The following is a 57480-nucleotide window of genomic DNA, read 5'->3' on the forward strand; positions in this document are numbered from 1 at the left end:
TAACATTATCCCGAGGTGGATTAGGGGGCACGACAGGAAAGAAGGTAATCGCATTGCCGACTCTTTAGCCAAGGAAGCGGATAGACTAGAATTTTAGGACCCAGTGGCACCTACTGCCTGATGACTTCGACAATTGCGGAACTAGCCAAAAGTTACACCCATTCTCAATCCCTGAAAAGATTGGATGAAATCAAAGGATGCAGTCTTGCCAGGTTTCTGAGTGACCCTGAGAAGTTGGCGCTGAAGAAATATCTAGCGATGACCAGGAAAAATCTACGCCTAACAGTAGGATTTCTGACTGGCCACTGTCAACTAACGAAACACCTCCATAATATGGGGCTGGTGTACACACCTCTATGCAGGGAGTGTGAACATGGAGGTGAAACTGTCAGGTATGTATTATGCGAGTGTCAGGAGTTATCGTCAATAATAGAGTGTGTATTCGGAGAGTGCTGCCGATATGAAGGAGATGTCTCCCAGTGACCTGTCTACGTTTCTGGAAAGGACAGGATGGACGATGACCTAGGATGACGACTCAGGAGGATGTACAATGGCTCATATGTCGCCTAAATGCTGTGGGCGTACACTCACCCTCCCTACTCTACAGATACAGATACGAAGGATAGTGTTAATTAGCAAAAGTAGAGCTTTGATTTTGTACATGATCAATATTTTTTTAAATGACATGAAATTACTGAAATCAGTCGAATACTCACCATTAGTACTGAAATTACTGAAATCAGTCGAATACTCACCATTAGTACTGAAGTAGTATTGATTATTCTAGAGTGTATCTTCGGAAGAAAAGAAGTAGCAGCGCAGGTAAAATGATTTTATGACAACAATTCAGATGATATGGGAAGATATTGTTGTAGATTATGCCCTGAAGAAAGTAACACCGGCCGTCGCTGGTAGCCACAATTCAATTGTGACGTGAGCAAGATCACGTCGAACTCGACGTGCGCTAGAGGTCGTACCAGACGCGGCGTTGCTTCGAGAATAAGTCCCCCGATGTTTCGCGGCTGTTTGATACTCGCGCCGCTTTGATAGAACTCAGGAGAATTTTCTACAGCCTTCGATTGCCGAATATAAACACGATCCACTTCCCCATCGGGATAGTCAAGTGGAAGTGACAGTGCGATACGCGGTGCGATAGACGTTTGAATAATACTTTAAAGTATTTTGTTATGTTGAAAATAAAATAAATAAGGTTCATAGTGTAGTCAACTATTGGTAAACCTACGTGGAAAAATGTAACATTTGGAGTCGGAAGTGGAATAGTAGATTGAAAATTTTGTTATAAGGTGAAAACAATGAGTGTCGATTACGATGAACTTGAGAAAATGTTCGAGGCTTTGCAAGAGAGCCTGGCGGAGAATGTGAAACGCAGAAGAAATGGAGGGGAAAAACGAGAGGAAATGGAAAAGTCCGGATGAAAGAACCCACAAATTCAAGATATTCCTTCCAAAGGCGTGTACTCCTAATTTCCTTGAACAACTCCACAATGGTCGCACTGGAGGGCATTTTGGAGCTCTAGCGAGAGTGCGTGAGAGGTACTATTTGGTCAACTGCCGCCGAAACGTGGAAGAGTGGTGTAAGCGCTGTGACCACTGCTTATCGAGAAAGGGTTCGAAAACAAGGCAAAGAGGGATGTTGAAGCAATAGCTCAGTGGGTGTCATTTTGAGAGAACCGCTGTTGATATTCTGTGATCACTCCCTATGACTACATCCGGTAGCATGTACCTTATGGTTGTGATTAACTATTTCTCTGAATGGCTAAAAGTAGTAGCCTTACCCAACCAAGAGGCTAAAACAGTGGCAGAACCTCTGTTGCAGAATGTAATTACCTGACACGGAGTACACTCGGAACAGGGCCGCAACTCCGAATCGGATTTATGGAAGCAAATGATGACTTTGTTGGGAATGAAGAAGACAAGAATAACTGCTCTTCACTTACAGTCCCAATTGTAACCCAGCAGCAAATGCAAAGTTGTCCACATAAGGTGATTGAGTCCATACATGGGTCGTGATGTCTCCTCTTGGAATTTTGTTCGGGAACAACCTCAGGGAAACGGTTGGGGTTGTAAATCATGCCCTAAAGAAAGTAACGCCGTCGCTGGTAGCCATAATTCAAATGTGACGTGACCAAGATCACCCCTAACTGAACATGTACTAGCGGCCGTTCCAGACGTAGCATTATTTCAAGAATGATGCTCTCGATATTTCGTGGCTGTTCTATGTTCGCGGTCCATCGACAGAATTCCAAACAATTTTCTACGGCCTCCGCTATCAGGACTGTCACCTATCGCACTGTCACTTCCACTCGGCTATCGGGACAGTCAACTGGAAGTGACAATGCGGTACGCGGAGCGATCTAGTAAGGCGATAGGTATTTGAATAATAGTTGAAGTTTAAGTTGAAGTATTCTCTTGTATTGAAAGTGAAATGAAGTTGACTTTGATTACTATACAGTGAAGTTGATAATTGGTAAACAGACGGGAGAAAACGTAACAATTTCTTGAAATGAAGCATTGAAAGACTTTTTTTTCAACTTCTGATTCACATCAGGAATCGATGAAGTAAATAATCATTCAAACAAAGTTGATTCATTTTATTACCTAGTTTGTTTACTATCATTCAGTTCAATAAACTCACATGCAGCAAAAAAAATTAAAAGTTTCTAAATTATATTTGTAGAAAAGTGTGAATATATAAACATGATTTGTTAAAGTTAAATTCGACGTGGCGTCATTGTTGAGTTGTTCAAGTAGTTATAAATACCCTGACTTGTTATTTGATGTAAATTAATAACAATATCCATGCTGATGATTTTCACAGTAATTTTTTTAAACGCATTTTGCTAGCTTCGCCAATGAGGACCAGACTCTCTTGTAACTTCCTTTCCTCACTTATCTTTGTATTTTTTTATATACAATCAATAAAGTCGATTTATTATTACCATGATCATAATGTCCAGTGTGTAGCTCTGTGAATATTTTATGTAGTTTCCTGCTTTATTAAAACAGTTATAATGTTTTCTTCTCAAACAGTTCTTTCAAAAAGTTGTTTTCGTGTGTGTTTGAATATGACTGTGTGTGTTCTGAGACTCACTTTTCACTCTGGTTCCGCACCAGAGATTTTGGTACCTCCACATATTCCCCACACTTATTCAGCACCTGAGTGTCCTGGCACCCAGTATGGAGTCAATCTATCACCAATCGCTGGTTTTCTCAGTTTGTCACAACTTTCCCAGACTAGCTGATTAGCTCCAAGCTGTCCCACGGGCAGCCTAGATGCCTGTGGAGATAATGATTTCCCCATTTTGTTGTGTACTGGTCAAGCGGGTAACTTATAAGAAGATTTTTTCCCGTACAGCAAATTTCAGCTCCCGTCCCATGTTCTGTTTTAGACCCGTTTGTATACGAGGTGTTTCTGCCGTTCATGTTTATGGGATAACTGTCCATTCGATGTCATGTTGTCCGGGAACATTCGAAATGTTCGTTCCTCCACGAATTTTTTATTTACCTGATAGAAGTTGACAATAAAGAGAAATTAAATTACCCAATAGGATTTGATTTTTTCATAATGGTTTCTATTTTGGAAAAATTAGCTCTTGATGAAATACCATATTCCCACTGATATCCTTCATCCCATTATTGTCTTCGATGTTCTGCCTCTGGTGTCTTTAAAATAAACTTTTTTTGAAACTACGCAAAACAGGTAATTATTTCAATTATGATAACTGAGCTGGTTTGAGTCATCACATTAATTTTATGGAAAAAATCATCATAATCAGACTATAATAATAACATCTTTCTTTGAAGACCCTAGTGTTAAAATTTCATTTTTTGTTATAATTTCGTTTTTAAAGTCGATGAATGTAATTAACTTCTATTCAAAAGATCTGATAATTTGTTTCAGTATAGTATCGCCTTGGGACACTTAAGAATTACTTATGTTATCCGAAACAAGCACTTTTCCCATTCAACAGAACTGCAATACTCTTCTAAACGCGCGTTTGATTAACCAAGTTGGTCTCTTTTGTGGCTAAAAAAAACTTCTTACATTTCTGGTGATTGGGAGAAATGCACATTTTGATTATATTGTACGCCAGTGGTTCCAGTTTCACTTCTCACGACTAACGTACACTACAAAAATACTATTGAATATTTTTCATATCAATAATTTTTTTTGGTTTCTCAGGGCATCCATCGAATATAACTTCAATTTGTCTGTCTCTCCCTCTTTCTCTCTCTGTTGTTTCCTCAACTAATACCAACTTATATTTTCAGGTGGTAAAGAATATGGATGGTCAAATCTCATCAGAAAACTCAACCCAAGTGATGGATAATAACTATTCCCTGGAAGGAATTTTCTTGAGTTTTCCGAAAGGTATTGGGGTTCTTCTATTTTTTCTTGTTGTAGCCATGGTCAGTATATTTATGTGTTTTAAATTGAAGAAGGACACTGGGGATATATGGCCTTTGGAAACTGCGCGATCTAGAGAAGCAGATAGTGACCCTGATCAAGACTTGGCGTGACTGGAGAACAGCAGTGAGGAACATCGTGAATTTCTTTTGATGAATCACCCCAGAGCCAGTTTTATCTTCAAAATTCGTGTTTATATCCTGTTTAGGAAATCACACAATATTTTTGAAATTCAGATATATGTCTATGCTCATGATGATTTCATAGTCAATTAGATTGTTTTTTTAACCAGATAAGTATTTTCTTTCATATAATATGACCATTTTTTCTCATTTCTAATAACCGATGTTACTGAAACCAACATTATTGCCTATGTACACAATTTCCATTGAATACTTTCAAACGAATTCAATAACAACAAATCTTTTAGAAAAAAGAATAGTTTCATAAAACTATTGAATCATGTTTATCATGCATTTTAGAAGACTAATCCGTCATCTCAGCTTACCCTTCACTGTCAACCAAACTGAAAGTTCATACCTTATTGTATCTCAATCGGTTAGAGATAACTGCTTCAAAATTCATCATCAAGATTTGACCTGAGCTAACATACAATCTTACATACATTCATATACATATTGCTAGTCAAATGAAAACCTGTAAAATCAAAATAACCTTTCATTATAGATTTGAGAGTTTTCTCTAAACAAATTTCAGTAACCTTCACTCCATTCGAACAAAATTTTGGAAATCTTTAAAGTCCTTCTCAAAGAAAAATCGTAAAACTGTTACATGAAGAATTGGAATGATTCTTCAATGAGCTACTTGAGAAACATAATTTCAGAATTGAATTGACAAGGGTCTAAGAGGTTAAAAGTTTCGTCAATGTGTGCTGGTTATTGTTTAGTCTTCTAGAAATAAACTGACCAATTCTCTATAAAACTGAATTTCTCCTTTGCTTTTTTGCTGGGCCTTGAAAAACCGGTTCCCAGTTATGATATCAACTCATTTCATCATTAGATACTGATCATATCGGCTGGCAATAGACAAATTGTATGTAAGAAAAATATTCTGTTTGAAATTTGATGATATATTGAAAACGACTTTGTTCTTCCAGATTTTCGAGCAAACTATGAATATAATCAAAATCTCTAAATCTTTTGATATTGAAATTTTAAATATTATAGTTGTGTCCAATCATCATATACTCTTTACTATAAGAGAAGACGAAACATTTGGAAATATTCATCCAGTAATTGTTCACTGGTACTGAAGAGCCTTAGGGCAAGTGTCTTAAGGCGAAACATCGGTGTATACCAGTGAGGATGGCAGTGTTCTATGTAAGTGCAATTCGTTACCATTCATTTAAAGTAGAACTCATGTGAATGATATCTGATTTTTATTCCACAACGAATGTTTGAAATACAAACTGAGTAGAGAAAAGTATCTTCTGTATAATTCAATGTTCATATAGGAGTATTTGTTTCGAAAGAATTTTTTCTTTCGTATAATTCAATGTTTATATGAAAGTAGCTGTTTCAGGAGGACTTTCTTTCAGTTCGTGTCTGAAAGTTACTTCTTTGCATGATCTACACATCCATGTATAGAGTTACTTCCTTCCTTTCCTTGAAAGACTCCCTCATCCTTTTTTTTGTATCAAGATGGAGTAGTAGAAAGCCAAAAACTTTCTTTCCCAAAAAGTTATTATATATATAATACTCAAAATAAAAAAAACACAAAAAATTCATATTGGTCAATACTTTTTGATTGGCGTAGAAGCGCCTTAGGACTGGACAAATCCTTTTTCTATTTCTGTTACTCTCTCACTCCATCCCCACTCTGAATTCTGTTGCCATGACGCCATTATAGCTGATCACAGCATTTTTTTAAATTATTTTTTTATAAATACAAGTATTCTGCTTGAAAAACATACACTTATTCATTTGCATGCCATTTCCTGAGCTTTTCAAATTATTGAGTTCAACGATTGAAAAAAAAATTGAAAGAATAATTTTTTTAGTCAGATTAGGCAAATCCCTCTAGATAATCGTCAGATTATGAGACTAGACGTCTAGAACATAAAGATTAACGATATATATCTTAATCTGACGCACATGAGTATTTCAAAATGGCGAATTTTTTGCACATTATAATAATGGCCGCGAGTTCGCTTCAGATCGAAATCTGACGCGCTCGATTGTATTTTTTTTCTTTTCACTTTTAACCCTTATGTACAACCACCCGCATCATGCAAACGATCAGATTAAGATACGAACATTATTAAAAATACGTAGGATATTGATGCTATCAATATCTAACTCGCTCGAGTATGTCCATACAAAAATACTTTTCACATATTTAAAAATTTATAGCCGCTTTCCTCACCGATGAAAAGTTATATATTATATAACATTGTTTTCTTCTTATCATCTTAAGCTTCGCAACCTAATATGTCTCTATGACGCTTGAGTAAATCCCCATTTTGCATCGTGGGTTCCCCTACTATGAATCAATTTTTTTTGCATCTTGAAAAATATCATTTCCGCTGATTTTCCTAAGGAATATACAATTCTGGAGGCCTCATTTTCGAATCAGGTGCTCTCACATCGAGAGAAAAATTGGATGTCAACATGAGCATCTCTCTCGGTTTCTCTTTTAGATCTGAAAGAAACATCCAATCTTCATCTCCATGCGAAGGTCCCCCTGATTCGTAATAAGACTTCTGAAAGCGTGAATCAATTCTCAACAGGGAAATCATAGCCCAAACTTTAAAGGAAATTATTCGAAACAGTTTAAAATTTTGATAATTTATTTCTTGAATAAAAGTGAATGTACTTGTTTTCTCTTACGATAATACCATAATTTGTTTAAAAAAATTTAAACCTAACTATTTAAATCTTTTCACTTATTGGGTGGAAGCTGCCACCTGTTTTCTAATTATTGATAATCACTTTCAGTTTGAGAGGTCCAACTTCTTGAAGTATATCGCCTTTGATATCAACAAAATCAAACCCAGGAAAGTATTCCAGTAGAAAATCGCGCAGTTTCAGTGAAAACATTTCGGTTATGAACGTGACCAATTCTTTCTTCTTGTTATCAAAGTTGGTGAAATGCTGTAACAAATCTTAGTTTTATTGAAAATATTTTGACATTCATGACATCATAGTATTTGTACAAATTGCAGAAACAGCTATCTGCTGTGAAGTGAAGTAATTGAAAAAATATACACAGGGACACATAAAGAACAGAAACTATAATAAATAAAAATAATCTTTTGAAAAGTTGCTTTTTTGAAACAGAAGGGTCACTTCGACTTACAGGAGAATAGACCTACAGAAACATCACTTTTACATGATAAGTATAATTTGGAAACTCTGGCCTGAAATAAATATATTGGAAAAACATTTCCCTCACCAAAATACACCAAGTTAGCGACATCTTGGAAAAACCTTTTTTTCACCAAAATACACCAAGTTAGCAACCAGTGACGGCTCGTGCATTGGAGAACAGGGGAGGCTAAAGTCATATAGACTATATACACACAGAAAAGCCCGCCGGAGGCTCGAAATTTTTTTACGTTGCAGGCTTTGCTTAATACTTAAGTTAGGGCATGGGCATGACAATGCGTAAAAAGTGCATGAGGAGCTATGGACTTTATTTTAGTTTTTTAACCATTTGAATGGCCGGCCATGACCCAGCCCTATCATAGGTTTGCGCAATTAATTTTTGCATAAAATCATAGGTGTTACACGTACGAATTGAAAAATTGAACAAATCTTCAGCTGTGCGCCCAGATGAAACATCATGGAAACCCATAAAACGGTCTACCACATTACCATCTTTGACATATCTAAAAACGATTGAAAGTTGTGATATACAGGTGATATCGGTAGTTTCATCAATTTCCCATGCAAAAAAAGAAACACTTTCAATCTACTGGATTATATTTTTCTTAATAATATATGCCACACTGTCTGTAGTAAGCTCATTTTGGATGGTTTTTGAGGTGCCCGAAAAACGCGAGTATCTTTAGACCACGTTTGGTATTCGGTTTGTACGGAAAATAAAACACAAGGCCAACAAAAAGTTTTTCTCGTTTAATGGAGCCGGTTAACCAATCGCATTTATCGTACCAACTAATAATTAATTCTCTATTTTGTCGATGATCTGACGATTTAATTGAAATTAAATTTGGTTGAGGCCTTCCCAGAGTTTTAATAATGTAAAATTTATTATCATAAGATAAAGACCTAAAATTATTTGTCAGCAACCAATCGCCTATATCGTCAGATTTTTCAATTTCGTCCAACTTATTCACAATAAATGAAAAAAAAAATACCGAAAAGTGAACACCTGAAAAAACCTTGAAATGGAAAGGAAACACTTTAAAAACACAATAAAAATATTACCAAAAGCACTGCTATAATATAATACTGCCTGTTTTGTACACAAATAACAAATATTATCAAGAAACACTAAAACGATTTACCGAAATATTTTTCAGTCCCGGTCCGTGACGGCATCCCGTCCGAATAATTAAAAAACAAACACAGTCATACACTAACGGAGACCAACTGGAGGCTATCCTCCTCTGACGCTATAATTTCTCCAACTGAAATTACAAATCGAGACGTATGTCGCTGGTTGGATCGGTCTCGTGGAGCCTGTGTTTTTCAAAGCGGTCGGAGGCTTGGCTCCCTTGCAACGTATGGCATTAATTATTTTTAGTTGATGGTTTATTCGTCATTCGTTCATGGGCGATGCGTTTGAGTTTTGTTGATGCAGGATACAGTGTGGTACGTACTACGTAGTGAGTGATAGTGTTTTTTTCGGGCACATTATGTATTTATATTAAAAATTAATGGTGAAGTAATGATACCCAAGCATTTATAGAAGGAAATAATCATAATTATTTTTCAATATCTTTTAATTTATTGCGATGAATAGCCTCAAATTTTATGGGGAGGCTAAGCCTCCCTTGCCTCCTCCAACGAGCCGCTGTTAGCAACATCTTCAGATGAAAAGTTCCTAGACCGTAAAGTTGAGTCATCAATGTAATTCTGTCAGTCGGAAAACATTCAATTAGAGAAAACTATAGTACGAAATACCACGTGATTGAATTATGAAACCGTATTTTATTATTTATCTCTAATCAACAGAAAATGAATCGTTTGAAATGTGAATAATCCTATTTTTCACCAAACAACCTATTATAAAGGGAGAAAGCTTGAATATACTTGAAGTAACACTAGATGATTCACCTAGTGGGTTCACAACAGGTTTCGATTTGTATAAGAGTCATAAAAATATGAAGATAAAGTCAGATAATGTATAGAGATATGGAAGTGGTATACCCTTTCATAAAAATTTGGGAACAGTGTGCATCGAATATGCATGGTGTTTACTTAATATGCGGCAAAAATTTGAGGGACTATTCCTTGGACTATTCTGAGGATATTTTGTGCTTTGATGATTTCTGATAGGGCGCTTTGTTTCGAAGATACGGAGCGAAAAATAATTTCGACAATAACAATTTACTACGAAAAATTAAATGCAATGTTTCTTAATTTATAAAAACTGTTGAAAATTACTTTTCCACTTAGGATGCAATAATCCAGTCTTCTCCTCATCGACTCCCGAACTCTTTCAAAAACACCAGGATCGTTTGTGATTGCGTTACACCTAGCAATTATCCGCTTTCTCAAATATTCCACATCTTCCACCGGAGTAGTATGAACTGATGACTTCAGGCGGCCCCTTAGGAAATAATCCAGAGGGTTTAATTCCGGTGATCGAGCAGGCCATAAGTGAGGTCCACCTCGACCTATCCAGTGATCTCCGTATGTTACTGTAAAAAACTGGTACACCATGGTGCATAAACCAAATTGTACTTTTTGTAAACAATGGTACACCCCCCAGAAACTGGGGTAGCGTTTGTGCCAAAATGTTGCGGTATACCTCGCCGGTGTCTTTCTAGCAAAAATATCGGTCCATTCAGGAAGTCACCTACAATTCCCACCCAAACGTTTAACGAGAACTGATTTGGAAGCGATCTTCAAGCAATTCATGTGGATTTTCTCCAGCTCAAACATGGTTATTGTGGAAATTCCTTGTGGCATTTCTTTAGAAACTGGCTTCATCGATAAAAAGAATAAGCGTCAGTAGTTGAGGATTTGAAGCAATTTGCGCAAAAGTCATCGACAATGAAATACGTGGAAGAAAATCTACAGAAAAAAGTGCCTGAAATTATCGTATGTGGTATGGGTACAACAAATATTCTCTAAGAATGTTCCAAATCTTCCCGTTATATACATTTGAAGTATTTGCAATGTTTTGAGTAGCATAGGCCAGCACAGTCTCTCCTATTTCTACCATTCTTACTGTCATTGACCTTCCTACTCCTCCATTTCACTTCAATGCTCCTGTTTCACGAAGTCGTTGATGTATACTTTGGAAGTATATTATTAGGCTCATTACGATTAGGAAATCTTTTTCTGTACAACCACCCAGCTTCCAATCAATACAGTAGACTGGTAAGGAGAGTGGTGTGATAATTGGTACCTAGGATCTTACAGAATATTTTTCAGTTTCCAGTACATTATATACATCATTATTATTTCCATTTGATACCCATATTGAGGTAGCTGTGGAACAATATGTAATCCGCCATTTTGTATCTTGAATTCACAATGATACAAAATTTATTAAATTGTATTGTTATCAAAACTAATCGAGTGTACCAAATATCACATCAATTTGTCAAGAGGAAGTGGTCAAACTTCAATTACTAAATTTGACCCAAACAAATAAACGAACAAACAAATACGATAAGCTGAATGAAACAGTTTTAAAACATTTCAAACAGCAATATAATTACTGCCAATGAAGGCTAGGAAATAAAGAAATCACTATGCATCTAGTTAACTGTGTGGATACGTAACACAATTTTAAAAATTGATTCCGAAGGGCTACATATGAACCACTGATGAGATGAGAAAGAAACACCTGGCTCAACAAAGAAGATCAACCTGATCCACCTCTGAGCAAGTTACAATGTTCCAAAGTTTACTAGGTTCAGAGATTCCTATGCTATTTCTATGCTATGGCTCATTGCCATGAGTGGAAGAGACTAGTAAGCTGTGTGGAAGAACACTACAGCATTACAGCATCAAAAGGACTCTGGTACCAGTTCCAAATGTGTGAGAGTAGGTTAGTTCTGGTTCTACGAAATTCAGGTTCTAGGACGTCAGAATCAATTGCAGTTGATAAAGAGCGTTCTGGTTTATTGAGGATGATTTCGGATTGATGATTTGTTCTGGTTTCGACTGCGATATGATCCTAAACTGTCTTGAACCGTCCCGGAACGCTCTTGCTCTCGAGGCTGAACTGTTGAGAACTGTTGTCGTTTCTCATGCGCATTCATGTGGAAACTTGTTTGGGCTATTTTCTAGGATGTTTTTTTTTTATTTATTCGATTTAAATAATTGATCAGTGAGGTTAGGTAACATTTGAACTGACTACAAGTATACGCTATACAACAAAATGGACATGATCAACAATATTTTCTCGTCTTCATCTCTCCATATATACGATAGGTGGCACAGTGGTCTCCTCAATATGCGTTCTGGTTTAACCGAGTGTTCGAAACTATTTCGGACTGTTTGAGATTTTTTGTTTGTACGCATCATGTCTTGCGCAGTTTCTAAACAGTTTCGGATGTTAGAACAGGAACAAACCTAGTATGTAGAGAGGCAATAGAAATTCATAATCAGAGATACAATTCCTATATAAAGAAACCAACATTGATAGAATTTGGCTATGTATCCTATTCGCACACAAATTTTCTCCAACCATTGAAAACGAAGCCACGCTCACTACCAATGGAATGAAACTGAAGAGACAGATTCCAATAACGTTGTATCTTAAAAAACTACACCACACGATTTGATCTCCAAAAACTTCATTTGAAAAATATATCACAACATGTTTCGCTAGCACAGTAACATTTCCACTCGAAAAATTCAATTCGTGAAAGATATCAAATAGAGGCAAAAAGAAGTTCGAGAATTCACGAAACAGTTTCTATATATTACCAGCAACCTGAAGAAGATGGTTATGAAAAAAATCTGTGATAAGAAGGTGCCAAGGTTATCCAACATCTGAGGTAGGAGTAATTTTGTGTCAAACTACATAAGGGATGAAGAAGTCCCTACTTGATGACCATGAAAATCAATTATTTCGTTCATGGCATTTAATCAACTCCAAAGAATATCTATTTCAAAACAATTAGTTGTGAGAAGGACAGATTCTGTTCAGTGTGAGTCGCGACAGTTTTAGCAAGCGACAGTGAATGAACGAAATTGGTGAGTAGTTCAAAAATGATACTGTGTTTGACATCTCATTTGTGTAATTGACAGAAGTCTTAAAAGATGGATTGTCGATAGAAGAATTACGAGAGAATGAAATTTGTTCGGGAAACACAAAAAGGAAGTTGCAACGATGGGGTCTGTCTATAGAGGAGTTGAAGCCAGGCAGAGTCACTTTAAGAAAGAGAAAGAAACAGTTTCTTAGCCAACTGTCAAAAAGTATTGAATAGCTTCTGGAATAAGAATTGAAGGATGATAAGAAGAATTACTCTGTTCACTCGTTCCATGATGTATCTGAAATAGAATTATTCAAGGAGATATTGCTTATAGTATTTGTTCATTTAAATAATCTAAATAGAGTATCTGAATGGTATTCAGTATTCATTTCGTTCTCACCTCTGCAAACCCATTGTAATAATTGATGAGATATCTCAAATCACGTACTATCTCATTAACATAAATATAGTCGTTATTCTTGAGTTTATCTGTAACTGAGTCAATATCTATCAAAGGTGCGAAGAAATTCTGAAATGAAAAAAAATGAGTGTGAATAAATAAATTCTAATTGAATACAAAACCTTATCGGATGCATCCAGTCCCTCCAGGATGTCATATTTCTTCAAATCCTTGAGCAATGTTTCCAGTATACTGGTCCCAGCATGAGTAATACCCTCGAAACCTGCTTCATAAATTCCTATTATGCTTTTTGGAGTCTTTCGATAACTCCTTGATACAAATTCTGTAAACCAATATTCAAAGTAAAAGTATGCAATCATTCTGAAAAAAATCCTAAAATGGAATGAAAACGAAATTGAAACAAATCATGAATTCAAGAAAGGAAATCATATATTTCATTGTCAATTATCAAATTAAATTTATTATAACGATGTGTATCTGCTGTAAATAAGGGTCATTTCATAACTACTACTACGATTTCAAATATTCATTCAATGTCAGTTTATTTTTTGTAAATTGTTAAATTGAACGTATTGTGTCCGTGATTGTGTCAAATCACATATTTATAAAAAAATCAAACTCGAAATTTCTCCTGCTAAGTGGATCGGTCTAACATAGAATCAGTGAAATGACATCCGTTAGATTTTTATAGTGGGATTATGGAGACTATAATTTATCAAAAGATAAAAAAAATTGGAAATGTTGCTCTTACAAGACGATGGAATTCTAACGAGTTAGTAATAGCTTATTTATGTATTTTATCAAACTTTCAAATTTTATATGGGAATCACTAGAGAGGCAAATACCTACTTTTTTGAGCGAACAAATGAATATCTCGAGAACAGATAATCTCAAGTATAGTGTGTATTACATAAACACACATTAGAATTGTGACAGGTTATGAAGAATATGAAAATATACAGGGTGTTATATTTGAAAAGAGACAGTTTGTCCAAATTCTTGTATAACCGGAAGTGGTGGAAAAACGCCATTAGTATCATTTCATGGAGCATGAAGAAAAAGTTTCTTATTAGTCAGTCCACCCAACCTACTATTCAACCTATATTCGCGACTGGCTTGAACATTTGAAGTTCATTCCTTTAGACATTATGAAAAACGTTTATTTGCTAATTTCATTAATTGATTAAGGTATGAATCCTTTCATTTCCCAAAATACGGCTGAGCTATCGTTATTACGCTGTACCCTGTATAGAGAATACAATCAAGTCTAGATATATCCAATATGTCAGCACTTTGAACTGTTCATCAGTATATTCCAAAATTCAATATCTCATATCAGTATGAGGAATGGAAACAAATTCCTTATTTAAACCAATCAAAGAACAAGAACAAAATTATAAGGTGAACTACAAAGAGCCAACAGTTAACTTGTATAAACCAAAAAAACTATTATATTTTTCATCCTTACATAAATTCAAATTATGTACCTCCATTCATTTGGCCTAAAATAAACTCAAACATTCAAATTTGACTTTCAAAATTGATGGTGACTAACACAACCATTTGACACGATATTTAGGCAATCCAAAATTATTGAAAATGAAAACAAATATTGGGCAGAATTCGATTTATCATAAAAGTATCAAATTTTGCAATGAGCTACCGAATACTTTGAAAAAATTTAATGAACAAAAATTCCTGAATAATTTGGAAAAATATTTATTGTTTGTATAGATATATCATCCCATGAGTACATTTATGTATGTATATATGTGTATATATGTATGCATATTTATATTGTTTTAGAAGGAGTGGTTGAAAAAGTTGGTTAAAAATAATAAAGACAAAACATCCAAATTCAAGAAATCAGGACTGAATGAATTGAAATGTGGGACGTGTCCTAATATATATATTGGTCAAACTGGCAGAACTTTTTGGAATCGAATCCAAGAACATCATATGAGCTATGTAAACAAGAAAACAACTTCGTTCGTTTAGAAGAAAATTATATCTTCAACGAAGAGTTCAAAATTTCGTACAAAGAATAACAAAGGTTTGAAACTGAATCATTTAGAAGCAATGAAAATTAATATACTCAAAAATTCAAACATTCTAATGAATGACCTACTGGATCATTATTGAACTCGTTTCCTTAAAAACCCGAGGAATTATTATTGATGTAGAAGTGAGATAATATGCTTCAGGTAATCTTAATTGAAGAGGTGTCTCAGGTATTTGAGAATTGTAGAGGTTTAGGTGATTTGATGGAGGTAGTCCCAATTATAGTTACCTTTGGTATATAAATATTAGCGTAAAAAGCAACTTGTAGTATTCAAATCACTGTTGAAGAAGCTATCGTGTTAGCGAAGCATGTCGTCATCAATTTTTCAAATAAAGTTTGTGGAGATTAAATAGTGAGGTGTAGTTAATGAAATTATGTGCTCGAAGTTGTCATATCAACATCGAGTAAAACCTCTAATGAAGATGATGGAGAGTAAATAATGATAATGATTTAGGGTGAAATTATGTCTTTCTCCACTGAACACCATCCTTACCATTTTTCGATTCAGATTTTGTACGCTGTAAAACGGTTATAGGCGGGTTTTGCTTCTGAATTTCCGACTCCAGCTGTGGTATATTTTGATACAGTGTGGAAGGGTCTACAAAAAATGTCCTCATATCTGGTGTGTTAGTGGATACAGGGGACGGTTCACCAAAATCGGAAAAGTTACTACTGAGTAGCCATTCGTGGACATTCAGATGAGAGGATAAATTCAGCTGAAAAAAATACTGTTTCAAATATAAAAAAATAAAAATGAATTGAATCAGTCCAAAATAGAGCTCAATGACAATCTGACAGCTGGTGCTATTTTTCTTTTTCCTCGTGCATTGGATGAAAGATGAAATATTGTTAGAATGAATGAATAGTAAGTAAATGAGTCAAATTTTAGTATTTTGTGGAAAGATGAAATAGTTTTAATACTTGTTACAAAATATTCGCAGTTTGAAATCCAGCAATTGAATTCCAGAAACACTATACAATTAATTCAATACTAGTAGATAAGGCATTATTGTGAACTAAATTTAAGATATCTAAGACACAGGTACATAGAATAGGTATCTATGGTATGGTGTATGGTAAATAAGGATGATTATTAATAACGATGAGATTGGAACCTTTGGTGTGAATGTTGAATAACTTTTTTCGATATCAATTGCCCTAACACCAAACTGATATTGATGAAATTGATCAATTTTCTTCTTCTGAGGATGCTAACTTTGTTGGCGAAACGCGCGTCGAGTCCAAAAATATAACACAAGTTATTCCAATATTTAGAGAAAATTGATTATCATTTTCAAGGAAGAGTTACAAAAAGTAGTGAGAGTTACAAAAAGTAGTGATACTACAATATTGTACATTTTTTACGAAGAATAATTGTTATCATTGATGCATTAATCAATCATTAATAATGCATTTGATATTGGGTTTTCTCATCGATAATCTCATTAAACAGCAGATGAATCTGATCCCACTTACACTATAATTGTTATCTTTCGTTCCACAGTGTCAACATAGACATACAAACACCCAGTTTTCAAACTATATTACATGACAGCTGTCAGTGTCAATTGTTTTGTTGTCTCTCTCTGTGGTCTGCAACTACATGGCTTTCACCAGTATTATATAATTAGAACAATTACCGGTAATCTATGATTTCAAAACAAATCACCATTCTGATCATTCATATATTAAGAGCCACCGGTAGAAAGCTGTCGGGCATCGTCAGTACCGGACAGGCGGTCCTCAATTGAAGACAAGATGTTAATAACCGATAAAAGTACTCAATAGAAATAACTGCGTGAACGCAAGCAAGACATAAGTGGAACCACCTATTGGTGTGACACCCAACTCAACTTGCCAAGTTTTTATGTCAGTGTTGGTGGTTTCACCAATCAACCGAAAACTGCGAGAGCAGAAATTTGGGAAGTTAACCAGGTTAGCTGGTCTTCTAATTAAAACCACAAATATGCGATTAGCTCCTGTTGCTGACACCGTGCATATGTGATGTTTTTCATTTTTGGTAACCAGTTGTTGTCCATCTTTGCAATTGGCTGCACCGCGCTGATGAGGCCAAAATCCAGAAACACGTGTCCGCGGTTTGCCCCTAATGAATTTCCCCCTTCTGTTCTGTTCCCCCTTCTATATATATATATATATATATATATATATATATATATATATATATATATTGTTCGAAAAACAAAATGAATTTCATCAATACAACCTTTCTGAATGCATACAAAAAGTGTGCACTTTCTGTGTTTCGCAATTCAAAGAGAAACTTCAGTGAAAATGTATGAAATACGAAAGCTTCGATTGGAGTCATGGTCAGCAAAAAAATGCGTGGATGAGTCCTGGTGATTATTGATTACCAGTACCTGTGTTTTGAAGTGGAAAATGAAAAAAAATTGAAATAATACCTCAAGATCCGATTCCGAAGTAACGTCTTGCAGTAGTTTTGGTTCTCCCGATTTTTTTGTACTACCCATATTGACGTTAGCCCAATATTTATCATTCGTAGTTTGTGACTTATTGATATTCTGTGCCGTGTCCAAGAATTCAATGGCTCTTGGACTCGTAGTAGCTCCACCATCATTTCCATCTTTTTTTGGGACGCTATAACTTCCTGGTTTCATGTAAACCTAATGTGAAATTATTTTCATGAATCTTCAAATGCAACGCTGAGAATAATATTCAAATAAAAAAACTTTCAAGTAGAACTATATGAAGAAATGTTTTTTATCGAAAATTAATGATAGTGAAAATAATAATGTATTATCTAAAAAAAATACATTCAATTCTAAGACAATATATTTTTTTGGTATAATACATATATCATGAGTACAACAAATTAAAAACTACAGGGGCAAAATTGAATTCAGAACAATAGTAACTAAGATATATATACACTATCATAGTACTACTGTACCCAGTCTTTGAAAACGTACAGCTTCGGAATTGTTGTGATGAGAGACTATTCAGTAACTCCTCAAATAAGACAATCTTTCGGAGAAAATCCATCTAAATCCAATTTCCCGTCAAGCAGCTTTCGCCTCACAACCCTCCATTGACAATCTTAATATTAACGAGGTGTTAACTTTCAGGATAATAGGGGTCTATCAATAAATCCGAAACCTATTTCTAGTATAATATTAGAAGTTACTTGAAATTTTATTTTTGTAGCATAAATGGGAAGTACTTTCAGAAGTTTTTCGAGAAACACCGCTATATAAATCATTCAATACTCCTCTAATTCTCTCAACAAAAAATGAAAATGAAACATTTGAATGGTTCGAATTCCTTATTAATAACTATTAAATTCCAAGTGTTTCTTCTTAAGTCAAATTGGAAAGCAGTATTTTTGAGAGTTATTGATGATTTATGAACGATAGTCTGATAGATCATCTGAGTCTACAAATCATTAGTATTCAGGTTAGAAAACATTGAAAGATCACAAACCAAACTGAAGACTGGTAACACTTTGGGTAGACATATAAGGAACAACAGATCAAACGCTGACGAGAACAATAAATAAGATGTACAGAGTGGGCCATTTTGGATTCTTTCAAAGGAAAACTCTTGTATTCAAACAAGATAGATACAACTGACGGCTGTGGGTAAAATTTATGACAAATTCAATGTTGAAAACCGCATGTTTTTCGAAAATAGGCATTTTTAAAAAGTTGCTGAAATTTTTTTCCTGTCGAAAATTTTTCATTTCAATGGAACCATTTCTGAAGCACTTCCAAGTTGTGTCGCAATCTTGAAAAAATGTTGTTTAAACTTGTCTTTGTCTACTTGATCAAAGTGTGAATATCAATCCTACATGAAAAAACCTAAAAACTATTTAACATCAACTGTGCAAAATTTTTAGAAAGGTAATTTCAAGCTTTATCGAAATATGTAGGAATATACAGGGTGTCTTATTGAAAAAAAAAAAAAAATTCTATCAATAACTTTTGATCTCATTTTAAAGAATACGTTTTTTACTCCATTGCATTCTACGTACATAAAAAAGTGTTTCGGAAACGTTTTCATAAAAACAAAAAATTTTTGCGAGGAAAAAAATTACAGCAACTTTTTGAAATGCGTGTTTTCTAAAAACATGCTGTGATTCAGAAACGATGATATTTATCGATATGCGGTTTTCACCATTGAGTTGATTGTAAAATTTGACTTTCAGACATAGCCATCAGTTTTCGTTCATCTAGTTTGACAACAGGAGTGTCCCTTTAAGTGTCCAATTTGGTCCACTCTGTACAAGTGAATCGTGCCCAAACGTTCATAGAGAAAAATCGTCTTGATATCTCAAAACGAGAATATGAAAAAAAGACTTTTGAACTATAGGAAATCAATTAAACTTATACATGCCACCTTCTAGAGAACAAACTAAGATTTTGCCACGAACTTTGATATTCAGCGGGAATACCTGGAAATGAATAAGCGAAAACAATCAAAGTCCTAACTGATTGATCTGCAAAAAAATCTTCACTTAGCCTTAATGAAGTTGTTTCCATGAATATCTTTTAGAAAAATCGCCATTGAAATTCATCTGCTTACCTAGAATTGATGATTAATAACTAATTGAGTTTAATTTTTACAGAATACTTGTAAAACGCATTGTAATTAGTTACCAGTAACTAAAGAATCTATTGTGTAGTGTAATGGGTTTTTAATGAAATTCAGTGTGAAAAAAATTGTTTAATTATTATCCTAGGTAGAATCAGATACCGCTATGATATGTTACCTATTTATTTATTGATTTTCCGAAGAATTTTGAAACAGTTATTCACCGTTACATTAGTCATTTGAAAATATGTTAATAGGTTTTTGATTGAATAGAACTGGCCGATAATTGATGAAAATCCACATTAAAACTAACTAATACTCTTTATGCTATGCAATAGCTTTCACGAGCGTGAAGCGAAACACTTGTAACGGATTCTGTAAAATTCTTTATAGCGAAAATCATACAATAAAGTTTATTAGTTAGTTTTCATGGATTTTTATTCTACACGAAAAATACCGAGACCAAACTATCTATAGGACTCAATTGAAAAAGTGAAATGATATAAAAAATGTGAAGAATGAACATTGAAAAACCGTCAATTCATAAAGAAACAAATCATTGTGTGAATTGATAAAAAGTTATTTGTCCATCTATTCATTTATACCTTTATTATTTTATTATATATATATATATATATATATATATATATATATATATATATATATATATATATATATATATATATATATATATATATATATATATATATATATTTTCTTATTGATGCAACTAATTTTCCTTTATTTTGAGTATTTCAATATTAAATTCTACAAAAAGGATTTGAAGCTTTATATCTTCTAGTAATTATCTGCGAGCGCTTTCGACAGTTGACAGTATTGTCGTCTTCTGGCACCCCTCAAACTGACTGACAAATCATCTATTAATTATCTACGAGCGCGAAAGCGCTCGCAGATAATTAATAGAAGATATAAAGCTTCAAATCCTTTTTGTAGAATTTAATATTGAAATATATATATATATATATATATATATATATATATATATATATATATATATATATATATATATATAAAACTAATGATTCATATTCCAGAGAGGTGCATTAGGTGCATTATGACATGTTCAAGGTTGCAGACCTACGACTTTGTAGGGGTACGTGTGGCAGATACTCAACGAAATAACAACAACTCACCCAGCCAATGCCGCGCATAGAGTTGAAGTAAAACCATCAGCCACCTGTGCAACATCTTTGACGTGGAAGATTCGTCATCCCCGTGAAATTTCTATATGTTTTGTAATCATTTTTTACCACTTGGCTCTGACTCTCCAAATTTTTGCAGATATATTCAAAAAATAGTTTTTCGTCATCATTGTATCTAACTCTAGGAGACCTTTCGATTGAATTTTGATGAATCCTTTCCAATTGCATTATTTCATTGTATAAATAAAACATTCACAAAATCACTATAAAAATGTGTTGAACTTCGAGTGAAAATATTACAGTGAATTGATTTGAATTTGAAAAAGCACGTGAAACATGTAGCAAAAATAACGAGACATACAAGTAGTTTTCAATTCTAAAGGTTTCTCGGTTAACGAAAAAATGAAGGAAATGAAATGTATCTCTCATTATGTAGATTGCAAAATTACAGAAGAGAAAACAACTTCTTGTCATAAAATTCAGGCAATGATTTTTTTCAAACTATTCCTTTCTCAAGCTTCAATAGAGACAATATCTCATCCCACTTCATATCTAAATTCTCCAGTCTATGTTCCACTAAGTAATTATTGCCAGTATTTGGTAACAAAATGGAAGTATATGATAAAACAAAATTCAAATTCGCTTTGAAAAATATGTTTCAGTCACATCTGACTGGCGTTTTTATTGATAGTAGGTAATTTATAAATAGCTGTTATGTTGTATAACATACATGAATTATCATACATGAATAATCGACTGATAATTAAAAAACTAATATAATTATAGATACTCACTCTTCTTTCTTCTTCCGAATCAAACCCCTCCTCTTTGCTTTTACAAAAATCACCAGAATATGTCTGATTGGCCTGATCTACAGTTTCGGTAACGGGGGCACTCGGCAAATGAATTATTCCTCTCACATTTTTTACAGAATTGTTCATTTGTATAGTTGGTAAAGTGGAGGTGGTTACAGTATCAGTAGTCAGATTTTTTTTCACAACACTGTCACCTGAAGGAGTCTTCAGAATGTTGACCTAGAATAGCTGGTTCATAAAAATGTAAGAAATTGAAGAGAATTTTCATATGATATAATAGGCAATTTCAGTTTTTTCGAATAATATGTTGTCAATTACACTAGAAATAATATAAACTTTTATAGCTGCCTGCAATCAATTTCTCATGAAAACTAACTTCGATCAGGGTTCATGGTTGTTTGGTCACTTTCTACCGCCTACGTCCAAGCGTCGACGCTTGAGAGTAGGCAGACTGAGACCCTTGCAGAGACCAGCGACGAGACTGGAGAGTAGGTAAATTGAGGCCCCAGAGTCAAGTCACAACACCCTTGCAGCTACCTGAGAAGTAGACAGATTGAGACCTCAGTGATATCTTCTTGAAAATGTCTTTGAAGTCATTATCATGTCATTGGAGAAACCTTATTGCATTCTTTTCATTATCGAAATATCGAGATAAGATTAAAACTAAACTCTTGTTCTTCTCATGTGAATAAAAACAAATTTTAACGGTTTCATTTGACAAAGAAATCGATTATGATGTGACATTTTTTCATCAGTCCAAAAGTTTCAAATTTGATGGCTTTATATGGGGAAGAAATCAAGTGATTCTGGGTTTCTCAATATATAGGAAATTACTACTTGCCATATCATACGTTTTTTGAAGAAAGAAGGCGTAAACGTGGCTTACAGAATGAATAATAATCTAAGTAAATTTATTAATAACAATAAAGACAAAACTTCGTTGTTGGATAGATCAGGAGTATATAAGCTGACTTGTGGCTCTTGCACAAAACTGTATATTGGCCAAACTGGAAGAACATTTTCCCAAAGAATTAAAGAGCATAGAAGCAGTTTAATAAATAGAAAGACCAATTCCACATTTGCAAACCACCTATTAGCAGAAGGATATGAGTTCAATCAGGAATACGATGTGTTACATTTAGAAGAGAAGAGTTTGAAACTCAATCTTCTAGAATGTTTAGAAATCAATAGATGCAGGAATTCGGGTAATTTACTGAATGATCAATCAGAATTGAATAACTCTCCGTTACTGAATATTTTTTCAAATGTGGAAAATGGAACATAAGCTCAGGTAATTAAATTCATTACAAACTTAGGTAAAAAATCAGGTACTTGAAATTCAGGTACCTCAAATTGTAGAATAAGGTATATATAGCATTTAATGTGTAGAATTAGTTATTAAGACACGCCCGAGGAAGCCATTGTATGACGAAACACGTGTTGCGTTTTTGTAAAACTATTTAGTGAAAATCACACAATAAAGTGTTTTTAGAATACGTTATACAAAGAATCATTTGAAAATGGATTTTTTCCGCCTACTCGTACAAAATATTCCTTTCAGACCGTTGTTCTAGAAAATTTATATGTTCTTGTGAAATACATTGACTGACAAAACCATTCAGTATTTCAATAATGGTTTTTTAAGAAACATTCAATGCTTTTTACAGAAAAATATAGCAATATTATTAACATTAGAGAATTCAGGAGTTTACCATAATAAGGAAATTTGTTAAGATATTTTTAAATTCCAATTTGCTGAAATTTCTCAAAATATTCGACGAATCATTAAATGGTCTGAAAGTACCCTCAAAAAGTTCATCATTTTGATTTTTCTGTCATCTGTTGATGTATCAGAAAACTAATTTGTTCAGTCAACTGGAAACGAAATGATCATTCTCTTTTTTGAAATAACATATTTCAAATGAATACAGTATTAATAAAATATAATGAAATCAAGAACTTTCTAAAGAAGAAAAAAGATGTTATGAACCCTTCATAAAGATGCATAGAAGGTTTTTTCGGAAACAAACATGAAAAAGTAGTGATTGCGAATTGTAAACTCAATTTCAGAACACGATTATTTGAAAAGATAATATTATTAAAATAATTGTTTTTTTTAATTACATTCTGCTTTTTACTTCTTCATCAGTATATGTGAAGAATGAAAATCTTTGAAAAAAAGGAAAAATTACATATATAAATATCTTATCTTCAAAATATATGTAGATCATACCAAGACGGGTCTTCCAGGTACGAATTTGAGTAGAAAACTTTTGGAATACATTCGACTTTAAACATTGAAGACAAAATTATTGTCCTATTCAGTTTCTAGACCAAACATTTGTTTGCAATTAAATCAGATATCAAATGTAGTAACGCTAAATAACATAATATATAACCTCTGGTAGAAGTCCATTATATCTAAAAGTGGAGTGGAGTAGATTTGCGAAGAATAAAACACAATAATTGTGGAGACGACTTTGAGTTTCATCCTTCGCAAAAAAACATAATATATGAAAAAAATACATTATTGATATATCCCGAAATATGTAGTCATACGTTATTACGTATATTCATATTCAATACCAGTTTTGGATCGATACCATTCAATACAAACTTTCATATTTCTCATAATATCTAATTGACCATTTCATATCATATAGATACATTTATTATATCATTCACACTTACACTAGACGATTCTTCAAACTGGAAGAATTGGATTCACTTACTTGTGGTGTTACAAGGTTGGTATCGAGGTTATAGAATACTCTTGTGAGCTGGGAAGCTAGTTCCATGGTCTCCTTCTCCCATCTTACGTAACAAGCTCGGAATTCTGGGGTCAACTCTTTCTCAATTTTTCCTAAACTAGAACCATCTCTATTCTCCCAATATCCTTTCAAAATATGCCAGCAGTTAGTCAGCCTGACGAATGCATATATGAAATCTTTGGTTGCCCATGGTATACCTGAGGAATGAATCATTGTGTGTTTGAATTTCTAGATCAACATGTGACTGAATGTATAAGTAGTTTCCATATCTGAAGTTGGAAGATCGGTCACTGTTGATGATAAGTCGAATTGTAAAAAAAAGATTACTTCAGATTCACAGAAAAATGTAAACCTGTGATTGAAGTAAGTAAAGTAAGTGAGTAAAAATATCTATTCCACAGGTAGAAATATAATGGGATGACATAATATCGAACCTATTTGCATTTTTTTTTCACTAATCAGGTGAAAATCTACAAAGAAAGAATGGAGAACTGACAAAAGCCTACAATAATTTTCAGAATTTCACATTTTTGTGATTTTAATGTTTTATAATCTACCTACCTACCTACCTACTAAAAAATGAAAGTTCAAGGAATATTGGTTCTCTCACAAAAAAAAAAGTCTTTCACAAAATAATTTTTGAGGAGTCCAATGAGCAGATGATTATTTCAGAAAGAAGAACGAAAGAGCTCACCCCAAAAACTAATACTCTTCCAACAATCAGATAATAGATCAAATATTGAAATAACAGTAAATGTTCAATATGAATGTAAAATTTCATATAATCAAATTCGCATAACTCGAGATTCAGTTTTTCTCTCTTTCACTCGTTCGGCAACTAGCAACTCTTTGCCTGAAGTATAATTCTTAAAAGATCTTGCATCATAGTGGGCATAACTTATCTCTCAAGGTGCATTCCCATAATTTGTTTTTATTATTACAAGCTATATATTAGCTTCACCTGTATTTATGTATGTTTGTTTGCTTGTAACTCCCAAGCTCAAGATCTGTATTGACATAATTATTGACATTATTATTGTTTGATCTATTCGCGGGCAGATGGCGCAGTGTATAATCACCTTGATATTTCTTGATATATTCGCGGGCAGAAGGTGCTGTACATTAACTCCTTGATATTTCTTGATCTATTCGCGGGAAGATGGCGCTGTTCGTAACCTCCTTGATAGGTTGTTTAAAAGAAAATCAAAATAAAAGATGAATTTTGAAAATTATAAGTAATTGAATAGAACTGGCCGATACTTGATGAAAATTCATATTAATGAACTGTATTGATTAGTTTATTAGAATTATGAGTGTTAGCGAAATTTTGTACTACAGATGAAATATTTAGATATTTGAATATTTTCAATTACCCGTGATTTGGTAGAGAAAATAGTTTTTAACGAAACGAAAGATACATTTCAAAATCTAATTCGATTATTTGAAAGCAAACTAGAATATGGATTTCAACAATGAAAACGTTATCGTGAATTGTACAAAATTCAGTTACTTGAATATTCCAACAAATCGAAAAATTAAAATCAAGGTGCTTGACATACATAACAAATCAAAAGATTGATTTGAAAAATGAAATTATTCACTGAAAAAATATTCTAAGTCCATTAATATTTTGAATTGATCTTCAAATCAAAACATCACGACTGAATTATTTTTTGGAATTATCACTGCAAATTTTCTCTTTACTTCGAAACAAATTTTACAAATGTCCGCCCTCTGTTGGAGACTTACTATACTACCTGCATCTTAGCATTACTATAGAATTTTAGACCTCAAACTTTATTATGTTATTTGAGAGGACTTTTACATTCGTGCGTCGTCTGTTAAAGATTTATAATACTAGTGACTAGAACTTGAAAAAATTTAAATTTTTGACAATAAATTGGACTAAAAAGTGAAAATGAATATAGTTCGAATTATAAAGTTGAAAATATTTTTTTGAATGAGCTTAAAACAATAACGAACGAAAAATACTAGTATTATTGTGAAAAAAGTGTGGGCGCTTTGTGCCATATTTTTTGTATATCAGGCGCCCGTTGTGAAACTTTATTCACCCGAAGACGATTGTAGATACTAACAATCGAAACGTCGTGAACTAACGTGACTTGGAATCGCTCCACTTTTTATTTTTATTTTCTTTCTATTTTTACTTGTATTTTATTTCACTATTATTTCATTTCAGGTTTATTTTGGTTAATATAATTCTTATTTTCAGCTATTCATTTTTAATTCTTCTTTTTTAGTTGTTTCAGAGATTTCAAATCATTTTACATAGTAGACAATGGAAGTCCGAACTAGTGAAATTCATCATGAAACATTGTCAATCACCTTCATACAAAGAGTTAACTAAATAATTGTTTGAGCATCATGACATGTTTTCTGTTAGTCTTCTTCCTAGGCAAGTTTAATTTTTCTCGGACCAACATTAAGTATTCAGCGTTGTCATATCTGGATTATTATATTCTGCACAACTATTTTGTCTCCAACCCGAATAGTATATTCTGTACTAGTTTGTACAAATCTCGCGTTAGATGTCTACTCCATTATTCTGGGCCCCATTGAGATTTTTCATGAAAAAAATAAGTAAAAAAATTATATCAAACGGTTCAATTGAAAAATAGAAGGTTAAAATGATGAAGATAACGCGCTTAAAACTGAAAAATAATTCGAATGGTTCTAGGTAGCAGTAAATATGAAAATACTACGCCAAACGATTCTATTATTTTTATTATCTACATCACTATTATCACTTCTTTTAATAAAACCGTTCAACATACATTTTTTTACTCGTCTCATTTTTAAGTTTTCAGTTTCTAATTGTGTTTCTCAATTCTTCTCATATTGTTTCATTGAGCCACAACTGATCAGAGGCCTATATATTGAGGTGTTGATGGTTTTTCCAAGCACAGTCAGTGGCGTTTTCGTTACCAGTGATTTCTGAATATCATGGCACTCACTAAAGAGCGCCGGAATTCTCAGTCTTCACAGCATTCATCTTGATGTCACTTTCAGATTCATCAGTGTCCCAGTCGCAGTTAAGCTGTTTGTCTCCATCCACGAGATGGAGTGGAATTCATCATATTGCTCGAGTTTTGCCTGCAGCAGCTCATGGGAGACACAGTCAAACGTCTTAGGTGAGTCACAGAGTGTGAGACCGTGTAACTCACCAGACTCAGGGCCCTCAAGTATCCCTTCCACGACATACCTTGAAGTGGCCTCCACATTTCATTCTTCTGATCTTTCTCCTCAGTTTCGGTTCGATCTTACCACAATGCTGAGTCTTGTTCTTCTCCACTATCAGTGCTGTCACGTGATTCTAATTGTTAATGGTCTCGTTTTAGCCTGATATACAGGTTCCGAATCTGTATTGCCATACTCTGGGCAATTAGTTTTGTCTCCAACTCGAACAGTACCTTTCTTCGATTCTCTTGTCATCCTCTTACTTCCTTAATCTGTTTTGTAATCAATCATTCATCCCCATTTCTAAATAGTGTTGATGGTTCAGGCTAGCTACGTGTTTTCAATTATCCTTCACTCGTTGACCGGGTCAAGCAGAGATACAATAACACTCAACAGAGAGCAATCGGTCTTAGTATCTTGAGAGAGTTGAACTTGTAGCTAAGAAGACCTATGGTGACGTGTTACCGAATGCAAGATCATTGGACATACTGTCCAATGATCGTTTATGAGTTTATGATATTCATGCCATCAAGTTATCTTCATTCAAACCAAGAATTGCCCTGTCCTTTGAAGCGAGGTGAGACCAAAGCCCTGATAACCGATCCCAACTTCATTACTCAAATGCCACATAGTTAATATCTGCCTCTATAATTTTTTCAAGGGTCTTGCATCCTGATTGATATTATATTATCTGATAATGTATTAGTGTTTTTCATTATCTAAATATTTCGTAAATTCACTCTTGGTATGGGATATGACTAATTGAAACTCACCTTGGGAATGAATATTTGAAATAGTTGTGCAAGGCTTGAGAATTTCGGATCTTGTTCGGATGCACAAATTCTGAATGTTTCGAAAGCACGGTCTATTTCTGTTCCTGTATGCTATTTGTTCAGCCGTCAAACAGCTACGTTCAAGAAATTTAACAAAATTCTCCGGGGATGCATTGTCAGCATTGTCCTGAAACAACTTATTGTAGAATAGGCAATCGAAGTTGAGAAAACATGTGAAAATCAAGTTATGAATGACATCAATAAAAAACTTTATTTGATTTCATATGCACATAGTTGATCAGATATAATTCAAGATTTTCATCGGAAACTTTTATACTTCAACTACTAAATTATTCATTTCATTAGAAGATTATAATGTATCTGAATAGAAAATAAGTGGAGAGGACTTGAACATACTTTTTGATGAAATCAGACCAATCAATAGAAAAATACAATACATAGTTTGTAGAAGTGACTGGAATGAGATTCTTTTAATTTTTTCAAAATTTGAAAATTTGCATTTCATTTCATCAGATACAAATTCCAAATTATATGTTTGCTACTGAAATGAGTCGCATTCATAGTCATTCTAGGAAGTATGATATATATATATATATATATATATATATATATATATATATATATATATATATATATATATATATATATATATATATATATATATATATATATATATATATATATATATATATATATATATATATGGAGAAAAATAAAAATTTGTCTAATTCTGAAAAAGAGTTTAATCAACAAAACAGCACCCTATCTATAATAATATGAAATGAAATAGTGAATCCAATTTTGGAACTCAAAAATGTGATGTAAACATTCTTATTTCAGTGTTTGTTTGGGAGTGTTTGACAATGTTTCATAGAGAATTTCATCAGTTTAGACTGCATTGTCTAATATGATGCTAATATGATTCGAAATCTATGAAAGGACAAATGATAGAGAATGAATAGAGCTATAATATCAATTTTATTAAACAATAAAACATGAAATGGAAATACAATAAATAGAATAAAGTAAACTGCAGATTAAAAAAATAAAAAAGAATGGAAACAATAATGAGCAAAAAATTAAAAATGAATTTAAAATTTTTAAAAGATTTCAAAACGAGTCACTTCACGATGTTTCGATTGTTAGTATCTACAATCGTCTTCGGGTGATGACAGTTGTTATTTTCATTTTATATCTTCATTATTTTATTCGTTTCATCATATTTTCATTTCACGTAGACACTGTCCTGAAGCATATCAACAACGTAAGTCCTTCCATCACTTTCACAATAGAGAAGGAAGTCCACAACGAATTGCCTTTCTAAGACGTGAAGAGAACCGACACTAAATGGGAAACATCTGTATATCGAAAACCCAATCACACAGGACAGTATCTGAACCAGAAATCCAACCACCATCAATCGACTAAGAGAGGAATCATCAAGACTTTACTACACCGTGCTTTCGGGCTCTGTTATACAAAAAAAGGTCTCGAAAAGGAACTAGACATCATCAAAAATGACCTTCAACGGAATGATCACTACAGAGTAAAGGTAGAGCAGGCTTCAGCTAGAAGACAGCAAGAGTTCCACAAGGAAGAGAAGCCGCCACTATCTGTACTTGTACTTTCCCACATCAAAGGATTATCGGAAAGGATAAGAAGGATTGGGTCCAAATATAACATCAGAACCTGTTTCAGATCTGGGAACACTATCCGTAGCAGCCTCACGAATACCAGGCCACCAAACGCGGACTAAGATTCCAAGAATTGCATTTACCGCATACCCTGCGAGTGCGGAGAATCATACATCGGTGGCCATTGAAAATTCGCATTGCTGAGCACAAGAAACACACCCAGCGAGGAGAAACCAGCGATTCTGGAATAGCAGAGCATGTTTGGACTCATCAACATAACATCAAGTGGGCTCAAGCTGAAATCATCCACAAGGAGGAACACTGGTTCAGGAGAAAATTCAAAGAAGCCGCGTATATGCTGTCCAACAACATATTTAGCCAAGCTAGCGTAACATATGAAAACCTTTAATCAAGCAGAAAACAACCAACTCCCGCCAAATGTTCATCTCCCGCTAAATACCAATGAAGCGGAGAGATGGAAGAGGGGATAGGTGAAATCACTCGAATGACCTATAAATAGTCAGAAAAATGTTACTATTCAGTTGCTGACTATCTCAATAAACGAATGCATGAAATCGTTTTGAATTGTTGAATATTTTAAGTAGGTGTATGTATTATGTATTTTTATATATTTTTATACACTTTCATTGGTGTAATGCTATGACAACTTTCAATGCAATTTTTAGGATTGTCAATTAAGAAAGAATAAAAGAGAAACAAAAGATCTTGGAGGAATAAGTCCAGTTATCAGCCGAAGACGATTGTGGATACTAACAATCGGAACGTCGTGACGTAACTTGATTTGGAATGTATTAATTTTTAATTTTCATTTCTTGTTATTAATATTTTTTAATTTTCAGCTTGTATTGATATTTAAATTCTTTTATTTTTTGGTTGTTGCTTGCATATTATTTCTTTGTAATTTCAGTTTATTGTTTAATGAAATTGTTATTTTCGGTTAATCTCCTTGTTTTTTTTTCAGGTTTATCAAATCAATTTATATTATATTAGACAACGGAAGTCCGAACTGATGAAATACACCACGAAACATTGTCAATCACCTTCAAATAAACAATATAATTGATATTTCAGGTATTCATTTGGATTTTATTTATTCTTTCATTGATTTAGAATCATAATAGAATTCGAATTGATGAAATTTTCATTTCATTCTCCTTATATCTCATTCCAACCTTAAATTTACAATACAATATTACTTTTTTTTTCTGTTCTGATTCTACACCTCCATAAATAAATAGTACCTACTAAGGCCAGGTGAGTATAATTTGTTTCATAATTTTCAAATATGAACATAATTTATTAACTATGAGGATGATGAACCTAACATTATCCAAAGATGCAAGAACTGAATATCTATTGATTTTCAGCATATCATGAATTCCTGGTGAGCCAACACGATTGTTGAAGTTTGTTGCAACTCATGAATGAATCCGCATATAATTATAATCATGAGATCGATAAAAGCACTACCAAGCTATATTCTTACCGTCAACAATAACTCACTAGCAGGTGGAGTAATTTGACAATAATCATAGTTTGTTGTCTCAACGATTCGTTCTATGTCGCTATTTTCTTCTTGCGAGTCTCCTTTTTCTCTTCGTTCTCTTGAAACCCCTCCAAAACCCATATCAGGAGGGGCAGTTGAGCCGGAACCATAAACTGGGGATGAAGCGGCAACATGGGTCATTGGTACTGAATATTGGTTTCCTAAGCCAGTAGATTTGAAGTAATATATGAAATACATTTGAATCTATGTATTAATACGAGTATAGGAGTTTTTAGCACATATAACCCAATTGAAGGGTGTGAAATATTCAAGTTTAAACAGTATGACACAAAGAAGTCCTGACAGTACTAGCACTTTATGCTGACAGCAATGTGTCGAAAAATTATTTGTGACAATTTTTGTACAAGAGGGATTCTTCGACATATTCACATCAACATGAAGGAGCATTCAAATATTCTACTGTTGACACGTGATTTCCAGAAAGGAGTGAATTGTAATAATCAAATTGCTGTCCAAAATTGCTGTTACAAGGTTGATATTATGTACACCATTCATTCCAAAAACTACAAAAACAAGCAATTCACCACCAAAAATGATTTTGGTGAATCACATTTAATTTTGCTTGATTTTTGAAGAAGAAAGACTTTGACGTGTCTTACAAAAGGAATACAAATTTAGGCAAATTGATTAGTAACAATGAATACAAAAGTTCAGTGTTATACACATCAGAAGTACATGAGTTGACTTCTCAAAGAAGAATACAAGAGCTCAAAAGTAGTTTCTCGAATATGTAGACAAATTCCAAATTTGCATATCATGTTTTGACAACGTATTACATTTGGAAGAGGAAGATTTGAATCTCAATCTTTTCGAATGCTTGGAAATCAATAGGTTCAGGAGTTCTAAAAATTTGCTAAGTGACAAAAATTCAACTAAATACTTTCCTTCGTTGAATCTTTTTTTCTTATGTGGTAATTGATAATTAGTTTATGAGTGGATTCAGGAAATTCCCATTCATCATTTGTTTATTTGAAAGGGATCATGATTTTTTTTTTCGAATTCCCGATTGATTCATAGTTAAAAATCAGGTGAAATTATCAATCATCAAATATGAAGGAGATATCATGATTCAATTGTTGAATTATGTAATGCACTAATTGGGTAGATTTCAGATACCTGCAAGATACTGTAAAGTTAAATAATTGTGCGGCTTTGTGTACTGTCCAGTGAAAACCTCACGATAAAGTGTAAGGTTAGGTTAGGTGAGGTCCAAAGTGAGTGATTCTATTCGACCCTCCACCGCAACCCGACCAAATAAACCCAGCTTCTTAACGAAGTGGTGAGTGATCTTTCAGGTCAGAGTACGGCTCTGCCGAACTGTAAAAACCTGATTCGGTCCGCAACGGAGCAGGCACAAAGTATGTGCTCTGCTGTTTCATCATTTTCCAAACAGACACACACTGTCATCCGACAGTCCGAGTCCCTGCATATGATGATTCAAATGACAGTGAACTGTAAGAAGGCCTGTTAGACATCGTAGTTCATCCCTACTGTAGACCAACAACTGTTTGGTATCGAATAATGAATATACGCTTTGGAGTGAGCCAATACTGGAAGATTCTGCCAGAAGTCCATAAATCTTCTTGCCATCCAAGTGTTCAATGTTTGCTTGGCAAAGCCTAAAGCAGTATCAATGACAGGTTCTGGTCCGATGAAGCTGCAAGGAAGTCAGCAGCATCTTTGCCTTCCAGGCCAGTATGGCCAGGAATACAGACTAGAGATAATCTGTTAAGTCTTCCTATCGAGGAGAGTCGTGTTTGGCAATTTGCTACCAATTTAGACGTTGCTCGGCAGGAGCCACAATAAAATTTTACCCAAATACTGTAATCATCATGCAACTACCGATGTAAAATCGTTGAATGAGCACCTCAAGAAAACAGTTTTCACATGAATATGGGCCACAATTCCCCTACATAAAATATATATCATGAGCAACTCACCCATATTGAACTGCGTGTACTGATAATGCTGAAAATATGGTCTGGGTACTGGTGGCGGCGGATATGTTACCAAAGATGGAACAGGAGTCCGATATCCCACTGCAGGGTAATAAGTTGGATAGACGTTGCCTTGGCAATTGCAGACGTGGTGCATATGAAGATGGACGTTTTGTTGTTGGTTAGTATTATTTTCAGATCGGTTTTGATCCATATGCTGTTTCTGTGGTTTCACTTGGTAGATATTGGGATCTAGAAATGAAGAAAATTATATTGCAGAGATATAAGTTTGAAAAACATGTTCGATACGATTTCAATTTCATTATCCCATTGCCGGTTGATTATGTAAGCTGCAAGTATTACACAAGTGAAAAGGTCCAAATAAATTTGAAATATCGAAGGGAAATATGTCAACAGACATATGAGGACAATTTTGTAAGTAGGTCCAGTAGATATACGACGGAAAAACAACTGACCCAGCTGAGGCTGCGCAGAAAGCTAGAGTTGAACCATCAAACACCTGTGAAACGTCTTTCGTTCAAAACAATCCCTGCAAGCGACTTCATCTTTATGAAAATCTAGAAGTGAAGTTCATCAACAATTATGATCCGGTTATTATCTTATTATCTGAGTGCACCTTTCAATCACAATTGATATTTCTAAATAGATGAGTTGATCAAACAGTTGTCAATCCTTGTTGCGTCAGGATTATCTGCATAAGTCGTATATTCAATATATCAACACATTCAGTGTGTTGAAGAATTCCCTCATCAATCACCTTTCTGTTTGAGCTTCCACTTCTTTGATAATAATATCACTTCTATAAATCGATTGAAAGAAATGGGTAGAGCTTCATTTACAAATCACACAAAAAATAGGATCTTTCAAGGTTACTCAAACTGATTTCATGAGTATTTTAGACATACAGTCACCGCAGGAAAAGCTATGGGAAAGAGTTTTTTCTGTTTGGAAGTAACGATGGATATGGTGCTGCTGAATTTGATTGACATTTTTTGGATTTTTTGTGAAGGACCTAATATTGTACACTGTTTTTGTGGGTTTATAACCTTCCAGCTGTGTCAATAGAGAATCTGCGGAAGTGTAGTAAAGGGCAAACTTAAAAGTTCATCCCAAAAAATTGTTGAGTATTGGAAAGTCCAATTAGTCAGTTACTTGTCGTATTCCTAAATTTTGCTTGAAAATTGAAAAAATCAATTGATAAAAATTTAATATTGATACTAAGCTTTCTTGAGTGGTTGATGTTCCGAAAAACAATCCTTTTCCGTTTTCGAAAATTGTATCCACTATAAAAACTGTAATGCTTCTGATTTCTTTCGACACGCTTGTGTCAAAAGAAATTTTGAAGAAAGTTAAGTGCCAATATTCAATTTCTATCATTTGTTTTATTTTAATTCTTAGGTGAAATTTTTGAAAGGTACTGACTAATTGGACTTTCCAGTAGATTATATTACACAGTAACGTTTTGAAGCAAACTTTTCAGTTTGCCCTTCAGCAGATATTCTATTGATTCAGCTTTTATTTCTTCAGATTCTGGAGTGTTATAAACAGATGTAACCGAAATACAGAATAATATCATGAGAGAACTATGAAAATTCACCAATTCTGAAAATTCTCATAACCACCCTTCTGAATGGTTTTTCAATTCAATTTCCATTATTTTCTCCACAATTCAGTTTCGATTTCAGTTTCGATTCTGTTTCATTTGGTATTTCCCACTATTTTTCTTCTTTTCATAAAAAAAATATAATAACATTCTTGTTTGTCAAAGATGTTTTCGACAATGTGGTTTCGACTCTCAGAATTCCTATATAATATTACTTTCGATTCAATTCAATAAAAGGTATTGCCATTTAAATTGAAGCAAAGGAAATGAATAGTATGATTATGACACAAAAAAATTCAACATGTCAAAAAATATCGTTAATTTTTTGAAAATTCATAAAAAATACAACAAAAATGTCTGTTTTTTTGTATGAAATTTTCATATGATTCATATGTATGTACAATGACACAATTTTCTTTTGAAAACTATGGATGAAGTGATATTTGACACTATACTTGTAAAAAGAAATATTCTGTATATCTCATGGAAGCAGGGTTTGCGCTAAACTGAAATGCAGTTTGATTTGATATAAATCAAATTTTGTCTTATTGAAAATTTTTACTGTTGAACACATCATTCACAGCACCGAAATGTAAAACATAATTATTTTCCTAACAATAATGTGTAAACTCAATTTACCCAATTAAATTCGATTTACGTATCTCCTTGAAAAGTCAACGGTACTCACTTATTGTTGCTTATCTTCTATTAGAACCATAAAATATTAAAACTAAAAGCTTCAAACGATAACATCAATTTTGTCACTCACAGACAATAATCTGTCAAAGTTTTTGATGACATTTACAAAAGATATCGAACTCACTAGATTGTGATTAATATTGGCAGGTACATTTTGATGATAGAAACGCTACCTTGACAGGTTTTAGGAAAATATTGGCAGGACCTAAAGTAATGGCAACGGATGGATATGGAGAAATGCTTAAATATAGATAACTCCCCACTCTAGGCCACAATTTCGTTTTCTACTTCGTTCTCAATACTGGAATATTTTGAAAAATTATTTATAACAGTAGATACCAAGATTGCCAGATCTACATTATTCTTACATGACTTCCACCTTCGAAATGAATGATCAAAAGTTTCATACTTAGTTAACTTTCTTCAGATGCTCGATGTTTCTGAAAAGTGCTGAAAGTGCTGCTGCTGTTTATAAAAAAACAAATAATTTTTGTTCAAATTCCGGAGGATTTTTCAATTTTTTCAAAAAATGTCTTCAATTGTATCTTAAAAATGTTCAACTATAAGTTTTGGATATGATATAAGGATGAGATAAATTTCGTTAGATAAAATATAATATATAGTAATATAATAAAAAATGAATTACATTATATAAAAAGTAAAGTCTGCCGAAAATTTTCAACACTAGTTACATGAATAATGATCAAACCAGGTAAGTGAAAATATGGAAATCCATACATTTATTTTTTTTATTAGAAACTATATTTTACTCAATAGAACATACAGGAAAAGTGCTGCTTCGTTCTCTCCTGTTCATAAAAGACGACATATGCCTCCTCACTCACAAGCGAATTAGGTGAAATTGGGCACACATTTGAATCGTTGTATTCATGTCACGTGCCACTATAAGGGTGTTTGCAATATGCTGTATAATGGCCGTTGTAAGTAGTCCCACTGTGATTCGAAAGTGCATATAGATTCTGAAGAAAAGTCGAAGACAACATTCAATTTGTCTCCGAATCTCTCTGTTGGAGACAACCTTTTTAAATGAATCACTAATATACTGGGGAATTTATGGATTGACAGGGACTTTGTGCATTTTCTTCTTTCCTTGCACCTCGAACACGTTGGTTTTTCATCTCCATCCAGAGTTTCCTCTCTTGTGAAGGAATCTAGGCATTGTAACAAACTTAATTGGTCAGTTCTTTGTGGTATGTCGAGAGACGAATCCCAGAAAGGATCGAACGATACTGAAGAGTGTCCACAGTGTGAGCACTTTATAGTGGATTTTAATTGACCAACGAAATTTACAATTTTAGAGTTGTTTATGTTTAAATATCTAAGCCAGGACTCTTTAGCTTTTCCGGTGTCACTCAAATTTTCGTCAATCTCCGTTAAGATCGGTTTAGGTTTCTCAATAATTCCATTGAGGCCCTCATGTGAACCTTCTGAAAGATATCGAAGGAATTCCTGAGCGTCTTGATGGGCAGATCCCATGAATCGAGGGGCAAATTTTTTAATCTGACTTTTCAAGTGAGCAGTGTTTATTACTCTATCAGATGAATCTTCTGACCACAATTCCTTAATAACTTCTGCGAACGCTTTTATTGAGGCATCTTTCATAGTAGAAGTACTAGTATTGATATCTTCTATGCATGTATCATTTTTTTGAATATTCCAACCATCTCGTGTTTGATAAACATTGGATAACACAGTTCATGAAACAGGTGTTTCCAATATTTTTCAACCCATTCAACCCAAGAGTTCTCACTGAAGAATGTATCACTGAACTAATGTTGTGACTGTTGATTCTACGTTTACTACTGCTGTCTTCTTCTGAGTAATCACAGATTGGATGATTCACCTTTTTATTGGATCGGTGAGATAAGGAATTCAAAACTGAACTGTCCAAAACTGAATTGGATATGGCTGACGTATTGAATTTGGTAGAAGAAGATAATTCTAGAACTTGATCATATCTAAAGCAAATGGAACTTCAAACGTTCAAGCCAGTCTCTATATACCTACACAGTAGGTTTAATGGACTGACGCCTATCAGAAAACAACTACTCCCCTGGCTAATACCACGAAGGGCGTTGGATTATATCAGACAGGCGTCAGTGCAGGAATCTTCACAGAAAATGTCCTGCATATGCAATTGGCAATACAACTGAAAGAGTCGACCCTCAATTATGGAACGGGCACACTTGCAGACCGGTTTCGGGCTTATTAGCCACTCATCAGTGCAAGATAGTGACCATCATCGACCTAAAGTCAATGATATTCCACAATTGAAAATCGGAATTCTTTCAGAGTATTTCATTCCTCTTCCGAAGTTGGAGCGAACATCAAAAATGTCACTCCATCTAGTGGACGAGGAACTAACCAACTGCACATCCGTAATTTGCCCGATTCCTCTAAATAAGGAATAAAAACTTTCTTATTAGTCAATGGGCTATGCTTGAAGACTGGCAATAAACAAATCTAAAGCAAATGGAACTTCAAACGTTCAAGCCAGTCTCTATATACCTACACAGTAGGTTTAATGGACTGACGCCTATCAGAAAACAACTACTCCCCTGGCTAATACCACGAAGGGCGTTGGATTATATCAGACAGGCGTCAGTGCAGGAATCTTCACAGAAAATGTCCTGCATATGCAATTGGCAATACAACTGAAAGAGTCGACCCTCAATTATGGAACGGGCACACTTGCAGACCGGTTTCGGGCTTATTAGCCACTCATCAGTGCAAGATAGTGACCATCATCGACCTAAAGTCAATGATATTCCACAATTGAAAATCGGAATTCTTTCAGAGTATTTCATTCCTCTTCCGAAGTCCAACGCCCTTCGCCCACAATTGAAAATCGGAATTCTTTCAGAGTATTTCATTCCTCTTCCGAAGTCCAACGCCCTCTTCCAACGCCCTTCGTGGTATTAGCCAGGGGAGTAGTTGTTTTCTGATAGGCGTCAGTCCATTAAACCTACTGTGTAGGTATATAGAGACTGGCTTGAACGTTTGAAGTTCCATTTGCTTTAGATTTGTTTATTGCCAGTCTTCAAGCATAGCCCATTGACTAATAAGAAAGTTTTTATTCCTTATTTAGAGGAATCGGGCAAATTACGGATGTGCAGTTGGTTAGTTCCTCGTCCACTAGATGGAGTGACATTTTTGATGTTCGCTCCAACTTCGGAAGAGGAATGAAATACTCTGAAAGAATTCCGATTTTCAATTGTGGAATATCATTGACTTTAGGTCGATGATGGTCACTATCTTGCACTGATGAGTGGCTAATAAGCCCGAAACCGGTCTGCAAGTGTGCCCGTTCCATAATTGAGGGTCGACTCTTTCAGTTGTATTGCCAATTGCATATGCAGGACATTTTCTGTGAAGATTCCTGCACTGACGCCTGTCTGATATAATCCAACGCCCTTCGTGGTATTAGCCAGGGGAGTAGTTGTTTTCTGATAGGCGTCAGTCCATTAAACCTACTGTGTAGGTATATAGAGACTGGCTTGAACGTTTGAAGTTCCATTTGCTTTAGATTTGTTTATTGCCAGTCTTCAAGCATAGCCCATTGACTAATAAGAAAACTTGATCATATTTCTCAGTATCTTCTGAAGGCAACTTATGGGAAGTAATACAAGAAATATGGGAGGTTTTATGAGGAAACAATCTCTCTTCCTGACTAGGATATGAATATGATTTGGAAATAACGGGATGAAGAAAAATATCATCCAGTGAATGTGACGATGGAATGGTGCCAAAAACAGAGGCTGAATTACCACGCTGTATAGCTAAACTGATTTTTTTGATCAGAAAGGTGGTAAATTTTTTTTCTTCAGTTACTTCAGTCATCCTTCTGCCAATTTCATTAACAAAATAAGGGGCCAAATACACCTAAAGTTTCTACAGCCACAGGATGAAATATAAAATCATTTTCAACATTTCGATACTTCTGCTGTTTTGCTTTCTCACTGGTTGAGGCGGCAGCACCTGCATTTTTAGACGTTTCAACGAAATGAGATGGAGCCAATGTTAAATTATGGGAGATATAGATTTAATCAATTGATGATTTGGTAGATATTTCATTATTTCATCACTCTACATTTTTATTCGTTTTTTTGATTGCTTTGTATCAACTTATGACCATACAATATAACTCCAATAACGACTAGAATGTCTATTATCGCAAATGTAATAGTTTCATCTCAACAAGTTGAGCTTACGATATCATATAATATTGAAAAGAGTTATAACAATAAAAATAAAATGTATTTTGCTGAAATTTCAATCACTTCTGCAAAAAAATTAAATGTTGATATCTGTTGGAAAAAATCAACTTCTTAAACCATCACATTATTTATTACCATGTTGATAATAAATTCAAAGATAATGGAAATACAGATTGAACCCGTTGGTTAGGCTACCTTTCGGGCGCGTCCCCAGGTGGCGTATAGGGGAACGGCTAGGGGAATGGAGGCCTTATCCGGGAAGTCACTATATGTCCCCTTACGGACGGGATCGCCGGACTCCTGGTCTGTGGCAGAAATAAGTAGGGCGAGGGGCACAAAAACTCCCCAAAAGTCTTTGCGAAACATGCCGCTGTGGATCAGTCTACCCAAGCTAAAGTGTAAGGAACCGTGCCGACAGCTGAATGACCGCAGGGTAATATGCGGCTACGAACGGTCCCCTTAGAGAACCGGGCGAAACCTCATTGTTATCAGCCTTCCTCTGGTAATGCGGGGCTTTGTCAGAGTTGACAGAAATGTCCACCCCAATCTACCGCTCGGAATGAGGCTGGACATAGCAAATCACCTCGTGATGTAATTCAAAGGCAGCGCATTTGCAGCGCCAAGACCAGAAGGAGAAAGAGAGCGAAAGAAGTAGGAGTGGCAGCAACTATAAGTGCACTCTTCTCCTCCACCAGTCCTTCTCCAACAGCACCTCCATTAGGAAAATCCCAGGAAGGTTGAAGAAGCTGCGCAATGACAATAATGTCGCTGCACCTTCCAAAACCTTCGCGGAGGCCGTCGTGAGATACCTCAAGGTTGCCGAAGGAAGTGTGTGTTCGGCGAGTCTTGGCCTACACCTGCCGATATAAAGGAGATGTTTCCAAGTGACTTGTCCACCTTCCTGGAAAGGAAAGAATGGACGAGGACCTAGGAGGGCAACTTCTCTGGAAGATGTGCAATTGGTCACATGTGGCCTAAGTGCTGTGGGTATACACTCACCCTCACTACTTTATACATACATACGTACAATCAAATTGAACAGTTAGGAATAGGAAAAATGATTCAAAATTTTTTTTCAGTTCTTATTTCGTCAAAATACTGAATGATAATTTTTTTTTCTTTTGATGAATAGCACATGAAGTTAAAAATTTACTCAAAGTCCTTTGAAATGTTTTAGTGCAATATTTGCCTATTTCTATATAAAGTTCACATCCAAATTAGGTCCATCGAAAGTTCTTCAGTGTCAAAAACACCTGTTGACTGAATGCGTGCTACACCATAATGATAAGCTGTATCTTCATATTATATTGAGAAACATTCATAGCAGAAGACTTGTTATATTTTTTTATATTGTTGATAACATTCAGTTTTTCCACTTGCGAATATTTGATTTTCATCGAGTGCAATTTGCGAAATTTCATGTTTGTGAATATAGATAGTGCTAATAATCCCCGTGATTGATGCGACTCAGTTGAAATGGAAAAAAAATCAGAAAACAAAATATGTAAGAAAATTCGGGTTAAACGATTTGACTGAAAAAACAAAGATGATAATGATGTAGATAATGTACTAAATGATGAAAAATTATTCGGAAGGTCTAAGGTAGTAGTCATCACACCACTCTCCTCAACAATCTACGGTATTGATCTGATTTTGGAATCGTTGGGCGTGGTATTTACATATTTACTCAGGTTACGCTACATTTCTTCATCTGACCGTAGATTGCTGAGGAGAGTAGTGTGATGACTGTCTAAACGGAGTCTAAACAATTTCTGCAATGTAGCTGTAGCAATGTAGCACCGTTTACCAATCCTTCCTATACGTCAATATTGGACTGCAATATATTGAGATAGTTTTGAAATAATAGAAATAACATGTAGTTCGCTGCGGCCATCTTGAATTTGCATCTTTTTCAAAGTGTACTACTAATCTACTAGTCAAGCCCTGTCATTTGATACCCATATTGAGGTAGTTGTGTCAGCAGGAATGGGGCCAAACTTCAATTCGTAAATGTGACCCAAACAAACAGGGCAAGCAGAATGAAACCGTTTAAAAAGCTGTTTTGCAATGTGAATATTGACCATAAAACATTAAATACTGCAGATAACGCTATTCTTGAACTGCTATTCAATTCAATGGCCTAAGTGCTGTGGAAACACATCAGCAAAGAAGAAACTGTGAGGAATACAAACTCGGTTGAATTGGGAAAGAGAGTTGCTCATTATAGTAATTATTCTAATGACATTCCAAAAGTCGCCAATCCTGTTTTATTTTTTTCCGATGTTATACATGTAGAAATTGAGAAAACAAACTTTCTCATTGCCACTTTCCAGAATGTACAGAATGACAGATTTTCAATCGAGAAATCATCACCAACTTAATTTTTTTATAAAATACCTAAAAAAAGAATCAACCGAAATAATTCCATCTTTTTTATGAGAACACCACTGATGTATCACCATACTTACTTTTTGATTTTTCCATGCCTATACACTGGTGCAGCGACTCATTCGTGTAGAATTTTCATGCAACCCAATCGAATAATATGTCTCACTCGATTTCTCTCACGTGGGCCGCTTTTTCAAAAGAGCGATACCGGTAATATCGCTGTTCGTATGACGGTGCAGTGTTGCGCATACTAAACGTGATAATGTGAATTCTGAGGTAAATGTGAATTATCATCACACCGACATAAAATATTATTTTAGGTTATGTATGCAAACGCATGAAAATTCACCGATTTCATTGAATTACTTTTGTGAATCTATCTAGAATCATTACCGGCGTCAGTTTGTGTGTATTGTGAAAAAAAATTATTTCAACTGAATATTGTAATTGAATTCTACATATTACGGTGAGTGATCACGTTTACTTCACTGTTAGCCTATTGGAAAGATATCAAAATATTCTACGAGTAATATAATATCTGTCAATCAATTACTGGTCTGATCCCTCTGGACCTGTACGTTAAGGAGTTTGCATTATTGGTCATGTTACGATTGCACACGGCTGGCGTAAACCTCGAAGTAGAAATGGGTCAATTGAGGCTTAGCCTATGACGAGAAGCGCTAACTGCGCAACCTCTGCTGCAGGCAGCCAGTGATGCAATTGAACCCAGGTTTGTATTTATTGAACCCAGGTTTGTATTTATTGAACCCAACTCAATACTTATGAAACAGAACATAGAGTCAGATGCTACAAAGAAGGCTCAAGATGTGGAGCGTACTCCAGATCTCTAAGCGTACGGATTAAGTGGGGATTGGGAAAACAGTATTGGCTGATATCTGAATCGGCACAAAAAAAAATAACCAGGAAAGGAATTTCCGGCAAAACCATAACAATCTGTACTGATAGTAGACAATCCATATTAACCTTCAACAGACAACGTGTTATCTCAGGGCTAGTACTAGAGTACCACCAAGATTTAACCAAAGCCGCGGTAGACAATTACATCATCCTGAAGCCAATTGCGGAACTAGCCAAACGATACAGCCATGCTCAATCCCTAAAGATATGGAAAAGAGCCAGGATCACTCTGAGGCGACCCTGGGAAGCTGGCGCCGAAAGAATATCTGGCGATGACCAGAAAAAACCTACGCTTAACAGTAGGATGTCTGACTGGCAACTGTCAACAAAGGAAACATCTCCATATTTAGGGTGCTGGTGGACACACCTGTATGCAGGATGTGTGAACAGGAAGATGAAACTGTCAGGCATGTCTTATGCGAGTGTCCGGAGTTATCGTCAATAAAAGAGTGTGTGTTCGGCGATTCTTGGCCCACACCTACCGATATCAAAATGTCTCCTAGTGACGTGTCCACCTTCCTAAAAAGGACAGGATGGACGATGACCTAGAAGGACAACTCTTCGGGAGGATGTACAATGGGTCACATGTGGCCTAAGCGCTGTGGGCCTTCACCCTCCCTACTCAACAGTGACAGAACATCTGTCATCAGTTCTATTCCAAATGTGTCAGTCTCCCTGAAATTGCAAGTACGTTTTCTCTGCTCAATCGAAATAAATCGAGAAGAGACGGCGAATAACTCTTGGCGTGAATCTGAAATACATCACATAGTGACAAACATCTGTTTATCGAAAACCCACTCACACGAGACAGTATCTTAGTCACGAAACCAACCACCACCAATCTACCATAAGATGAATCATCAACACTCTAGTGGATCGTGCTTTCTGGTTCTGTAATAGGAAGGAAGGTCTCGGGAAGAAACTAGGCATCATCAAAAATATCTTCAACGGATCGGTAACTCCAAAGTGATGGTGGAACAGATTTTGGCTGGAAGACAGCAAGAATCTCACAAGGAAGTGAAGCCGCCATTACCAGTGCTTGCCCTTCCCTACGTCAGAGGATCGTCGAGAAGGAAAAGAAGAATTGGGTCCAAGCACAACATCAGAACCTATACCATCCGTAGCAGCCTCACGAAAACCAGATCACCAAATGCGAAATTAGATTTCATGAATTGAATTTACCGCATACCCTGTGAGTGCGGCAAATCCTACATAGGTGAAATTGAGAGGCCATTGGAAGTCTGCATTGCTGAGCATAAGAGAAACATACAGCGAGAAGAAACTAGCAGTTCGGGAATAGTAGAGCATGTTTGGACTCATTAACATAACATCAAGTGATACCATGCTGAAATCATCCACAGGGAGGAATACTTGTTCAAAGAAGCTGCATATATGTTGTTCGAAAACGCATTCATCCAAGCTGGCATAGAGATACGCAACATATGGAAACCTATAATCAAGCGGAAGGAAGGGGGCATAGCTGAAAGCGTTCAAATGACCTATAAATAGTCATTTTTCGAAGAAATGAACCAGACCAGCTATCTCATTGGAGCAACTGCGAGACATAGCGGAAGTCGAGCTGAATACGGATCTTATCCGACGGCTTGCTTACAAGCTCTTCAAGTAGTTCCTCCCAAAAACTCCGCTGACTAGTACAGTCACGGCAGTTAGAGCATATCATAATAAGTCCCACCGACATGGTGGGATGATTTATGAAGCACTCGACATCTTCCAAGAGCGGCATATAAAGTACCGTTTGTAAGTTCATGAAACAACTGGCATGAAGAACTTAGTATAGACAATCTGTTCTGGTTTTTTCATAAAAATTTTCCAAGAGAATCCAGCCAAACACGACAACGACATTTACATTTTCTTGTGAGCAACCTGAATATTAAACCTTTGTAACGGTGTGCATAAGTCTTATCGGCAATAGGCATACGGCTCAGTCATTTTTTAATGAAGTCTGCATTTATGGGTAAGCGTCAACCCGCTAACATCTTAGGGGGCGTTGCCCACTGCCTCCTTCCAGCGGGAGCGTGAGGGCGCGCTTGTCAGAAGCAGAAGCCATTTGCTACTCTATCCACCCTTGAGGTAGAGAATGTTTTGAAATGTAGATGTGTACATAGTATATTTCAATAAAAAGGTTTTTGACTTTGATTTTGAATAACTACTTCAACCATCAAAGGAGTATCACTGCTATTCCCAATTTTTTCAGCAGGTAACGTGACAGAAAGCTCAACCCACAAAATATATCTGGTCAGAATTGGGTCCAAACCTACGACCATCGAGCAATGAGTCGGGCGCCCTACGAATCGCGCCAATTTACCCATATCCTACTTCATTGAAATAGCAAACGACAAATGAAAATTTTTGATCTGGGTGATCAACCACTCTTATCATTTGGAGCTTTCCTTGGTTTCTTCTCTCAAAAGTACACAATTTCCTAAATAATATTTTCATTCGCTCAAGTTTTATATTCTTTGCCGTTTGTTCGAAAGTGGTTGACAAAGTTTCATGGTGAATTTCATCAGTTCCGACTTCCATTGTCTGATATGATTCTAATATGATTTCAAATCTCTGATTTCCCAACCCAAAAGTGAAGAAAAACTAAATCTTCCATATTTCAACCAAAATAATGTTTTGACGATCTAGAAGACTCAAAAGTTGATTTGTTGCGCTGCATTCACAAAAAACTTGCCCCTATTACCGAAGCAATATCTCGGAATAAATTACGGGTTCATTGAAATATTCATCAACCACAAGTAGGTCGATATCTGGGCGGTTCGACGTGGGTGCTTAGTTCACTATCTCAATCGACCGCCGTGTTAGTCGGTGATTCAAGCCGCAGGCTGAACGATCAATTTTCACTTGATATTGTCTAACCCGTGTTAGGAATCGCACGTTTAAAGGTAAGACCTCGTTGGTCCTTAGCTCGCACAAGTTTCGACTTCTGCCGGTTGTCGTTCATAGGAGTGAGACAGCTGGTTAACGGAAAATCATATTTTGAACATATATTTTTTTTCAAAAACATTGAGTTGAAATGAAAATCACTTGAAACTGAACATTTTATTTCGTAGAAAGATTATCTATTATTTCAAAATTATTTCAATAAAATATTTGGAGTTCTAAATTCACTAGCGGTATTCACGTAAACGAGACTAGTGTGAATTAAGTATTATAACTGACTTTTGGCAGATCCTACAAATTTCTGATATGTATGAAAAAGATTTTTCTGTGAAACGTTCAACAGCATTGCAAATACAACATAACCGCAATGGAAATAACAACAACAGTTAACCATAAAATTCAACTGATACAAAATGGGAACGAGAGGTTTCTAAAAATACATTTGAACGTATTCATATACTGTGGTGTTAAAAATAACAGAATTTCGAAAGGTAATATTTAAGGTACAATGTACATGAGCTGAAATAATTAACAAAGCTTTTTTCTTCAAAAATTTCTCAAGAGAAGTATTTTTCTAAGAAAATCGAATCTATAACAACTCCTCAAAGTATAACCCTTCAATTGCTTTGATCACCTGTTCATCAGTTTTGGAAACCAAAGTCGGCAGTATCTAATAAAACTTATTGGAAAATATTCCTCTAATGTGCACCTCACAAATGTAACTTGAGCAACATTAGCGTGATCACTAGTGATATGGAAGCCATAATAGTTGTACTTCCGTTGCAGTCATCAGCTTGGCAGGTGCAAACTTCCTGTCTGCCTCCGAATCCAGATCTTTGATAACAACGATTTACGTAGGATGAATCGTCATATCCACAAGTTCTGATCACTCTGGTGTCTGGCTGCACTGAAATCGAATACGAATGTTGGTTAATTGGAATTGCATAAAGATGAAATGTATTGAGTGAGGAATGATAATACTCAAAGTAATATTTTTCTCCATACCTTTTTTTTAACAGAAAATAATATTTCATAGAAATAATAATAGTTTTGAATTGAATTCAGCTTCAGCTATTTCAGTACAGTGTCTAGATAAAATAAAATTTATGAGAAAATTTAAAAATACATACAAAAATAATGGGATTGATTTATATGCAGAAATATGAATGAAAATCAATAAATTCATATAATGAAATCACCATAAGAAAAATAGAAGAATACATACACACATACACACACACACACACACATATATATATATATATATATATATATATATATATATATATATATATATATATATATATATATATACAAATATGAAAGTTATTGAATGTCTTGATATAGAAACAGAAGTTAATATCGTACATAGCACTCATGAAAGTGGCAAACCATAGACACGTGTTTCGGGCTTTTGGCCCATCATCAGATATATTACACTTGGCTGCACCATACTGATGATGGGCCAAAAGCCTGAAACACGTGTCCGCGGTTTGCCCCACTTTTGGAGTGTTATGTCCACTAATTGTTTCATTTTTGATTTTTATATCATACCCACTCGATAAAATCTCTCTTGATATATATATATATATATATATATATATATATATATATATATATATATATATATATATATATATATATATATATATATATATATATATATATATATATTTGAAGGACAGTCTTTGCTGACTAGTTAAAAACAAAACTTGGGAATTTCTTTGGGTGAACAGCAGAACGGAAGTGTACTCTTATAACACAAGTTATTCCAATATTTCGATAAAATTTATTATCATCTTCAGGGAAAAGCTACAAATGTTTTATGGTGATAATACAATATGAAAAAGTTTTTTTATTTTAATAATGATATAAAAAAATTTTTTATACAACTTACTGTTAGTGAGGTTGGCCGTGTCGAAAAGAATGTTATATCTAAACAATTGAAACATGTCAATACAATAAAATAGTCATCAAGTTAAAAGAGGTAGACACCTCACTGGATACAAAGAAGAATAATGAATTAAAACTTTTGATAAAAATCGTTATTTGTTTTAAAATTATGGGAATACCGGTAAACGCCATGTGCATTCAGAAACAAGAGAGAGAGGCACAAGACAGTTGACATATTGAAAATGACAGTTGTCATGTCATTATATTATAAAGGTGTGTTAGTTTGTAAATGATAACAATCTGGAACACAAAGGGAACTGATTATGGAACAAGTGTGATCAGAGACATCTGCTGTTCTGTAAGTAAATAAATGAGAGAAAATCCACAAAATCAAATATATTAATTAATTAACAAAATCCTCCGTGGTCTTGAGGAATGGAATGAAGAAAATATTTAATCAAAATAAAACCCTGCCTTAGGGAGGTTGGAAGTTTTGTTGAAACAATATCAAATATTATGAATTTATATTGGAGAAGAATTATTGTTCATTTGGAAATTATGTAAATTTTTATCAATGTCTAATAAGAAGGCATAGATTCCACTGAGATGATCAATGTCAGACCTTTTATTAAGGCAGTTATCTGCCTTAATAAAAAGAATGAAAGAAATGAAAGAAAAAGAAAAAAAAAAAAAAAGAAAAAAAAAGATTGTTTTTGGAAATGTCTTTCATATTACAATCAACATTTCGAAAAATAATCTATTTCTGTTTTCATAACCCAAAGTTCATTTGGAAACTTTCTACTCAGTTGTGAATAGCTGTTTTTTGAGATGACAGATCAGCAGATCAACTATTGATTCAGCTCAGTTCATTTTTCAGACTATGAAGAGCTATACATCCAAAAAACAGTTCGAAATATTGGGTATTCCACAAAAAATTGGTTTCAAAGAATAAATATAGTTTTTTTCAGAAGTATTATGATTTTTCGCTGATCTGCCCCTGTGTTACGATTGTTTCTCTATTGAAAACAAATCAATCTATTTCCCTGTAAGATATATTCCTTTTTTCATTCTCTTCTACTTATACACACTGTTGTCTCGATTTCAATTAAGTAAGCCCGTGAATACTTTCTTGAGTTTGAGTAGTGCCTAGATGACGGTACGACTAGCTGTCGAAAGCGCTCGCAGATAATTAAATAGAAGTTATAAAGCTTCAAATCCTTTTTGTGACAGTGTTAAAATACTGAAAGTGAAAAAAGGAAAATTAGTTGCATCATTGAATATATATATATATATATATATATATATATATATATATATATATATATATATATATATATATATACAAACATGTATATGATCTTCCAACAGGGAACTCTGACAATTGATAACCGCCATCTCGTTGAAGCTACATCTGTCAAATTAGTTGTCATTCATTCATTCTGTTTTGCCAAATCTTCTTGAACGTACATACAATGAAATTGTTTTAAAGTGGTGAATAAATTCGGGTGCACTGGTTCAATGAATGATAGACCAACACCCGTGTGTCGAAGAAACGCAAGAGCTATCGAAAACATTGCCGCTGTCTATGAGAGTGTACAGCAGAATCAGAGGCAATCAATTTCGCATCGTTCACAAGAACTTGGCCTCACGCAAACCACAACTAGGTGAATTTTGCGTCGTGGCTTGGGTTCGCACCCGTACAGAATTCAACAGACCCAGGAACTGAAGGTAAACAACCATTCAGCGAAAGTGTGTTCTGAAACAGTTGGCTTATTTCTGGATGAATGGGTACGTGAACGAACAAAATTGTCGAACATGAGACGATACCAATCCACATTAAATTCAAAAGCATCAGTCCATATTTCTTTAAGAACGACGTTGGCAAGGCCATCACCGTCAGGATAGGTTAGGTTGAAAACCTGATTCGGTCCCAGTGATTCAGGCACAAAGTATATGCTCTGCTGTTTAATCGTTATTGAGGTAGTCGGATAGTCAAGGTGCAAGATTTCCCACCTTGATACCCGCGGCAACCTTTCCATATGAGGATTTTGCACGTCAGCTACACCTGACGATGCCTTAGATTCAACCGTGCAGGGCTTTTTCGCCTCTGGTTTTGGTGAATCATTACTTGAGCGCAAACGTTTGCTAACCTGCTCATGGGGGTTTGTTCCTCCACCTGAGACAGATTCTGCGTACCCCGCTCAAGAATTTGGTGCAAGACGGTTTTTTGAGGTACCCCGCTCTTGAGGAAACGACTTAGTCGTTTCCTGACTGCACCACCAAACCTTTTTTCAGGTTCAGTTTCTGGATCAGGAGTTGGGGAGTTGAGAAGCTCTCGCTCCTGAACTAAAATTACAGGGAAGTCAGTTGGAGTCGAAAACTCGACATCCATCTCCTCTGTAGACTCATTCCTGAACTAAATTTACAGAGAGGTCAGTTGGAGTCGTGAACTCGAGATCCATCTCCTCTGTAGACTCGCTCCTGATCTAAATTTCCAGGGAGGTCAGTTGGAGTCGTAAGCTCGAGATCCATCTCCTCTAAATACCCAGCGTCATAAAGATTTTTTAAGTTTACTCTGTCTATAAAAGTACCGCGAGTAGCTAGAAAAAGAAGGTCAATCACGGCAGATCCCCGCATTACCGTGACAAGGCGATGCCACGACGAGAGGGCGCCCGGTATCTCGAAGCTTCCGTAGAGACAGCTGATAGACTCATTCATCCTTTAGGCACGGATACACACACCTTAGGATTAAGCCATCGTTGGGATGACATTCAGTTAGGGAATAACAGAACCACAAGTGATTCTGTCTTTTCCGTATCCAGCGGGGCTACGTGGAAGCAGGCATCGATGGCCGGTTTGCTCAACCCCACATCCCAAGCCAACAACATGTGGTTTCAACAAGTCAGCGCTATGTGTCACAGAACTCATGCCATATTCGATATTCTGCACGGCCATCTCCCGTGGAAGTGATGTGAACTGGCCACCAAGATCGGGCATTTGATCCCGTTAGACTTTTTCTTGTGGGGTTTTCTAGACTCGCAGATATATGCAAATAAGCCACAGACCCCAGCGGTCCTTAAACCCAACGCATAACTATGCAATTGGTCAAATTCAGCGTGATTCATGCGTCAGAGTCATGAAAAACGGTTTGGATGCGCTTCATCCAGAGAAGTCGGACACGAACGATGTTATATTCTACACATAATTGCATCAATAGGTCATTCTAACGAATACAAAATTTCCGTTATATCTCACATACACTTCATTCATTTAAAATTCAAAGATAGGAAGTGTTTGATGATAGATTCTATACTAGGAAATGTATGCATACTTGCTTATTCGAGCGAGGCGAGATTATCAGGTGATGTATTTCAATCATCCCAACATTAGATCACGGCTAATACTGAATGTTTTCAAAGTGGTAAGTATGTATACATTGTCGACTACATATTAGTTTTCATTGTCAATATAAAAGTTTTGCTAAAATAACGTGCGACTCTAGAATCTTTCAATGACAAGAACTCAGCATCGATCATCATCATAAATAAGTCACGATATTATCATAAACCACAAACGTCTACATCACTTTGAGAACAGGAAATTAAATTTCTTGCTTTTCAACTGCTGTTCTACTTCTAAAAGGAATTGAACCAGATTTGCTTTTTTGCTATGTAATACGTCAATATATTATTTTTCTACGACTGTGATCCCTTCAACTTCCTCATTTCTCATTGGTAGAAAATGTTTTCAGCTTTCTTTATCTCCATATTCATACAAAAAGTTTAGTAAACACATTTCTCTCTGAAAAATATATTTTTTATTCCAATCGCATACGTCAAATACCACTCATCCAATACTTCTTTTAATGTCTATCACTCTCAATGTTGGACAGAAATGTTAATAATCATGTTATTCTTGATTTATCGCTAGGAACTGTTAACTAAACGTATGAAAATATCTCAGCGGCCAAAGTCATTGGCACAAGATTGCAATGTTAGTATTATACTTACATCCATTCACTGAAAAATCCACAGCTTGTTTAATTTTCCTGCAGAGCGTATAAGGTTTTTCCTTATCTTTTCTTTCTGGGCAAGGCTTCTTCAAGTCATCTGTCAATTTATTGTTAGCATCCCCGAGACACCTTTTGTCGTGTGCACTGTTACAGTCATAGCATGAAAGGCCGGCACCTGAAGTAAAATGAAAGATAGTCGTGAATTTCTTCTGAATATCTATATATACTTTCAACAGGACAATAATATAAAGGTCGGAAAAATTCAAGTAAATGGCTATCGTTTTTAGTGCTTTTGCATCACTCGTAGGTGAAAGGGCCCTAGCTAATATTACAAACTTTACAACGTAGGAACAAAAACTTAACTGGAAGGTAGTTTGTCAAAAATTTTGGTGAGGCTTTCATAAATTCTGATTGTTGTCATTGAAGGGACAACAAAAAATAAAGAACAAAATGAATTAAATGGGTCGGCATATGTATACTGAACCTTTTCACAAAATGTAGCCAAAGGAATCAGGGGCAACCACTGAGGACTCTTCGGTTGCTTATAGATATTTCAGTCATTCTGTTACACATGGCATAAAAGTGAACATTTAGGCTCCATAACTACAGCTTTCATAAATAATAAAATAAAATAATGAGTAAAAACAACCTACAGAATACGCAGATAAAAAATGAATCAAGTAGAACTGATGTATGTATAACATGGAATGTATAAGGTGACTGAAATAAAGAGAATCAACAAACAGATAAATAGATCAGAACAAACCTTATCCCAATTATGTGAGTAACATATAAAATGACATGAATCGAATGATATATATGAATGATTATAGTATAGTTGACATAGATACGTAAGTGAAATTAACTTGATCACAATTAGAGGGTGACAATATGAAAACTCACAATAATGGCTATATCTGAGCAACCAAATATACAGTGTGGTCCACTAAGTGTGCAACAAATGGGAAACTTTTTCATTATCAATTTCTCAGAAAATTTTTTTCTTGACAAAAGTTGGTGCATGTACCAAAACTATACCAAGTGTACCTTTATGTTTGTTCATATGAATAAACTGTCAATACAAGTATAAAATTTCTTTTATGCTGACAACAATGCCTCAACAAGAACAGATATTAAAAAACAATCCAAAATCTATCGCGGATAGTCATGAACAAAAAACACATACGCCCTAAAACAATACTGTAGTTTGATAGTGTGGCTTCTTGAAACTTGTCTGTGAAACGTTTTCATATTTGTCCTTAATTAAAATTGCCTCGCCCAGTATTATAAACGTTAACTGAAGAGGCAAAATTAGTTTTAATCTGTGGTGATGGTTATAAAACAATGCGCGAAGCTGCAAATATTTTCAACGAGCGGCATCCAGACAAACAAATTTGCTATTCAAGTGTAAGTAGAATTTTAAAGAATTTCAAACAGACCGGCTCACTAGAATATAAACATAATATGGAGCGTACGAAACCTGTATGCACAGCAGAAAACCAGCTTGACGTACTTCACGCAGTAGTAGAAAATCCTAGAAGCTCCACCCATTAAATTAGTGATTAAACCGGCATAAAAAAAGACTCTGTGAAGCGTATTCTCAAGAAACATAAGCACCATGCTTACAAACCTACATTTATTTGTACATTTCCAAGAAAGAGACTATGATTTGAGATATGATTTTTCCATGTGGATTCAGAGTGAAATAGAAGAACAACGAGATTTTCATCAATGTATTCTGTTTGGAGATGAATCTACTTTTACAACAAATGGGGTTCTATCATCACAAAATTGCAGATGGTGATGGTCAGCTGTCAACTCAAATTTTATTATTGACAACAAAATTCAATACTCTCATAAAACAAACTTTAGGTGTGGTATATTAAATGATAAATCATTAGGTCCGTTTTTTTCGCGAGAATTTGAATGGTGACAGGTACTTGAACTTTTTGGAAACTGAAATGAGAGTTTTTGGATGATATGGTATTAGAAGAACGGCAAAAGTTATGGTTCCAACATGACGGATGTCCAGCTCATTCTACTAGAAATGTTTCTCAGTGGATGAATAGGACATTTCGTAATAAATGGTTAGGACGAAATACCGATCCTCGATGGCCTCCTCGTTCTCCAGACCTTACACCTCCAGATTATTTCTTATGGGGATACTTGAAAGTCTACAGAGATCGCCCCTTTAATAATGTTGATGAGCTTGAAACTTCAATACGAGTTCATTGCAGAAATATTCCCGCTAATGTGTTGCGATCTACATTAAACGAATTTTATGAGCAAACAATTAGATGCATGGAAAGAGAAGGTGGACATACAGAGACGCTTCGATAATTTTTATTGTTAGCACCTGTTAAGTTGTTAAGTTACCTATTGTATTTTTCTGTACTATCGCTTATTGGTTCTTTTTTTTTCAAGGCTATCCGCGATAGATTTTGACAGTTTATTCATATGAACATTATACTTAGTGAAGTATTTGCCTCGTTAAAAAGGGTATTTGTTTTATTCTAGAGTTCTGTTGAATATCATTGCAAAAAACATGAAACTGACGGTCACATAAAAAAATACAAATCCAAGTAAATTTTACAAATACACTTTAATTTGATAAAGAATACACTCCAAACCGATTTGATTGTGGCAACTTCAAATACATAATAAATCAAAATCGTAAAAATATGTATCATATGGGGGTAATTCAAAATTTTCCAAAGGAAAAAAAAATCGTATAGCAGGCCATAACTTCGTATCTGAACATTACTTTTAAGTCGAAGCAATTTTTTTCTTCAACATATTTCTATATTTTTTGAAATAAGGGTACGTTACTCTTGAACGAATTTTATATTTTTAGGCCTATCCTGTATGGTGTTTGTCATAAAGCCATTTCAGGTACACTTTGTATAGTTTTGGAACATGCACCAACTTTTGTCAGGAATAAAATTTTCTGAGAAATCGATAATAAAAAGTTTTCATAATAGGAAGGAGGAAACAGAATGATGTGAAAGTTAATTTGTTTTTACTTATCCTCTCGCCTCCAGCCACTTCAAATTTATATTCTCGAATGGCAACCTTCTACTTGTGATACCTTATCTCTTAAGACATGCTCGTCAATAGTACCCTACAAAGCTACATTCGATGTAGTAAGTTCAGGTTCATTGAAAATGGTTCAGATCTAACGACACTGAAACTTCAAGCAACAAAACGTAATTGGCTCAAACGAATAATATCTATCCGGAAATGTATGTTGACGAAAAGTAAAACTGATCTTTTCAAATCATCAAATTTTCTATAGGTAACTCCGTCAAATTTTTTTGAAAATTTTCTTTTTTGTGTGAAAGTGAAGAAGCTAAACTGAAATCAAAATCAAAAACTATATGTATTATTCAAAATTTTCCGATTAGGAACTCTATCCTAAACCCACATGAGAAGATAATATAAAAAAATTGTGAAGTGAGGAAATATGACAATTTGGAAACTTCGAATTTCAAAACGTTGGATGGGACAAGAAAAGGATGATCAAATTTTCTCAATATCCCTTCAGTGTAAAAGTAAAATCATCACATTTTAAACAGATTTCGTACTTGGCGCAAAGAGGCACCGTTTATTGATTTTTGGAACGTGCCGTACGCATCTGATACGTTAAAATTTGTTTGAAATATTAAATACAGCTAACCCGGAAATTACCGGAAACCCGGAAACTATTTTTTTCAATTCGTCAGAGTGCCTAGTATTTTCATTTCAAAATGATGTATCTATTTATAACAAGAAATACTGCTGTTGAGGACTTGTAAATAATGTTCTACTTTTACTTCACTTATTGCAAATCTAATATTTTTCACATAAAATTTAACTTACTGTTTTTAATGCAAATCAAGGCAATCAAAAGCAATCCAATGTAATGTCCAAGTAATCCCATTTTTGGCGGTATTGATTAGAGGGGAGAACAATTGAGGCACATTCACTGATGCTGCGAAGGATGAGCAGAGTGATGTAGAACTTGCACAAGGAGAGAACTGAATGAGGCTGCGCGGTATAAACAGCAAGACGGAAATGTTCGTTTACAACTGGTGATAAATTATGCTCCACACTGGACGGAATTGAAATGATTGTACTCTGACATGTTACCAGGGAAGAGAAAGTGAAATAGTTCATTTTTTCTTTTCACATTCTTATTATATTCATAGTTATTTTAGAGAGTTACACAATAATATATGGATATTCACTGGATCTCAACTGGATATCCTCAATGAAGCTCCTCACTGGACGGAATTGAAATGATTATACTCTGAAATATTGCCAGGGAAGAGAAAGTAAAATAGTTCACTTTTTCTTTTCACATATTATATTCATAGTTATTTCAGAGAGTCGCACAATTAATATATGGATATTCACTGGATGTCCACTGGATATCCTCAATGAACTTCAAGGATATCCATTGGACGTCTTTTATGGACAAGTGACATCCAACGAATATACATTCGGCCAAATTGAACTGAAAAATTCAGTGGATCTTGACTAGATTTTTTGAAAATATAAAAAATTGACATTGAATAGACGTCACCTGGTACCCTTTAGGGTACCCTGGTACCCAGTTGTCAAGTTTGAACTCCATTAGTTCGGGCTTCTATTGTCTAATATAATTCCACTATGATTCGAAATCTATGAAAGAACAAATGAAATAGCTGAAATACCAATTATATCAAGCAATGAAATCAGAAATGGAAATACAATACGATTGAAATGAACAAAATACAGAATGAAAATGACTACAGAGTAAAAATAAATAAAAAAGAATGAAAATGGAAATAAGCAAAAAATTAAACATAAATTCAATAAGTTATCGAACTAGGGGTATTGGACCCCTAAAACCCCCAAACTTTTGTATGCGTTACAATTAAATTAGTATTGCGACTCCATGGGTTCAAAACATTACTTTTGAACATTGTTTGCCTCGTACTACTTTATCGAAAAGCCAGTTTCTATCGAGATGAGGGATCTTTCATTATCAATCATTATCCTTTGAAAATCCTTCAGTGGTCAGTTCAATACTTGTAGT

General features: G+C 34.8%; 2 protein-coding genes across 5 annotated transcripts; both read right to left on the bottom strand.

The window, feature by feature from the left end:
* Positions 1–7219: 7219 nt before the first annotated feature.
* Positions 7220–36190, bottom strand: mtsh (mitoshell). Of its 4 annotated transcripts, none has more exons than XM_074178943.1 (11): positions 36055–36190; positions 33746–33994; positions 31725–31897; positions 28563–28749; positions 24553–24788; positions 21800–22039; positions 17694–17915; positions 15767–15989; positions 13373–13533; positions 13191–13319; positions 7220–7541 (listed from the first exon to the last, which is right to left on the bottom strand). In XM_074178943.1, the coding sequence occupies exons 2-11, from the start codon at positions 33954–33956 to the stop codon at positions 7362–7364; spliced, it is 1962 nt and encodes a 653-aa protein (XP_074035044.1). In that variant the 5' UTR covers positions 33957–33994; positions 36055–36190; the 3' UTR covers positions 7220–7361. The 4 variants fall into 4 exon arrangements, with proteins under 4 accessions (XP_074035044.1, XP_074035042.1, XP_074035043.1 ...); XM_074178941.1 differs by having other exon boundaries at positions 31725–31945; XM_074178942.1 differs by having other exon boundaries at positions 31725–31945; positions 36006–36159.
* Positions 36191–46660: 10470 nt separating this feature from the next.
* On the bottom strand, positions 46661–56479 carry LOC141483904 (uncharacterized). Its single transcript, XM_074178945.1, has 3 exons — positions 56280–56479; positions 52420–52596; positions 46661–47423 (listed from the first exon to the last, which is right to left on the bottom strand). The coding sequence occupies exons 1-3, from the start codon at positions 56338–56340 to the stop codon at positions 47227–47229; spliced, it is 435 nt and encodes a 144-aa protein (XP_074035046.1). The 5' UTR covers positions 56341–56479; the 3' UTR covers positions 46661–47226.
* Between the last annotated feature and the right edge of the window lie 1001 nt (positions 56480–57480).

Source organism: Leptinotarsa decemlineata, unplaced genomic scaffold (genome assembly GCF_025532065.1).
Source record: "Leptinotarsa decemlineata unplaced genomic scaffold, Ldec_3_MD MMD2_tig00004307_RagTag_RagTag, whole genome shotgun sequence".
Classification (NCBI taxonomy): domain Eukaryota; kingdom Metazoa; phylum Arthropoda; class Insecta; order Coleoptera; family Chrysomelidae; genus Leptinotarsa; species Leptinotarsa decemlineata.

Excerpts from the sequence above, each read along its gene's own strand:
- mtsh (XM_074178941.1), bottom strand. The coding sequence starts at position 33,956 with ATGGATCAAAACCGATCTGAAAATAATACTAACCAACAACAAAACGTC. Across the intron at positions 22,040-24,552 it reads CCAACCTTGTAACACCACAA|GTCAACATTCTGAAGACTCC; the intron begins GTAAGTGAATCC and ends CAGCTATTCTAG. Across the intron at positions 17,916-21,799 it reads ATTCGGAAGAAGAAAGAAGA|GTTTACATGAAACCAGGAAG; the intron begins GTGAGTATCTAT and ends ATTTCACATTAG.
- LOC141483904 (XM_074178945.1), bottom strand. The coding sequence starts at position 56,340 with ATGGGATTACTTGGACATTACATTGGATTGCTTTTGATTGCCTTGATT. Across the intron at positions 52,597-56,279 it reads CTTGATTTGCATTAAAAACA|GTGCCGGCCTTTCATGCTAT; the intron begins GTAAGTTAAATT and ends ATTTTACTTCAG. Across the intron at positions 47,424-52,419 it reads GGATTTTTCAGTGAATGGAT|TGCAGCCAGACACCAGAGTG; the intron begins GTAAGTATAATA and ends ATTCGATTTCAG.